Source organism: Erpetoichthys calabaricus, chromosome 6, assembly GCF_900747795.2.
Source record: "Erpetoichthys calabaricus chromosome 6, fErpCal1.3, whole genome shotgun sequence".
Lineage (NCBI taxonomy): Eukaryota > Metazoa > Chordata > Cladistia > Polypteriformes > Polypteridae > Erpetoichthys > Erpetoichthys calabaricus.
The window spans coordinates 28,170,347-28,242,435 of record NC_041399.2 but is presented as its reverse complement, the minus strand read 5'-3'; positions in this window follow the sequence as shown (position 1 = coordinate 28,242,435).

Genomic DNA, 72,089 nt, shown 5'->3' with positions numbered 1-72,089 from the left:
AACTCCCTGAGTCACACGATGACAATCAGTTGCGTTGCTATGTACAAAATGGTCAGCGATTAAAAAAACAAATGTCTCAAAATGTTGGCTACTGTGATAAAATAAAAAGATGGGTGAAAAATAATAATGAATGATAGTAATGACTTCAAATCTATAGTAATTAATGCCGCTTATGCATATATTTTTGGTTTTGGACTGTGCAGATTCTATTTTGATGGTTTTCTTACCATTTTGATTTTATTTTGAGAAAGTTTTATTTTGTTTATGTCCTGTGTCATTATTTGTTTACATGACATGATAGGAGCAGTCACGTGACCACAATCATTGCATCGGTTATGTCACAGGGTGTGATGGTATGAGTGTGGCAGCAAGGTCAACATTCTCATCCCTCGGCTGAATAAAACTCTTTAAAAGCAAATGTAGCATTAGTTAGCTTTCAAATACAGTAGGTAGGCCCTTGTCTCAGGTTCCGTTTCGGTTTATTAAAATCCTTTCTGTCTTTGAGTTTTCTTTTTTTTTTCCCATGTGTTGTTTCTCTAATCATTTTTGTCTCTTTCAGGACTGACCTGGTTACTCTCTTTAGTCATATTCATCTGCTGGTTATTATGGTGTCCTTTTATGAAATCTCAAATAAACAATAATAATGTATTACGATAGTCCCACAAACTAATACTCCTTTAAAGGAATAAAGAAAAATATTACATACAAGGCCAAAAAAGTTACCAGACAATGACTAAGCTGTTGGCAGAACAGCAACTTACTTCCACAGAATGAAAAAAAAAGCCGAAAACTCTTGAACCCAACACTGAGGCCACCTACCGTAAGTGCATTCCACTGCTTGGACTTATTTGTATGACAACTACACATTACTAAAGCCATTTAGGGGGGCATGCATGAAATCTGAGTATGTGTTGTACATAGAATCTAGACCTCAAGGAATATTATATTTATTTTTGTAACTATTTCTTGCCTTTTCAATTTGAATGTCTTAGGTCAGGTTCATACTTCACGCGACGCGTGCACCTGCAGACACCACTGCTACGCAAGCAGTGTACTCTTTATACTTAAGCGCATACTTTATGTAAATCTGGAAGATTCTACCATGTGGCAGAGATATTATCATGGTGTGAAAACAATGTTCAGCTTTACTGTGTTGTGAATTGCTGGACACATCCATTAGATTCCCATGACACCTTGCCACAAAATCTCTGAAAAGGATGGGTGATTAATGATTACATCCATCAATACAAGGATGCACCCATTCCAGCTAGCACTCAGGACCACGCAGAAACAATCTCTGGACAGGGTATCAACTCCGTCATTTTAGCATCACAAAATCCCCAAACCCGCATATGTTTGGAAGGAAGCTGGAGCACATGGTGGAAAGCCACCAGAAAACATGCAAACTCCAGGCAGGGAACGCCAGAGACGTGACTCCCTACTGCAAGGCAGCAGCACTACCACTCCACACATGTGTAATTAATAACAGTATCAATTATTTAAATGAAGTTAACAATTTATCTGTAAAATGTAACATACATGCTTTAACACATTTCATCATGAAAGTGATATATAGTATAAATCTAAGGATTCTAAATGTGCAGAGAGCTAGAATATCCTAAATTGAATTTAATTTTAATTGTGGCAATTGCTTCCTGCCGCTGCTGTCAGCATTGAATGAAGCCCCAGAAGCACGTAGTGATAAACAAGCGGGTTAGTTTTAAGATGACATTTATGTATCTATTATTTATTTATGTATTACGTATTTATAGACGTTCTACTTTAATAACAAAATAAACTATAAGAGTAAAGTTGGATTTTCCACTTTAATCATGAAATAGAGCTTTTTTTTTCTTCACTGTGTTTCTATTTTTTTTCTCTGTGGCTCAAATACATTCTGATGCTTTTAAGGTGCAAAAAAAACTCTAACTTCTCGCGAAGCATTAATTACTGTTTGTCCTAAACAAAATAAGGACTTATTACAATGTGCATCATACAGACCAATCTCACTTCTGAATAATGATGTTAAGATACTCTACATAGTTCTAGCTAGAAGGATTGAGAAAGTGCTTCCTTTGGTAATATCACAAGACCAAACTGGATTTATTAAAGGTAGACATTAATGCTTCCAATCTTCAACGCATATTTAATCTAATATATTCACCCTCAAAGTCTAACACCCTGGAGATCTTATTATCTTTGGATGCAGAAAAAGCATTTGATATGGTTGAATGGGACTACCTATTCACCACATTGAATAAATTTGGGATTGGCCCCAACATATGTGCATGGATCAAATTACTGTATACCAGTCAGGAAGCTTCAGTTTATATTAACATAATTTCAGACTATTTCAAACTAGAATGCAATACTAGGCAAGGATGCCCCCTGTCACCACTGCTATTTGCAGTTGCCATTGAGCGATTGACTGCTCACTTTCTAAATGCATCAGAGGTAAAGGGGATTTTCAAAGAAGGACTTGATGAAAAAAATATCACTATATGCAGATGATATAGTCCTGTATATATCAGACCCACACAATTCTGTGCCTGCAGCCCTAAATGAACTAGCAGAATTTATCATTTATCTTTATCATTGCAGATCAGTTTAAATACCTAGGGTTAAACATAAGCTCTTTTTCAACAAAATTTTGCGGTCTGCTTGAAAAAACTTAAACAACACGTGCATAGATAGTATACACTCCATATTACTTTAGCAGGGAGAAGTAACACTATAAAGATGAATATCCTTCCTAAACTTCTATTTCTATTTCAAAGCATCCCCATATACATTAACATATAATTTTTTAAGAAATTCAATCATGACCTCATTTATTCAGAATTCGAAAAATATCCATGCATCCAAAGGGTGATCCTACAACAACCTAAATCAGAACACCTAAATCAGACCTAAATCAGAATGATCTAAATCATGGCTCTACCTAATTTTCAATTTTATTACTGAGCGGCAAATATATAAGCTATAAAACACGTGGGTGTTGACACAAAGAGATAAACACACTCTAGCTTGGTCTACAATAGAAATGACATCCTGCAGTACCTCTTTATATTCCTGGTTTTGTTCCCCAGTAAATACAATTTATCGTCAATATACTAACAACCCAATTGTCCTTCATTCACTCAGAATATGGGACCAATGTAGGAGACACTTCAAGAATATTTTATATCCATGGCACCTCTATATGATAACTACCTTTTTCCACCCACTCAAACTTATAGTTTTTAATGTTTGGAAAGTTAATTCGATTATATAAATAATGTCTTTGCATCCTATGAACAATTACACTCCAAATTTAGTTTCCCATCAACACATTTTTCCACTACCTCCAAATTAGAAACTTTGCTAAACAAAATCTGTCCAATTTTACTCACCTCCCACCTATTTCTATTCCAGAAGAAATATTGACCAGTCTTGAAGACTCAAACATTTCTATAATATAGAAACTATTTTAAAGTCCATTCCTTTTAAAGATCCCAGAGTACAGTGGGAAAAGGATCTCAACATTTCAGAAAAGGAGTGGAAAGCAGCCATGAACAAAATTCACTTTAGCTCCATACACGCAAAGAATGCAGTTATTCAACTTAAAATCTTTCATTGAGCACATCTGACTCATTTAAAATTGTCCAAAATGTTTCCAGGGCAAGATCCAACCTGTAAACGTTGCAATCGAGCTACAGCTTCATTAGCATCATTCATTACAAAAATCTTTAAACGCCTTTCAGACAGCCTTGTGGTCACAATCCCTCCTAATCCATTAACAGCTGTGTTTGGTGGGCTCACAGATGAGCTTAAAGTTGAGAAGGACAAACAAACTGTAACTGTCTTTACTACACTATTGGCATGTAAACCTACTGTATCTTGTTCAACTGGAAGAATCCTAACCCACCTCTGTTAAGTCAGTGGGTAACTGATGTTATATACTATTTCAAATTTAGGGTGGAATGGTGGCTCTGAGGCTAAGGATCTCTGATGGTATCTAGAAGGTTGCTGGTTCGAATCTCCATCACTGCCAAAAAAAGAGATCCTACTCTGCTGGGCCCTTGAGCAAGACCCTTAACCTGTAATTGCTCCAGAGGTGCTATACAATGGCTGACCCTGTGCTCTGACCCCAAGGGGTATGTGAAAACTAACAAATTCCTAATACAAGAAATTGTATAAGGCTTGGAAAAAATAAAATTCTCACTTACTGTATAGGATCTGTTCAAAGCTTTTTTAAAACCTGGCAGGACCTAATCAATAACATTTTAGAATTAACATTTAAGTTGGAGAGAAGGACTTCTTTCCCTCTTTACTACTTTCAAAGTTTTACTCTGGCTGTTGACCTTCCTCTCTTTCTCCTAGGTGGGTGTTGAATTGAACTTAGGTTTCTTAAGTTTGACTTGAGTGTATGGAATGTTACATGCTTTTAATAAATTCAGTAAAAGATAAAAAAAAAGAGATGGCACAGAAGATGGTTATGTTTAACCTTTAACACTAGAATTACCAGAGTCTACGAAAAAACTCGTAGATCCGGCCCACCTTAAAACCATTCTCACCTCTCTTTTGTGTTCTAAATGTGCTGATTAAGACGAGCAGCAAGCAGCCAGCTATTCCATTCCCCACCATCGCAGAACGTTCACTAAGTTTTCCCAGCTCATGCCTTGTTTGATTATCTGGGAGTGACTGAACTGCTGGAGTTTTACAGTGGAAATAATATATCGTTATTTGGAATACACGCATTTCATGTGTATTCCGTTTCTACAGTAATCTGTGTAAACACATTGTTAAAACAGAAACTTTTTCATATTTTAGTAATCAATGTTACAAAATTTAAGCATAAACTATAGAATGTGTAAAGCCTGATGTCCAAACATCAAATAAACACTTTCACAAAAGGTTCAAGGAAGACACAACACTTTCCGTGGCATAACGCTAAGATTTCCTGACTCAGAGCACAGCAGCCCTGCCATGTCTTAAAGACCTGAGTTCGATTCCCCGCTGGGGAAGAAGTTTTTTTTTTCTTTGTAGCCTCAAACGGACATAAAATTTATAAATTGGTATGCACTGTAAATCGTTAAGTTTAAAATGTCAATCGCGGTTATTTCTGTTGATTAATTCATGCTTTTTTACTTAGAGTCAGAACAGGAGCTTATTCAGCTTATTTAGCTTCTAATCCGACTCTAAGTAACAGCGCCAGTATAAATCACACCCAATCTGATGCTGTTCGTTTTCAAATAATATTGCATTACTTCGACGATGTTTCCTGATTGATATTATTTGCGTCATAAAGTGATTTCTTCAAAATGTCACATATATTTGTCTCTTTTTTAAAAATGTGCGTTGATCACCGCCAGCATGTTGTAGCACACAGCAACTGGCCACCTGCATGTTCTTGTGCGCACTGAATAAGCGCACTGAATAAGACAGCGCTATATGCAATCATCAGATTCAAATGTTAACAGTTCACACACACGCAAGGATCGTCTTTCCTACATTTACAACGTGTGTACCTGTTACAATGTACACACTTCTCTCTATGCTGTGGTTTCTATTACACACCTGAAAGAAAGAAAATATATGTGAAAACATCATCGCACTAAATACAATATCATTTGAAAACGAACAGCGTCAGATTGGGTGTGAATTTATGCTGGAACTGGAAATTCTCTGATGTGGAATCAGTTCTGTATGATTGTGGGCATGGGTGTGAGTGGTGGACATAACTGGGAATTACTGTGAATGTGCGTAGTGTTTTGAGATAATGAATAGAGCTGCAAATTACAGGTGCTTGTTCAGTGTAATAGGAACCATAGCACAGAGAGGTGTGTACACTGCAACAAGTACACATGTTGTAAATGTAGGAAGGGCGCTCCTTGGGTGAGCTATAGCGTGTCTTTATGTGAAAACAGCAGTGTCAGATGGGGAGTGTCTGATGATTGCATATAGCACTCAAGTTACTGCTCTTTACTATACTTTCCTCTGTATGTCCTGGAGTACAAAAGAAACCGCATACAGCAACATGTGGGGACTGGCAAGATTGTGGGAAAAAAAAACACGCGGTCGTATGTATCGTGATACACTGCAGAGCTATAGCGCGTCTTTATGTGAAAACAGCAGTGTCAGATGGGGTAGGGAAGGATTCTGAACATGACTGAGAGAATGAAAAGTGAATAAAAAAAACCAAAAACAAATCTAACCTTTACAAATATCATAAATTATGCCGGCAGTTACAGACTGAAATCAAATGTATCTTTTTATTCTAAAATAGTAAAAATAAGAGCAGTTCACTTCTCAAAAGGGATTCATGCAGGATCAAACTTGTGACCTTTTGATTCCCAGGCAGCAACTGATACTGTTGCGCCACGGCGGCAGGCATAGTAAAAGAGTGTCAATGTCACACACTAAGGCGGCTTTTTTTTTCTGTAGTTATATTTTTGAATAAAAGTGCACTTGTTCTGTTATATTTGTACCTTTCATAAAAGTGTTTCTTTGATATTTGGACTTCACGCTTCATACATTATATAGTTTATGCCTACATTTTGTCATTTACTACTAGAATATGAAAAACGTTTCTGTTTTAAAAATGTGTTTACACAGATTACTGTAGAAATGAAACACACATGAAATGCACGTATTCCAAATAACGATCTATTATTTCCACTCTAAAACTCCACTTCACTCCCAGATAATCAATCAAGAAATGAGCTGGGAGAAGTTCGTGCACATTCTAAGATGGTGGGGGGATGGAATAGTCGGCTGTTTGCAGCTTGTCTTTATCTGCACATTTAGAAGACAAAAGACGCTGGCAGAGAGGAGCGAACGGATTTACGAAGCAATTTAAGGTGGGACGGATCTACGAGTTTTTTTGTAGGCTCCAGTAATTCTAGTGTTAAAATGTATCTCGTCATTACAATGAGGAATATGCGACGCTTGTATTGCCTATGTGAGAAGTAGATGAAGAAAATCACTACAAATACTTATGTATGTAAGCATTTAAATTTGATGATTTGCTTCACCTCATCAAACATCGAAGCACTCACATTGATCCTGTAGGATCTGCAAAGTGGCTTGCTGTCACATGTTGATAGTAAACAAAGACTTGAACACACTGCGCCTCCCAGTTTTTTGCTGGTACTGCATCTCACACACGTGTCATGTTAATTTCTGAAGATGTGCTCAGAGGATGTGTCACATGAACACTGAGAACGCATGGCAGCCATGATGCATGCGCGTATTCGTTCTGAGTGTGAAGTATAAACCAGCCCTTATTTCAACACCATTTTGTTAATGAATTGGGTGTCTAATAGTTAACCTGTCCCAATATCTAATCCAGATTTCAAGGTTTCTGCTTCAATTACTTGTCTCTGTAATTTGTTTCTGATTCCCACATCTCTTTGTGTAAAGAAGTCCCTCCTGGCTTCAGTCTTAAATGCACTTCCTCTTAATTTCCTGTGGTGCCAATGAGTACGTGATTCTCTTCAGTGTTGGCCATTTCTCCAATTTTATTATAATATTTTTATTATTTTATTATTAATCCTCACAGGTGACACAGTGGTAGTGCTGCTGCTTTGCAGTAAGGAGATTGTGGGTTTGCTTCCCGGGTCCTCCCTGTGTGGAGAGCGCTTTGAATAGTGAGAAAAGTGCTATATAAATGTAAAGAATTATTATAATCTGAGAGTTTCACATTTCTACTAACTATACTGAAATCCATGTCATTAATATAAATCATAAAAAGTAAGAAAACCAGGACAGACCCCGGAGGGACTCTACTGATGACCTCACTCCACCTGAAGCGGTCTTTTCTTATCCTCCTGCCAGTTAACCAACTTGAGCTCCAGCTTTGCAGGTTACCCCTAATGCCAACAGCTTCTAGTTTCCAATGTAGGACTGAGGCAAAGGTTTTTTATTATGTCTGAATTTTGGGCGCTTTAGCCACTCGCTGGTCAAAAAAGCTGCCATCTTGTCACACCTTTGAGTTTTGTATTCTGGAGACTGGAGGGAAGATGATAAACAGAAAGCTGCCAGTGTAACCACAAAGTCGTCCTCTAGTTTTTCCTCAAAATCAGCCCACACATAAAAGTTTTTCTTCAGATCTCAGTTTAGGAATGCCAGTATGTAAAGGAAATGTAACTTTTTTATCAACCTTATTGTGTTATTTTTTAATTACATTCTTGTTTGTTTGCTAAAAGGTCTTGCCACGAGACTCCTAGAAATATACTCTCTAAACGAAGGCTGGCTGATTGCTAATGTAGGAGTTGTAGAAGCTGGCTGTTAAAGATAAACTCGTAGTAACTGACTGCTCTTAACTCATCTGCTGTAGAAATGTCTGGTAGTTAACCCCAATTTCTGCTTTCTTCTAGCCGCCACTAAACATGCTAATAATCATTTAATAAGGACAAGCTGTTTCACAAATCCTTCATGCTGACTGAAGCATAACTAATCCTTTCAGTAAGTGTTGAAACTGATATTCAGGATTCATGTTTTGCCTGTTGGAATATTTTGATGAAGACAGTAACGATTACAGCTCAAGCCTGAGGAGCACTGTAGGGTATTTACTGTATGTACAGTAGACATTCAGGGTGAATTAAAACATCCATTCCTCAGTTTTCTGATCCGGCTTACTCCTTTATGGGTGTTCAGGGAACTGGAAGTTATTCCGGCAGTGCTAAGAACAAGACAGGAACCAAATGCAGGCAAGATGTCAGTTCTTCACTAGGTACACTTACTGTATATACGGCCACTACTGAAATGCAGGGATATCCCTGGAAAAGATGGCATCTGGATGGCAGCATATTTTTCTCCAAACTTTGTACACACCTTTTTGCATTAATGGTGCCCTCATAGATGTGCAACTTACTCACACCCCATAACATGACAGCCAGTGGCTTTTAGACAGCTTAGATTGTTCTTCTCCTCTTTGGTCCTGCTATTTTTCCCAAACGCTATTTGAAATGTTGGCTCGTCGGACCACAAAACACGATTCCACTGTGCTGCTTTCTGTCTCAGATGTGCCCAGAGAAACTGGCGGCATTTCTAGACAGTGCTGTTTTATGACTTCTGCTTTTCATTGTAAAGCCTTAACATGCATCTGTGGATGCTGCAGTGAATGGTGTTGACTAACAAAGGTTTACTGAAATAGTCCTGCGCCCATGTCACAATATCCTTCACCGACACCTGACGGTTTTTAAGGCAACGACTGCTAAGGGATCAGAGATCACATAAATTCAGAAGTGGTTTTCAGTCTTGTCTTTTACACACAAAGATTTGTCCAGATTCTTTTAAATCTTTTAATTGTATTGTGCACTATTGAAGGTTAAATGCCCAAAATCTTACCAATTTCTCTTTGGAGGACATTATTCTCATTGTGCTGGATGACCCACTGACACATCTGTTGGCAAAGTGGCGAGCCTCGGCTCATCCTCGCTCTTGAAGAACTCGTTTTTTTTTTAGAGGCTTCTTATATACCAGAACATGATTGTCTCACCTGTTTAACATCACCTTGCTATTTCAACTTAGTCACGTCGTTTTTAGTCCTAAACTTCTCCATCCTAACTTTTTTGGAACGTGTTGCATGGCACCAATTTTAGAATAAAGGTATATCTTCACAAAACAGTAAAACATTAAATACCTTGTCTTTGTAATGTTTCTGTCTGAATTCAAGTCAGAGTAAATTTACAAATCACGCCTTTTTCATTCTTATTAGCATTTTTTTTATACTCACTTAGCTCTTTTGGAAATGGTTTGTAAAGTATTAAAGAGGACCTTCACACCTACATACGTACATCTAGGGACATGATACATGTTGATTAGCACATGCAAGAAAGAATTTCACTGTACTCAGTACACTTGACAATAATGACCACATCAACCTGTAAACACATGTAGATGTTGTAACAACTCTAGGGGGCGTGCCAGCCACCCAACCCGACACAGACAGACGTTAGAGGCACACTGATAAAAACAAAGAAGTTTTTATTTTCTTCACCATGTGGGAAACGCCTTTCGTGTTTCCCACAAGCCCAACACAGTCCCACAAGCACAAAAGCGCAATACTTATAAATCTTTTCTTCTCTCTCTTTACTCCTCTACTCATCCTCAGCAAGCTTTATCTACCTTCCACCCGACTCTGGCTCCCGAGTAATGTCCACTGGTCCCTTATATAAGGCACCTGGAAGTGCTTCAGGTGCTCGTTGCCCTACTTCTGGTAGTACTTCTGGGTATAGCCGAGGAACCGCCCACACAGGCTCAAGAACAGCTGCAGCAGTGCCCCCGGAATCCCAACAGTGCTGTATTGGACTCCATTTCCCATGAAGCCCTGCGTGAGTCTGAGGTACTGCTACTACCCAGGGGCGCTGCCATCTAGCATTTCGGGGGAGATAGGGTTCTGTCCACACTGGCTCCCCCAATCCTTCCACAGCAAAGGTGTCCCGGCCAGGCAAGGGCCCCGGCCATCCATGACAATGTACATACGTAAGAACCTGCGTGTGTATGCTGACCAGCAATGTGTGTAGGCCTTATGCCGCTTACATTATTTTTCAGCCAATCAGAGCAAGCCTAGTCTCCCTGACCCCGATTCAGTCTTTTCCTTTCTCTCAAAGGTCACAATGCCTGACAAGCAGACTCTTCTTTGCACGTGTTTCTCAGCCAGTGCAGTGAATTGCATTAGGAAAGTCCTTTTGTTAGTCAAATTCTTTATCATTTTTAAAATTTTTGCTATTTATTTTTTATTTCAGGTACATTTTTTAAGAATACATTCATAAATATATACAATGGATTCAGAAAGTATTCAGACCCCTTCACTTTCTGCACACTTAGTTGTGTTGTAGATTTCATTTGAAATTGATAAATTTCCCATTTTCGTCCATTAATCTACAGTCATCATCTCATAATGATGGATTAAAAACATGTTTTCAGAAAAGTTTACAAATTCATTAAAAAAAAACAAAAACTGAAGTCTCTTAATCAGTATCCAGACACTTTGCTGCAACACTCCAAATTGTGGTCAGGTGCATTCTGTTTGTTTGTTCTCCTTGAGGTATGTCCAGAACGTAAATGGAGACCACATTTGGTAAGATGAATCGACTGGACATCATTTAGAAAAGCACACACGTGTGTATGTGAGGTCCCACAACTCACACTGCCTGTCAGGACAAAACCAAGGCATGAAGTCCAAGGAACTCTCTGTAGACCTCTATGATCAAATTGTGGCGAGGCATAGATCAGGAAAAGGGTATAAACTTAAAGCTTTGACTGTTCCAGTGGCCTTAATAAGAATATGTTTGGAGCCACCAGGACTGTTCATTGAGGTGACCATCTGGCCAAACTTAATAACTGGACAAGATGGGCCTTGGTCAGTCGGGGAGGTGATCAGGAACTCAATGGTCACTCTAATAGAGCTTCAGAAGTCTTCTACTTAGTTGGGAGAAACGTTTGTAAGGACAACCATTTCAAGCAGCACTCCATGTTTATGGCAGCTTGGGTCAACCAAAGCCACTCTTAAGTAAAAGGCGTATGACAGTTTATAAGAACATGAGGGAAACGTGTCTGTGGTCTAATGTGAGAGAAAAACTGAAGTCTTTGGGCCTAAGTCCAAACACTGTCTGGCAAAGACCAGGCACTGCCTAAAACCATCCCTATGGTGAAGCATTGTGGTGACAGCATCATGCTATGGGGGTGCTTCTCAACAGTAGAGACAAGCAGACTGGTCAGAACTCAGGGAAGGATGAATGAAGCCAAATAGAGAGACGTCCTTGAAAAAAATCTGCTCCAGAGATCATGTGGTGGCCTCAGACAGGGGAGATGGTTCACCATTAAGCAAAACAGCAACTTGAAGCATACAGATAAGACAACGCTGCAAGACAAGACTCGGAGTAGCCCAGCCACAGCCCAGGCTTAAACCCAATTAAACATGTGGAGAGACCTGAAGATGGCAGTTTGCAGATGTTTAACATGCAATGTAACAGAGTGTGAGAGGATCTGACAGGAAGAATGGGATAAACTGTCCCAATCCAAATGTTACCTGAGAAGACGCAAAGCTGGAATTGATGTCAAAGGGGATTCTACTAAGCATTGACTGAATGGTCTGAATACCTTTATAAATGAGAAATTTCAACTTTTGATTTTTTATCATTTTTGCAAACCCTTCTTAAAGCAAGTTTTCAGTTTGTCATTATGAGTTATTGAGTGTAGATTGGTGAGCACAGACGTTCATTTAAAATGAAATCTACAACACAATAAAGCGTGCAGATAGTGAAGGGGTCTGAATACTTCTTGAATCCACCATATGTGCATGTTTATTTACATTCCGATATAATAAAATATTGCATTTACACATAATAACAAAAGAACATTAGGAAAATAAAATGAATGCAAAAATGGAAAGGCAGTGTGGTGTGTAGTGGTTAAGGCTTTGGACTTCACACCCAGAGGTTGTGGCTGTGGGACATGAACAAGTCATTTGACCTGCCTGTGCTCCAATTGGAAAACCGAAAAGAAATGGAAGCAATTGTATCATAAATGTTATAAGTTGCCTTACTAATTAAATGGAAATACTCTTAAATCTCACACTATTGGCATTTTCTAAATGCAAACTAAGAGAAAAGGAAAGACTGGCTACTTTAACCAAGAGATCGATTTAAAGGTAAAATTAGTCACTGGGATTGAAACTGGCTGGGACTAAAACCTGCAGCCACAGGGGTCTGCCAGCACTGAGATTAGAAGCCAGTGGAGCTTGTCCTGGTGGGGCAGGCCCCTCTGATGCCCTATAAATCTGTGCTACACAAAGCTCTAAGCTGTGAGTTTAACCTTCTGATCTTTTCAAACTTATCTAGGCTAGCATGTGGAATGTGCAGAATTTCTGAAAATACTTCACTATTTCTGCCCCCTGCTCTTGACGTTGTTTTTCTCCCAGAGCGCTTACTTATAATAAGGCTCCATTTTTTTGTGATAATTTAATAGCCCATGTAGTGGGAAACAATTTTTAGATGGAATTTAGAAGGAAAACACGGGGTAGCATATCTTTTATTCTGTTCTTTCCATTCTACCCCCACTTTGTTGGAAAGTTTTAGTCTAAATATATATAAATATGTATAAACATTATATATTATTCACAGGCTCTGCTTCTTGCAAACAAACCCATACTGTCACGTCTAAATGCACTGCATGAGACAAATGCAATATCCTCCATGTGTCATTTACACTTTCCACCTACATGACTGACACAGCTCTTAATAAAACACCATTCTTTGGTACTTGTCTGTTGGAGTATTCTAGACAGAGTTCAATATTAGACATAAATATTTACTGCAGCCTAACGACAATCCGAATGTAGAAACTCGGCGAATTGGACTAAGAAGGAGAAAGAACTGAGGAGATCCTCCTTAGGCTAACTATTTTTCTATGTATTCCTTTTTATTTTTAATTTTTCACCAGAGTCACATCGGATGTGACATGACTGTTCCCAGTTTTAAATACGGAATGATGTGCTGTTTTAATAGAATTGGCAAACAGGATTCATTTTAATGCTTTACATGAGAATGTCCAGAACTCATCCATTAGTCAAGGTGCCTTTAATGCTAGCAGGCTCAGAAAATTGGGCTGCACATTTATTTATCTCTCTAGGAATGCTTTCACAAAAAAAAACGTGAGAAGGTTCTAAATTGGACAAAGGTAGCAGGAAGTCTCAGCAGTTATGACATTATACCAGCCCCAACTCATTATTGATTTTTTTGGCAGTATTTTGCTCATTTTAAGTATAAAAAATACTTGTTATTCTTAAAGGAAAGGAGACCAATCACAAACATGACTCCTGACATAATTGCCTCAAGCCAGCAAAACAAAGACAGAGGAGAATAACCATAAGACCCGTATATTGCCTGAGGCCAATCTCGTCAGTCGGCAGCAGGCTGGGAGTTTGATTACTATAAAATGGTAATTTAGATTTCAGGTTAATTAAGAAAACGATGGCTACAGTGAGCTGCTCATTGCAAGCAATTTAGAGTTTGTCAATCACTTGGTAGGTGTTTTTGCTGGTTTACCAGGTTTTTAAATAATTGTTTCTTTTTATTATTCATTAATTTATTAAAGTTTTGTGAATTAATTTTGTGACGTGAACCCAAGTGACCAAATCTACATGAAAGAGTGGGTGCTTTTCTAGGAACCTAAATGTAAAAATTTCTGTATTTCAATTTATTTCTTCCAGTAATCTGTTTAATGTACAATAGATGCATGAAAGATGTTGACCCCAAAGCAAGGAATTGTTTTGCAAAAGCAGTTTAGGAAAATATCCTTCTCTGCATTATTCAATTTATAATTAATTAAAAATAAACAAATAAAATAAAAAATGTTCCTCTCTAGCTCTGTGTTCAGCAACTCAACTTCTTTTAACACAAAAGCCTTTACTGCCATCTAAAGTTCTCAGTTCACAACATCTCTCCCCCTTAAGCCTTTAATCCTAATAACCTTCTAGTAAACTAACCTAATGTAAGGTCCTTATTTTTATTTAACAATAATATAAGTAATATAACTCTTTACTAGAAGGACCCTCGCCTTTTCTCTTTCTCTTCTCGGTACTCGCATGTGGCATTTGGTGTCATTGCTCTTCTGCCAAGTTGTTTGCCTGCCTATGGAGAAGCCATCTCAGATAAAGGAGCACTGAAATCGTCGAGTAGAAGGGTCACTTTCATCCGATTGTCCGGCCCAGCGCTGACTCAGCTGTAGAATGGCCGATAGGGCGGAGGCTGCTTGTTGGCTGAGCTCTCCAGGACCCTGACCATGTCAGGCTTGTCTGACTCCTTTTCTACAATATGGCTGTCTTCCTTTGGCAGAAATCATTGATTCCAGATAGTTAAATGTTTTCAATTTTTCAGCATATATCCTCTGCAGTCATTGATTCTGAGGGGCTCACCTGTTTTTAACCATACCATTGTCTCATACTAACTAGTATCTATCTTAAGTTCTTTACTTTTTAAAGCCGTCTGCCATTGGTTGAACCCTTCCTGCCATTTATTGGTTGAAACTTCCACTTCAATCATATTGTCAGCATATAGCATGTTCAGTGGAACTTTACTTCAAATTCATTGGCTATATGTAACAGGTGTCTGGTCAAACTTACAGATAATCTAACCTAGACACCGTTAAAATATCCGATTACGCCATTTAGTTTTATTAAGAGACTGGGAACTATTTAAAATTTAACAATAATACCACACATGTTTCTTATAATTGGGCGGCGAGTAAACACAATGGAAGACACAACAGTAATTTCAGGAAAAGCAACAGTAACTTCTATTACACAAGACAATATAAAGTACATTAAAAAGATAAACAAACATACTGTAAACAAATCTAATAATTTCAGGAGCGAAATTCCTTTTTTTAAAAGGAAAGAACACAGTCCACACTCTGCCTAGATCAACAGGACGGTGGATTAAACAGTAGCACATCCACATTTCCTGGGTTTCACAAATAGTGTAAACACAAGTTAACAAAATGTGTTGTTACCATCTATCAATGAGTACACATATGCTGATTAGAAACCAGTATTCTCAGACCAGGGGGGTATTTTTCGTACGTGGATTACTCGTTTAGCTGGATGTAATTGTTGACGATTTGGCCTGATCCTGGATCTGTCGGTTTTTCGAAACTCTTGCTGGAAGTGATGTCATAGCAGCACATCCTAATCCTCAAACCTGCTCGGAGCAGGTTTGTTCAATGTAAACAAGGATTTGCTCACACACTTAATCAGTGTTAGTGCATGGAATTCATTCAGTCATGGCTTCACCGTTCATGAATGAGCGACCAATTGATATCGGTGCGTAAATTATAGGAAGAGAATTTCATATAGAGAGGGGTTTGCGCGATCGGCAAGATCCTTTATTGCTCCCAGAGGAAATTCTTTTCGAAAGATACCACTTTAGTCGAGGGGAAATATTGTACCTCAAAAATTTATTAGGACCTTATATTCGAAGTCAAACTCGGCGAAGTCAGGTGCTCACAACCACACAGACAGTATGCATTACTTTGGTTTTTTGCAGGCAGCACTTTTTTTTTATATACTGTAGGCGATGCTGAAAATCTGTCTAAAAGTGCAGTTTGCCAGACAATTCGTAAAGTCTGTTTGGCTCTGAAATGTTCCCTTTGGCTTTTCATAGTGTTTCCTGGACACCTGCGTGTGCAGACAATAAAAAGGTGTTTCATGCCATTGCAGGTAGGTAATACACAGGCTAAAACACCCAGAGTTCCATAAAGAGTCTCACAATCAGCCTAACATTCTCATTACCCAGGATTTCCAAATGTGATTGGGGCACATGGGACTGATCACAGTGGAGTTTGATCAAACATTATTTGGAAAATGTACCTCTCCTCCTGATGAATAATCAGACACTGTGTCTTGGTCAAATATTCGACCTTTGTCAACGACATTCCCTGCAACTGGGTGAGTTAAGCGAGGTACGGAAAATACCCCCATGTTCATTTCTAAGTCAGGTAAATACAAACATTTTCCAAGGAAGGAGCAGTTCTTATATCACAATTTTGTATTGTTTGTATATTTAAGCAGTTAAAAGGTGATTCTTTTGCAAGACAGCAAATATCCTGTAGACAGCCATCACAATAATCAGTAACAGGATTACCCAGGAAATTTGCCTTTTAACTTCTCACCCCAGTCCCAACAATGGGTGCCTATTGCCTCTTCATCTACTGTGTTTTAAATGTAATATTTACATGTTCCTTTGCCTAAGAGAGAAACAAAACCACCCAGTGTATAAAAAATGTCCCCCTTTGACATATATCCATATCAATGATAAAAAGTAATGGACTGAGACAAGACCACCAACCCCCGGATGTACTGTACACCTACCTGGAGTTCAAAGAATGCTGCATTTCCATTTCCTCTTTTGGTATTTTAGATCCTCCATGCATAGATTTAGCAACCCAAATTAATTTTTCACATCTTCGGCTATATGTCGTGTGTCTTGTGAGTAGTTCCCTAAGAGTCACTGTCAAGGAGTTGCCCTCAACCCTAGGAAGACTACGAAGACAAGGAGTCCCTTGCGGTTCATTTGAATACACTTGGTGGTTTTGTGGACTTTTACTGATTATTACACTTGATTTTCTGAATTTTGTGAATTTTTATGCAGTTTTTTGACAATTCTTGCCAGATTTGAGTTTTTGGGGTCATTTGCTTTTGGAGTGCCTATTTCAGGCAACTCCTGCTTTGTTTTTTCTGCTCTTTTTTGAAAAAAAAATATTTATAAAAATCTTCATCTGTCTTTTATGTATGCAAGGCAAAGGTTGATGGATCCTTCCTCTTGTGGGAGCATTTTGCTACAGGTTGTCAGGATTTTATGTTAAGGTTCTCAGTGATTGAGGAGGAAAAATAAATTATACGAGGCACTGAAACAATCCAGAAAAACAGTTTGAAGAGAAGATAAGCTGATAACGTCCAGCAAGAGAGCACTCAGATATCAAACCATGAAGACTTAATGGATAGCAAATGTATCACATTGTATTTACCTCCTCTTATCATTTTTGTCATATATTATTTATAAAATTTGACTAATAATTGATAGTGCTCCATTTAGTTTAGCTTATGCTCACTTTAATCAGGAATTATGGCAAATTCAAGGTCTGTAGATATAATGTTGTTTTTCTAATTTCTCTCTAAATGTTTACATTTCAAAAATACCTTTTCTTTGGCAACTCATATACTGTGTTCACTTATTCTCACTACTTGCTGAAACAGTTTTGTTTGTGTGTGGGTACAAATTAAATCCATATGTAAAATAAGAAATTGCACAGGATGTCCCAAAGAAAGGTATTTAGACATTCCTTTAATCACCTAGAAAATCAGTTTGGCAAGCAGATTGTAAGATGGGCATTTCAAAGTGAGCGTCCATCATATTTTGATGTGCACCCAATGGAAATGTTTTATTAAAATGTATTAAGTTTAAAAGTTATAAAGTTTACTTAAGGCATTAGTCAATGCTTCCAGTGAAGAGAATCCTGAGCGGAGAATGGAATTTTGTGTGTAATGTTTGGGACAACCTGTAGAAATGATTATTCTATACATTATATTTGCATAACCAATTAGAGATAAAAGCACCGTGATTTTGATTGTCTTTGTAGTATGCTGAAAATATGACAAACAGTCTCAGAATGACTACATCCAATTTATTGTGTCAGGGTGCTAAATTCTATCCTTATAACTTTGGCTGCAATGCAGGAACCAGCACTGGACATGGCACCAGTCCATCATTTCACTGGGCTAATTCACAGCTGCCAAGTAACCTTACATTGCATGTGTTTTGGAATATGAGAGGAAAACAGAGAAGTCATACAATCATGGAGAGACAGTGCAAACTTAACTCAGACAACGGATGAGCAGAAAATTCAAACCCAGGAGATGGATATTTGAGGCAGCCTGTGCTAACCACTGGGGACGTCTGTTTCCTTGTAAAACTAAATTCTGAAAGAAATGTTAATGTTGACCCTTAGTTAAACCAAGATTAAGAGAAATGTGGTCATCAGTGAAGTCCCCCAGGGTCTTTCCTTAAACAGTTACTTGTTCTGATTTATTATAATGGCACATATTCGAGTGTACTTAGTAAAACTATGAAATTCACATTTGATACTAAACATGGCAGAAACTACAGAGGCAGCTATCTATATATATAATTCACTAAGCCAGAAGACAAGTAGCCGACCATGGAAAGCACGCCGGAAGGGGCGTGGATTCACTAAACCGCCGACAAGTAAGACTCCAATGGCGCACGCAGGAAGGAGCCACGCCCACCAACTCTTAGACCATTGGATACGACGAAAGAATCACAGAGCCATGCCCACCAACTTGGACGCGACGCCAAGGGAAACATGCTGTCATTTCTGTTTGTCTGTGCCACAGTACACTTGCAGCTCTGAGCCACATTGACTTTTCATTAGTCAACCTCAGTGGAACCTTGGTTCACACAGAGGCAGCGCCAGAGAGAGACAGAGGCACACACAGGCAGCGCGATAGAGAGAGCCGCGCACACACAGGCAGCGCCAGAGAGACAGAGGGGCGTACACACACACAGAGAGAGGCAATGCCAGAGAGAGACAGAGGCACACACAGGCAGCGCAAGAGAGAGCCACACAATCCTTTAAAACTGAAGTTAAAACACAATGAAGGAAGCAGTCTTTAAAAACCAATAAGCCCTGTGCCTCTTTTTCATTAGCGTCTCACCTGCTTCAGGCCCTGCAACAGTCGAGACGCTCTCTCTGCAGCTGACCTTCTCTGTGCCTGACTCCACTACTGTCAGTCGCCTGATTAAAAATGGCCTTTTGAAGGGGAGCTATGGACCCGCTATACCACAGGAACACATTGCCTTCGAGCCTGCTCTCGCTCACTCTAACGTACCGGCTTGCTCTCTCTCTCTCTCTCCTCACTCGCTCACACACTACACAGGGGAGAAATGCCCGAAGCAGAGAGACAGAGGGGGTGGGGGCTCGCGTGCTGCTGAGAGACAGAGGGGGAGGGGGCTCGCGTGCTGCTGAGAGAGAGGGGGGGGTGGGGAGGCTCGCGTGCTGCTGAGAGAGGGGGGGCTGGGGAGGCTTGCGTGCTGCTGAGAGAGAGGGGGGGCTGGGGAGGCTTGCGTGCTGCTGAGAGAGAGGGGGGGGCTGGGGAGGCTCGTGTGCTGCTGAGAGAGAGAGAGGGGGCTGGGGAGGCTCGCGTGCTGCTGAGAGAGGGGGAGGGGGCTCGCGTGCTGCTGAGAGAGAGAGAGAGGGGGGGGCTGAGGAGGCTCACATGCTGCTGAGAGAGAGGGGGGGCTGGGGAGGCTCGGCGTGCTGCTGAGAGAGAGAGAGAGAGAGAGGGGGCTCGAGTGCTGCTGAGAGAGAGAGGGGGGGGGGGCTGGGGAGGCTCGCGTGCTGCTGACAGAGAGAGCCTGCGCATGCACTGCACAAGCCATGCAGCTGAGCAGGGAGCCTGGGTGTTTATGTCAGTGTTATTCAATGTTTTTTACTATTACACTGTGCATTCTATGGTGTAATAATTAACTATATTTGTGCTTAAAAATCTTTAAAAAAATATATTTACATACAGTTCGTATGGTCTGGAATGGATTAATTGTATTTACATGCAATCCTATGGGAGAAATTGCTTCGGTTTACGACCAGAGGTTTGGAACGAATTATGGTTGTGAACCGAGGTTCCACTGTATATTGAGTCTAGAAAACATGATCAGCAAGTCTTTGATAGGCTGCAACAAAATGATGAAAGAACGGGCACATTTTTTTCTCACAAGCTGGGTGGGTGGGTGTTAGTTAGTTAATTAGTTACTCGAAGGATTTCAAGATTTAATATGCACAAGTGGTAACACTGCAAAAGCAGCCCAAACCAGAAAAGACTGCTGGCAAAAAGTGGCTGAAAAATTAAACGCGTGTGCATTGTACTTACTGAAAGTGGCGTTACGGATTTTGCAAATGTTCATTTTTTCCCTCTGCTTAAAAAACATTAAAAAAGCGGCGTGATTATGCGGCGTATACTACGCCGCGGGTTGGTATGCAGCGTGTAAAACAGTTTGTCGCGGATAATTTGCCTTTTACTTTAACACGAAGACAATTTCCTGTTAGATTTGCCTTTGCGATGACAATTGATAAGGCACAGGGCCAAACTTTCAAAAAGATGTGCATGTATCTGCCAAAACCAGTTTTCAGTCACGGACAGTTGTATGTTGCTCTCTCCAGAGTTCCACCTTTTCATTCACTTACTGGTATGCCTGCAGGAACACGTGCAGCGAGCGAGAGAGAGCGAGCGACACACACACGCATACAGGCGCGGGAGAGAGAGAGCGCTGGACACATAAGAATAATAATACTTCATTACATTGATATACCGGTGTTTTCAGTATTCAAAGCGCTATCCACACAGGGAGAAACCGAAAAGTGAACCCAAAATCTTCCACAGTCTCCTTACTGCAAAGCAGCAACACTACCACTGTGCTACAAGGCAGTTAAAGAATGCACCGGCCTCGATTTTGTTTTCACTTCTGTTTACAGCAATCGGATCGTAGCGCGCATTGTTGCAATGTTACTTTTCTTGGTGGCTTATTACATTACGGATGTTTCACATGTTAATTTTTTTCCCTGTGCTTAAAAGACATTAAAAAAGTGTTTCTCAACTGTGACTCCGGAACAACTCAGTACGCAAGCTATATTAAACGTCAACAACGAAGACTCGCTACACCTTAATGAACAAGTGCTGAAACTTATCCCTACCGATGAAGTAACTTTCACCAGTATGGCCTCCATCGTCACAGACAATCCCGCTTTCAGTCACGGACAATTGTATGTTGCTCTCTCCAGAGGTCCATCTTTTCATTCACTCACAGTGGTATCCACAAACCCACCCCATTTGGACAACTGTGTCGTTCAGCAAGTGTTCACCCATCAATACATAATTATGCAGCGTATGTTACGCCACGGGTTGGCTAGTTAAAATAAATTTGAACAATCTTCAGAACTGGGCAAACACTTGAAACATGCAGGTTAATGTAGAAAAGTGCAAAATGATACAATTGGGCAAAAGGAACATAAATTTAAATAAAATATGGGAGACGGGGAAAATAATCTGAAAAGGATTTAGTGGTTACATTGACACAAAGTTCTCATCATCTAAGTCATGTGCAGATGAATTAAAAAAAGTAAATCTTAGGCTATATTATAAGAACTGTTGAATATAAATCAAGAGCCGTTATACTTAGACTATGTACTACACTACTGAGACCACATCTGGAGTACTCTGTGCAGTTCTGGTCATCATGCTACAAGAAAGACATAGCAGCTGTCACACACGTGTGCTTAGGAGGCAGTCAACAAACCCGGAGGATAGCGATATATTGTCCGACAAGGGGTTGAATTGTGGTACTGATATCTCTCTCTCTACCTTTACAGAACCAAGGAGGAAAAATAATAATAATACACACTCACCATCAACAATCCCAATACTTGAAAATGGCTTCTCAACAGTAACTTCTTCAGAGTTCACGTCACTTCCGACTCCCGCAGATATTGTCACTTCCGGCAACCCTCAATGAAGATGTCACTTTCCAGCCAGGCCTGATGAGGTCACTTTCCGGTCCCGCAATAATGACATCACTTCCGGCCAGCTCAGATGACATAATTTCCGTCAGGCCCGGTCTTAGGTATTATGGGGCCCTAGGTGAAAGGGGGGTCCAGGGGCCCCCTGAGGGGGGCGGAGCCCCCCTGGAAGCTCTGTGAAATGCGTGAAAATTAGACCAAGGAGTCAATCCGGGGCCCTAGGCGGTCACCTACTTCGCCTATGCCTAAGGCCGGGCCTGTTTCCTTTGCCAGCTAACTTCCTGCCAACTCATTTCCTGTGGCCATTTTCTGTATAAAAACGATCCTCTCAGCACTGTTGGGAGTCGAATGTTTGATATATTTCAATTCACTTTGACCATATTGATTCCAGACATTATACGGGGCAATTCCCCAAATCTTTTCAACGTGTTGTTGACCTTTATTTATTACACAGCACTTGAAACAGAGGAGAGCCATCAGGGGCATCCCAGGACTTAAGAACACGTCCTACTCTGCCAGGCTCAAAGAATTAAGTCTGTTTAAACCCAAGAAGATGAGACTGTATGGGGAACTAATCCAGGTCTTCAAAATTCTCAAAGGCATTGATATAGGAGATCCAGATGATTTCTTGCAGCTAAACAGTGAATCACATATTGAAGAACATGAGTGGAAATTAAGGAGAAATGCATTTAGGAATGAAGTCAGGAAGCACTTCTATAGACAAAGAGTTGTGGGAATATGAAACAAACTACAAAGCCATGTAGGTGAAGGAGAAACCTTGACAACCTTTTAAGAAGTTTCTGGATGAGATATTGAGACATCTTAGTCATACTGGACTGAATGGTCTCCTCTCACTTGTCAGATTTTTTTTTTGTTCACATGTGAATAAGGTTAGAAAACGAACTGATGAGTGGTCCTATTTAATATGCTGATAACTGTGGTGCAAATGAAACATTAAAATGAATAGCATTAAATTGGGATTAATAAAGTATCTATCTATCTATCTATCTATCTATCTATCTATCTATCTATCTATCTATCTATCTATCTATCTATCTATCTATCTATCTATCTATCTATCTATCTATTACTTTCTATAAAAACACAGCCACATGCTTATACGATTTTCTGCGGCTAGCATTACAGAAGCAGCCTACCAGTACGTCAACGTTCTACAACTGCACGAGCCACTCTTTTATTTGAATGAGGCAGATGCAAAAAAATTCATTCCATCCAGTTTATGGGAAAAAAAAACACAACGTAATTTGAAAGTCTGAAGATAGTGATTTGTTTTGCTGCTGTTACAGTTTTTCATTTTGGTTCCATCTGACTCCACAGGAGAGAACAAAGTAATTCAAAATATCCTTGTATGTGATGTGCAGCCATTAGACAATCCAATCTTAATAAATCTGTGAATTTCTTGTCTCATACCTTCTGAATTTCTAGGTTATCACTGTTTCTATCTGTGTGTTGTGTGAAACTGGAAATCTAAACACAACATCACAGAGGCAGTTCCATTAAATTTCAGTGGTTGAGCACAAGGTAGACATGCATGGATTTTAGCAGAACAGCCATTGTGTTTTCTGGACCCATTCATAATGTATACTGTGCAATGTAAATGTTTTTCCTCAAAAGTGTTTCCTCAAATCTGTATTTCAGATCTGATTCTATTCATGAAAAAAACACAACAGCTAAGTTTTCCGCACACTCCCTTCCCTGTACTACCAGCCTTTTAGTAGAGTCTAATGAACCTACGCTTTGGCTCGTCAGAACTCGGACACAGAAATGCGGTCGGATCACAGCCTGTATTTGTTTTAAAGTGTACCATTGCCTTAAACCTCGTGCAGAGTGATTTGTCACCTTCAGCCCAATACTGATCTGTGACTGGATAATTACTCTTATCCAATGTGGTAAAAAGTAAGCAGCCAACAGAAAAAGGTTTGGGGATGTCCACCCTGTATACTGAAAAATCATCAATAAAAGAAGCACATCTTTACATAAGCAGTGTTCACAACTGAACTCAATAACAGGTTGAGTCTGCTCTATAAATATGGTGGATAGAAGGAAGAGGTGGAGTCAGGGAACAGATGTGGCAGGAAGGTGGGTTCTGGGTACCCGATATGATGTCATCATGGTTTGCTGGAAGTGATGTCAACAGTGGGTGGACAAGTGGTGATGTCACTGAGAGGCAGGGCCTTCAGCTGAACTGCAGAGGAACAAGAGGAGAGAGGATCAGGCGGCTAGATTACTGTAACGCACTCCTCTCAGGACTACCCAAAAATGACATCACATCGATTGCAACAAGTGCAGAATGCAGCTGCCAGAATCTTAACTAGGAAAAGAAAATCCAGGCACATCTCTTCAGTTCTGATGTCACCACATTGGTTACTTGTGTCATTTAGAATTGACTTTAAAATACTGCTTATGGTTTACAAAGCCTTAAATAATCTGCTCCATCCTATATTTCAGAATGTCTTTCACCTTACACTCCTAATTGCAACCTTAGATCTTCAAATGAGTGTCTGCTTAGAATTTCAAGAGCTAAACTAAAAGAAGTGTTGAGGCAGCCTTATGCACCTAAAATCTGGAATAGCTTACCAATAGAAATTCGTCAGGCAAATATGGCGGAGCACTTTAAAACACTGCCAAAAACACATTATTTTGACATGGCTTTCTCATAGCTTCATTTTAGTTTAATCCTGATACTGTGTATATGCATTTAATTACCATTATCATTCATGGTGGCTCAAAAATCCATACTAACCCCTACTTTCTCTGCTGTTCTTTTTCCGGTTTTCTGTGGTGGCGATCTGCACCACCACCACCTAATCAAAGCACTGTGTTGTCCTTACATTGATGGATTAAAGGCCAGAAGTCCACATGACCGTCATCATCAAGTTCTTCCATGTGAACCCTGAATACCATGAGGACTGATTGAGGTCATTTATGTTAGGTTAGAATGCCTAGAGGGGGCCGGGTGGTCTCGTGGCCTTGGAACCCCTGCAGATTTTATTTTTTTTCTCCAGCCGTCTGGAGTTGTTTTTTGTTTTTTCTGTCCTCCCTCGCCATCAGACCTTACTTTTATTCTGTGTTAATGAATATTGCTTAATTTTATTTTTTAATATATTTTGTCTTTTTTCTCTTTCTTCATCCTGTGAAGCACTTTGAGCTAGATCATTTGTATGAAAATGTGCTATATAAATAAACGTTGTTGTTGTGAGAGTGCCGAACCCCGGTCTGGCTGATGAATCACACTATTCGAGCCTGTAAACTGTCGCCCATGCGCACGTGTGTGACCTCTCGTATGCATCAGACATTTTGACTGCCACTCTTTTCAATGCTATGGGCACTGCCAGTCTCTTAAGTTGATGTCACTGGTCAGGACTATTTTCAAAGGACATCTTTGCACAAATCTTTTGAAAGGCAAATTGAAAGAAAATCTTAAAGGAATACTCCACCCAAAAATGATATTAATTTTTTTAAATGTTACTTACCCCGTGTGTTCTGTAGAGATGGCTGAGAAAAAATTTAAATGCTATGTTTTCATGAAGAGTGAAGATATAAAAAAGTTTATGATATAAATCAGGCCAATGGAGATCAATGCTGTACTCCAGCAAATAATATGAAAAATGTCCACAGGGAAAAAAAAATCTCATGTTTCTCATGTCACATGATCTACATACCAGCTATCCAGTTCTTTGAATGTAACACGCAAAATGTGTGTTTAATATTGTTTAATAAATATTAACAGAAAAATCAAAGTGCACCATAAAGTGGATGAATTGATGAAATGAAGATCCACCTTTCCTCTAATTGATTGGTCAAGAGTCCTCGCAATCTCATGTGATTTGCATTTATTGTTTACAATTTGTACTGATTTTTTGGAAGCATTTATGTAACAATATTTTAGAAAAAAAATCAGCATGCAGTTTTCATGTTGTGGGCAAACGACTGGATGATTGGGCTGACGTGAATTATGCGACACAAGGCACCTCAATCTTTTCTTTTTTTCCATGGACGTTCTTCACTTTGGTCACCATTAGGTTGTATTATATCAAATATTGTTTCTTTACTGTTCCGGAAAATATCAGATTAAAAATGTTTAGTGATAATGAAAAAACACTTTGGGTAAGTAACATAAAAAATATAATTTTGGGGTGGAATATCTCTTTACGGAGTGTTTCAAACATTGATTTTCATAAGTGAAATGTCACTTTTATACTTCTTTTTCTTCATCCTCTTCATCTTTTCCCACTATGTGGGGTTGGTGCACATGATCAACTTTCTCCATATGGCTCAGTCCTGCATCTCCTCCCTAGTCAGACCTTTTTCCTTCAGATCTTCTTTTACTTTATCCATCCACCTCTGCTTTGGCTTTCTCTTCCCCTTTACTTCTGTTCCCATCAGTCTTTTGCCTACGTTTCCATTGTCTCTCCTCATCACATGTCCATACCACTTCAACTTGATTCCTGTACTTCCTTAGATCTCTCTCCGATCTTTGGTTGTACATCTGATTGTCTCATTACTTTTTCTGTCCTTTTTTGTAACTCCACACATCCATCTCAGCATTCTCATTTCTACCACATCGAACTTCTTCTCCTGCATTCCCTTTACTGCCCACGTCTCAGCTCCATTCAACATTTCTGGCCTTAAAAACCTAACCTATAGCATTCGCCTTAATTCTTTGATCACACAATTGTTCCATCCACACTGCATTCTCTGGTTTATGTCTACATCTAGTTTTCTATCTTGGGCTACCACTGATCCTAGATATTTAAACTTACCCACTCTTTTCAGTAGCTCTCACTGCAGGCTAACTTCTGAATCCTGAGCACCACTGAACCTCATATATTCAACCCTCTGGTTTATCGTCAACCCTGTATCTTCCAAAGCCCTTTTCCATTCTCCCCTCTCTTTTTCTGGTCTATACAACTCAATGTCATCAGTAAAAAGCCTGCATCAGGGGGATTAGTCTTTTATCCCATAAGTCAACACATCCATAACATGATCAAAGAGGTCAGAACATAAAGAAGATCTCTGGTGCAGACCTACTTTAAATGAATGTTTTCCATATTTTGGTGTATTTCATGATTGTCCACTTTGTGCCCACTTACTGTACTTTTAAGTATCATTTGCTGATTTTACTTAAAATGTAGTGTTGGTTGTTTTGCAAAACTCTTTGTGATTTTCTTCACTACAAGAGAAAAACAGTAGTATAAAAAATCCAGATCAACTATGTTATTAAGACATTTGTTTGATTTCCTGTATTTCTAAAGCCATTTTTCACAAGCTTTCATCTAGACAGACAAATGCAAATCTTTCTAAATTAAATTAAAAACATGATTTGTTTTTATTCCACCATTCTCTATCATTTTATACTTTTATATTAAACACCATGTAAGCTTTCCTGCAATCTGATATCCTCCAAGGACAAAATGAAATGAATGTTGAGAGACGGATTAAATGGCAAGAGAAGTTAGTAAGAGCCTAACCTCCAATAAATAATGTTTGTAAGGGATTTACTTGACCCACTTTCTGCTCATTATTTATTCACTTTAATTAATTGTAATCCCATTCTTTAAGATAACACACCTTACCTATGCTCATAGATAAATGACAGAGACAATAATCCTGACAGAGCTCCGGATACTATTTTTTAATTTCTGATTCATTTTATCTTCACTTTATTAATATGTTTTACACTTCAAAATATTTTCTTAATTGCTGAATGAAAATTCATCCATCCATGCAGCCATTTACTGCAACAAAATATTCCAGTTTCAGGGCTACAAGCAGACAAAAAACTCTCCCAGTGGATGCAAGTCAGAAACAAAGACTTCACCCTTTAGCACCTTCACGTTATGTGCGCATTGCAAGGCCAATTCAAAATCAACAATCAACCTAATGAGCCCACTTTTATAATTTAGGAGGAAAATTTAAAGTATGGAAAGCAACCAAAAAAATCACACAAACAATGGGAGACTGTACACTGGAGGTATATTAACTACTGTATGTAAGTGCTAAGCATGAATGACAATGTCATTTTATAATCCAATTTTCATTTCTTATATAAATTCCCACAGAGTGATATATAAGAAATGTATTTTAGATCATAGGGTTATAAGATAAGGAGGAAACAGCAGTGCAGTGGTTGAATCCAGCCCTGTCAATGTGGAGTTTCTTTAGTCTTCCTGCTACCACTTTTGTCCACATACTCGGTCCACACTTTAGTCCACACACTTCCCCATTACACAGATCTTCAAGTTAGACTGATTGGCCTGGTGAATTTGTGTGTGTGTGTTACTGAGTGTGCCTAAAGCTGGATTGGACCTCTACCCTGTGTTGCTTTTTGCTTTGTGGCCATTTCTCCTGGAATGAGCTTTGTCTTCTGTTAGTCCCAAAAATGAATTTGCCTAACACAAAATAAGAATGATACATTAGTATACAGGACTTCCCTGAATTCCAAAGATCTGCTTTACAAAAATTCAGCTATGTGAAGAAAGTCTTTCAGATACATACATAGATAGTACCTTCTTTGTCCCAAGGGTGAAAGTTAGCTTTTTTAGATAGATAATTTTTTTGGTTGTTCTTCATTTCTCCTTATACAATTTCTTGTATTAGGAATTTGTTAGTTTTCCCATACCCCTTGGGGTCAGAGCGCAGGGTCAGCCATTGTACAGCACCTCTGGAGCAATTACAAGTTAAGGGCCTTGCTCAAGAGCCCAGCAGAGTAGGATTTCTTTTTGGCATTGACGGGGATTCGAACTGGCAACCTTCTGGATACCCGCGCAGATCCTTAGCCTCAGAGCCACCACTCCGCCCTGATATGAAAAGAAATACACAGTATAACAGATAGATAGATAAATATGTACCATATAACAGATAGATAGATTTTTGCAGCTACAAAGACCATGAGTCTGGGACAGTTTTCAAATGCATCCTGCTGGCGCTAACACCTGATGATCATCGCAGTCATTCCAAGTGCAGCTTGCAGAACAGATGTTTGTGCTGTGGTGGAATGTATGAGGTAGGGCTGGATGTTGGTGACATATAATCACTGTTACACAGCTGACACAGTGAGAATGACTCTGCTATGGTTCAGTCAAGGTTTCATTGTCTTACGACATTATCTTAAGCACTATCTTGAGCATTGTGGCTCCAGAAAAGATCACGAATGTGTAGGGAAAGGCCAAGAAAGGTTGAAAGACTATTCCTCAGAATTAGAAAATTGAAGTAGCATAGGTGTTCAATAAAGGGATTAGGATTATCAGGATTTGTTTTTATGGCTAATGTTAATTAAGCTAATTCTGCTTAATTTTCATGTGTTCTGGTGTTATTTAAGAAAAAAAAATGTAGACGTGAGCGTCAATAGGCTTTGTGCCATAGGAACCAAGTTACCCGAACCTTTCCATTACATTTCATTATTTATTTACCACTCTGACCTTTCTGATTATAAAATAGGTCATTACGATAGCAATCGATGAGTAGAATTAATAATTAATTGCAGAATTATGGTATTTGAGGGTTCCAATAAAGTGCCTCTTTCTCTTGCTTAAGTTTCGAGTTTGGTATTTTTCCATCCAGCTATTTTAGCTCTAGACCGTCCTCAGGAAACTGTGACACAAAGACACACACATACCCATCATCAAGATATCACTTTTTTCTGTATCAGGAGACTCTAAAATGTTTTGATCTGTCAAAAACTGGGGATCAAAATTTTTGACAAATCTAAAGCTTTCGCTCCTCCCTATAGATGATAGCTTATGGTGGGGGAGGACACAAAGCAATTGGGCATTTTTGAATCTGTGAAATTTTACAACATTTTCTCCACTTATGTCTGTAAAAATGATGTGCCCTTGTGACAAAAATTTGCTTTGTGATAAACTTTTCAGGAATGAATTAGCTTTGCAAAATTGGGGAAGCCTGTATTTGAAACTGAAAATAACCTGAAAGCCAACCTTATCTCACTTTCTTTTAACTGAATTTTAATGTTTTTTATTTTGTAATTGACACATATACTAATGTGAATGTCTGTCTTCTGGACTTTATCAATTCAAATTATGGCTGTGTGCATCCAAGCTTTGGGTTTTGTAGACTTTACAATGTTTAAATTTAAATAAAATAACAGTAAAGACATAATATTGCAATTTGTCTGGATAATAAAAGTAGTTCACAAACAGGAAGCCACTTCACACAGGGTCATGCTTTGAATTAAATACAGGACTCTTAACCAATGAATGAAGGGGAGAGATTTTCCATTTTCATTTTCCATCAAAAATATAAGATTAAAAGTTGTTCTTGCCCATCACTAACAGCTACACGGGGTCACAATTGTGGTGTGCTGTCAATCTTCTCTAAAATGTGCTTTATTGATTGAAGTTGGCGTTAGTATGTCTTCCCAACAAGCTTTCAATTTCAACCAATGAGGAACTAACTGTAATGTGAATCAAAGTATTTAAACTTACCAAGGGGCATGGGTTTCATAGTGGAAGGAAAAAGGATAATGATTACTCAGGGCCCATTTATGGGTGGGCACCCAGGAATGAAAACTTTGTTTTCAAGAGGAAAGGGTGCACAGAGACTGCTTATATGTACAGCACAAAGTTCTCAGCTACACCCCTGCAAGGAACAATGTTCCAGCATATTCATTCATGTTTTGAGATTACATGTGCTTTCAGAAAATGTCAGAAAATGATTCCATTTTAAAACACGTTTGTTGAAAAGTAGCCCAATTTCCTCATTAATTTGCTTTTTCTGTACCTTTATGCAAGTTCTTCTGTCATTGGAGCCTGGTCACTGGTAGCTAGCTTCCTTTAAATGTGGGTGAAAATCTGTTTTTCTAAATCATTTGCATAAATGAGCTTCCACTTCTACAATCGTTGAACATAACAGTGATGAAATATTATATTTCCTTCCTAGATAGATAGATAGATAGATAGATAGATAGATAGATAGATAGATACTTTATTAATCCCAATGGGAAATTCACATTCTTCAGCAGCAGCATACTGATACAATAAATAATATTAAAGAATGATAATAATGTAGGTGAAAAACAGACAATAACTATGTATAATGTTAAATGTTAACGTTTACCCCCCCGGATGGAATTAAACAGTTGCATAGTTTGGGGGAGGAACGATCTTCTCAGTCTGTCAGTTGAGCAGGACAGTGACAGCAATCTGTCGCTGAAGCTGCTCTTCTGTCTGGAGATGATACTATTAAGTGGATGCAGTGGATTCTCCATAATTGATAGGAGCCTGCTGAGCGCCCTTCGCTCTGCCACAGATGTTAAACTGTCCACTAATACTCAACACAATTCTGAACTTAAATAAAAATATTTATTCAGTCAAATCACCTGCTCAGAGATCAGCCACAATACAAATTAATGAAATTCTTCTTCTTTCCATCCTCCAGTTGAATGTTGCCTGCTCCCCCTCAACTCTGACCCCCTGATGGAGGAAGTGGGCTCCTTTTCAAGCCAGACCTGGAAAAGCTTCCATTGCCACAGTGTTTCCTTTTGGAAGCAAATGTGGGTGAAACGGAAAGCAGAGAAATCCTCCCTCGACAGCACCCTCTATCGGCACCCAGGAACCCTGACAGTGTTGCACTTCTGGACTCCAATTCGCAAGTACCCGTGCGGGTATCCAAACTGGACTGCCCCAAGAGGACCACTGCCACCTGCTGTATGGGGAAATAGAACTGCTTCCATCTTCCTCTGGTCCAGCCATTACATTATTCCAGCTGGGCACAAAGTCGTTTCCTTATCCACCAGGCCAACATGTCTGTCCGTCTGTTCTGGACTCCTGGGCAGGAAGGAGGATAGTTTCTCTGTGTTCTTCTGGGGCACTTACAATAGATAAATCAACAGATAGATAGAAAGATAGAACTTTATTTGACTCCATGGACAAATTTGCCTTTTTACATAAGCTCTTTAAATAAATTAATAGATAAAGCACTTATACACATGCTTTAGTCTGAATACACATCAGACTATAAAACAAGAAAATTAAAAAGAAAGAAAACTTCCCAGTGAGGCATTATGCAGGTGTATTGCTGTTGGTACAAAGAAGCCCCCATAGTGTTTCTTAACACACATTTGCTAAATAATTCAGTATTGTTCATAATGGCACCCGGTTTTCAGAATTCTAACAATATAAAACTGAATACAGTGACGATAGAAGACGACAGAATAGAATAGGAAGAGGTGTACTTGAAGAGACAGAAGAACATTTACAGCCTGTAGCCCCTGCATGTGTCGACCATCAGGATATTTTAATGGGGCCTCATTGTAATGGGGCATTACACAGGGAAGTTCAGACGTAGTCAAGATCAGATTCACTAAAGGTTTATGTTCAGATGGTGGGAGACTGCTAAATTTGAAACCGTTGAGAACCCCAGAAGTTTAACCAGAATCCAAGTAAAGAATGAAGTCCTGAGCATCTCAGTCTTTCACAAACCCATCCTTTTATGTATTCAACAAAGTTTAATGGCATTTACAACTAAGTAGACTAAATTAGATGGTGACCATAACATTTCGCCTCACACTGCGTGCCTAACAACACATAACATTTTAGCAGCTCAAATCTCCATGCTTTTTAATTAGAATGTAAATAGAATTCTAAGCAAGAAGAATGAAATGGACAGCTTTAATTAGAATTATTTTGATTATTGATCATGTTTGGTTGCATCATTATTACCCTGCTGGCTACCTGTTAGTCTGGCCTGTCAGATGTCAGACATAACTGGTTTCATAGAATATATCCTGAAATGCTCTTTTGCATTCTTTATGGTTTATAGGGGATTAACGTCTTGTCTAAATGCTGTTAGGCGTAGCTCTATAATATCCGGATAATTGAAGGAGGGATCTTGGTAATTGTAGATACTCAGTAATTTGAATTTGGTTTTAATAACTTGATTAAGCATATTTATGCACCATTTCAGCTATATGACTCATCTCTGCTATATAGCTAAAGATACACAATTTATTTCTGGATTATTCAAGGTTTCCTACCACAGATTGCTTCACCTCTGTACCAATGCATCCCTTATATGAATGGTCGCTTACATGAAAACTCTCACCACACCTGTCATTGTGAATATAAAGATGAAAAAATATTTTTATATAAGGATAAACAGTGGCAAAAATTTGACTTGTTTGCCATTTTAATGTATTGCCGATATTATACCTTTGAGATACACAACACGTGTTTTTCAGTAATGAATCATTCAGCCCAACTAACTATGCTGGTTTCCTTTCTTGAATAAGAATCATGTTGTGTGGAACTGACACACTGAACTTCATAATTTCCTAACAGAATCTGCTTGTGTTGTCATGACACTAAAAAGAAACGTTTTGATGAGAACGTTCCATTTACCATTTGGAAACTCTTTTTTTTTTTACCTGATTTGCATGAAAATGGTGAATTAGATGCAATTTGAAGGTGTTGCTTTTAACCTCACTGCCATTAAAATGACTTCATCTTTTCATTTTTTGTTTGTATGAATATAGTTTTTTAGTATTTGTGTGAAATTTTCAGCTTCTGTCGGGTCTCTGTGACCTCACTGAAGATCTTATTCATATTGGTCTCCTCACCTCTGTGTCAGTGTAGAAAGATTCTCATCTTCTTGCATTACGTCCTAATTCGTGAGTTACAGAACTACAATAAGTCTAGTAGCTTTTTGCCATATTTTTTTCTATTAAATTTTAGAAGTTCTCGTAATATTTATCTTTCCATTTTTTCACTTTACAAACTCTTCCAAGATCTCAATACCTCAGAGCTTACGCATTGTATGGAAGGAAGGAACCGACCCCAGGTGGGAATTCAGTCCATCACAAGGCAAATTTATTCAAATGCAAAATCATATTCATCACCCAATAACTTTCTAAACATATCTATTCCGTTTGTTAAGGACACTTTCAATGTTTTAGTTGACTTAATTATTTATTATTTTATTATTAATGTTACATGCTGCCACTTAGTGCCACTGCCCGTTTGCCATGGAAGAATCATCTCAGGTAAAGGAGCAGTGGAATCGACGGTCCTTTCACCTGATTGGCAAGCCCAGCGCTGACTTAGCTCTAGAATGGCCAATAGGGTGGAGGTGGCTTGCTGGCGACTGTGTCCGGCTTGTCTGACTCCTTTTCTATAATCTGGCTGTGGTTCTACTATCAGCTGATGGACAGATGTTGTTGTTTTTCATTTATGTAATTACTTTCTACTTTGTTTTTGAGGAATATGAACAAATCTGTATTCTCATATATTATACTTCTGAATTTAGTGAGTGATATAATTCATATTTCATCTTGCCTTGAGAGTTGTCGCGGTGCTCTGTGCCTGCACTTGTTGAAGAGCACTGATCAAGAACCAAGTAGTTTGTACTGTTGTATTGTATTTCTGAGGTGGCCATGATAGATTGGCTCTGTGAAGAGGGTTACTTGTGTTCTGTTTTATGTACTGCCCACAATTTACCCCGTTTTTGACACCCATTGCATGCCCAAACTACCTGGTAGGGAGTCTCTCTCTGAGTTGTCTTTCCCAAGATTTCATCCATTTTTCTTTTTCCCTACAAGGGTTTCTTTTATGAATTTTTTTCTTGTCTTCTTCGGGAGTCAAGGCTGTCAAAAAAACAGGGCCTGTTAAAGCCCATTGAGGCTTTCTTATGTGATTTTGGTCTACACAAGAAATAAACCATTTCTGTTTGCTACCACATCTGATTTGGTATGGAGTGGCTGTATTGTTTCTGGAAATGGCGTGCACCGTGTGTGCTACAGTTGTGACGCTTAGCATGACAATGCACATTGTGTTTCCAGTCTTGTTTTAATTGTGTTTTACAAAATTCATCATTAATTATTTAAGGAAGGGACTGTAGATTAAAGTTAAGGAAATGTGATCATTATTTTGACTTTGATTTTGGATTTATGTTTTACTTTCTGGACTGACTTTTTTTCTTTAGTGTATTGTATTGGGAGAGAAGATGTGATGAGAACCAGAAACAAGTCAAAACCGAAATGGTAACCAATCAGTTGTCAAAATAGTGAGTAAGCTGACATACTGAGATTATTTATTGTTACAAGTAATAATAATAATAATAATAATAGAGAGGTGAATTTTTTACCCCAAAATCCAGAGTTTCTTTCAGCATTTTAATTTCCTTTACCAGGGGTTATTATAACAGGTTACCATAATGTCCCAAAGCTAGTTCATTCAGTCTTTGTAATTCTATTTTAGCAATTATCTGTTTCATCTTGGGATCCCACATTTTGTAATCCGATATTTTGTACTGACTTAAGGTGAGACAGCACTTTGATTCTACTTTTGTGAATGAGATGCGGAGGCAGGACGTGGTGAGAAACAGAAAGAAGTCAAAACCGAAATGATAGCCAAGAAGTCATCAAAAATCAAAGCCTAAAGCCGGAAAAGTATTCTGTTCATAACCAGAGATTCAATTTAGAGAAATTTCAACGTGAATCCTAATATTACATAAAATTGGAAATACATGAGCTGACTTCTTTTCTGACACTCCGGATGATGTCACATGTTGCAAACTCCCGGGGAGTCCTGGGACAGATCACCATGGCAACGGCTGATGCAATTGTAACAAAATGGCAGTGCTGTATAAATAAACAAAATGGCGTCACGAAAAGGGGTTAACAAAAATGTATTTTTTAACTATTGCTATATTGTAATATGAAAAACAGATGTGAAATGTTGTATTCCTAAACCCATAATCCATAATGTATAATATGTATCCAGCAACCACAGAAATGGTAGAAAACAAAATGTAAGAAAATACAGTAGCTCATTATAACACTTTATTGTTAGGTACTCTCATTTGACTTTTGGTATTTTGAACTCTTGCCGTTTCCACAACTGTTCCCATAATAGATTTTCATCTCTCAAATTACAAAATAAGTTTTCATCAGCAGTTGAGCCTGGTTAATTCCTTCTGGCTTAACACCACTAGAAGATGACAAGTTTCCAAAGCCTGTCCCTGGAGCATTGTGCTCAATGCAGGAATCAACATTGGATGGGATGCTAGTCCACCACAAGGCACTTGATCATGTAATTCCAATTTTGAAACACTCATCAGCCTACCCCATAAGTCTTTGGAAATTGGCAGGAAACCAGACTACTAGGAGAAAAAGAAAACTCAAAAAGAAGGAGAAGGTGGAAGCTCTACAGCAGGGGTCTCCCACGTCGGTCCAGGGGGGCTACTGTGACTGCAGGTTTTCATTCTAACCCTTTTCTTAATTAGTGGCCAGTTTTTGCCTTAATTTTAATTGACTTACTTTTTAAGACACAAGCTCCTTTCTTTAATCCTACTTAGCAACCAAACAATAATGTGATACAAAACAAGCCAACACATGACAACACAATAATGGAGAATAAGGAAGGTCTCAGTAATGTTTATCTGCTCCGGTCAACAAAACATTTTGACGACGTTCTTTGAAAAAAGGAAATCAGCAGAAAAATCAGCACATATTGATTCATTTACCTTTTTGGACATGTCTGCTATGGCAGAATGAGAGCAGCAACAAGCCATGGAATTAATGACGGGTATCAGTGCTGTGCTGGACTCTTTCCCAGCCAGGACACCACAATGGAAGGACAGTATGGAAGGAGGCATAACCCAGCTAGGATGTTCACAAAGAGATACTGTAACTTAATAGAGAAGTGGGGGACTTGGTGTATTCAGGGCAGTTTCACCCCCAGTATGACAGATAGTAGTGCACCGCTGGTGTGTACCCAGTAAGGACACCCACAGGGATTTATGAGATTTGTAGTCCTGAGGGAGAACCCTGTTGGGGTCCTTGGCTACCACCAGTGGGTGCCGCAGGAACAGGGACTCCCTGCTTCAGGAGACTTCCCTCTGGCCCAAAAGTGCTTCTGTTGGGCTATTCCCTGGTACCAGAAGTACTCTTGGTCTGACATAAAAGAGAGGTGCCTGGCCTCCTCTGGGGAGTCAGTCAGGAGACAGAAGGTGAAGTTCACCTGGAGGATTGTGGATTGTGAAGTGACCATTGATTGTGAGGTATTTTGTGAAAATAAAACCGTTTATTTTGCACCTGGGACTGGTTGGTGTGGTGTGTCTGGGGTTTTGGGGCTCAATGGCACTGTGGTAAAGTGAGGTCCGTAGCTGACTGGCATCTTTTTAAATAAATAATGGCTGCACTCGTAGGAGAGGGCGTGGTAGCGTGGCAAGAGCAGTTCCTGGGAGCGATTCAGAAGTGGACGGCCCTACACTAAGTGCACAGGTGTAGGATCATCTGTGACACTAATTGGCACTGGGAGCTTCTAATCAATACAGCTGTGCCACGTCCCCATTTTCAAAAGGGGAAGCATGAGTGTGAGGAGGTGGGGGGAAGGATGGAAAAGAAAAGAAAGAACGGAGCTTACTCAGTGAAAAAGGCAGGAGGTGAAAAGAACCAGTGCGGGCACGAGCAAGTGAGGGAAACAGAGCAGGCTCATGGAAGAGAAGGTGGGCAGCTGGGAGGAGAGCCGCTGGGAAGGAGTGTGTGGCCAACACTTGGGGAGGGCAGTCGAAAGTGGTCGCTCCAGCTGAGCTGTTACAAGGCGCTGGAGTGACCAGGAGTTTGTGCGGCCAGGAAGGCAGCAGGGGTCAAGGAGGCTTGTGAGGAGAGCCCTAATGTGAGCACCATGGCTGTTGGGTACCCAAGTCTCGGTCCAGCGAGGGTTCCTGTCCGTAGTCATGTGACAGAAGGCAACCGGACATGTTGAAGGTCAGCTGCACCTGTCGATACGGCGACTCCTCTGCTGCAAGGCCCATACGGGATAAACAGAGGAGCTTCCAGTGTTAAAAGAAGAAGGCACCGGGCTTTTAGAAAGGACTGTTCCTGCCAGTGGATTTTAACCTTGCTTTAAAGAAGATTTCTTTTCATTTTAACCTCCATGTTTGGCACCTGTTTTTATTGGATTATTTATTTATTGAACTGCACTTTTGAACACTTGTTTTGGGTTGTTTTTAATAAAAGCACTGAACACTTTTGCACCATCCCCTTGTTTCAAGTGTGGTTTATCCTCATCTGCCATGCTCATCTGGTTATGTTATTGACAGTCTCGGGTTCAAGAGGCTCCCGTTATAGAAAAGGGAGCCAGGGGCCAACCCACACCATCACAGGCACCCCCTGTCTTTTACACGGGTTTAATTAGCAACAAGATTTGGCTTCTAGTTAAAAAAACTGGTTGGAGGTTTACACTCTGACTTAGCTGGTCATCTGTTGACTTACGTCACATCTCATTTCTGTTTGGGTGCTATTTAAAGAAAAAAAAGAAGCAATTCAGAGGACTGAATCTTAAAATAGTCCATTTAAATGAAGGGAAAAAAGTTAATTAGCAGCAAAAACTGATCACTAATTTAGAAAAGGTTTAGAGACTTCTGCTCTATGTAAACAGGGACCAAGCCAGGATTCCAAATTTACCCCAAGATCTGTAAAGTAAAAGTACCAGTTACTGCACTACCATGACACATCTCCTTTAGTACATAGTGTTCGTCAAAAATAGACTTTAAGATGTGAGTTGTATCATTAGTACTCCCTTTGAGAACTGGCCCTGGTGATGTATTTGTTTTTTTAGCCTCTTTAATCACAATTTCAATACAAATATCTGTGAATGATGGTATTTGTTGTCCTTTTCATGACACAAGGCATAAAGCCTCTAGCAGCAGGGCATGAATATAACAGGTAACATAAACTAACAACTCTATTACAGTAACAACCTGCCATAAAAAGTAACTCTTTGCCAAAACCAACCCTCTTGGAGAAATCTACAGTTTGCAAATCATTCATTCAGATTTTTAAAAATGTTTTATTTAGGTAACTCCTTTAAAAAATAATTCTAATTTTTACAATCACAGTAAATGGTGTCTGCATTATTTAGCTGGTTTGCCTATTTTGCCTTGTGTTTTGAGCAATCACCTTTTGTGATTAATTTTATTATTAATAAATGATGGTATTACTTCTAAAATGGTATTGTTACAAATGCTACGCATGATAGGAATAAATCAGGACTTCAATAAAAGGGCTTTTATTATACAGAGTATGCCGTGTGCATTTGTTTTCAACACCAGAAGCCTATTTTGTTTTGCAAAGCACTGAATTTTTAAGAGTGCTGCTTTTTAGCATGTTATGGAGTTCCATTTCTCTCAAAGGAGCATTTTAATGCAGTGTGCAGCTTGGGTTTTTATTAAAGTAGAGATTGTCCCTTTGAAAGGCATGCGTTAAAGAAACAAAAGGGGAGAGAACTCAAGATTTCATATAAAAAAGAGTGCATTGCTAGTCATTCTGTCAGAGATCAGGAATATTTTACAGTGCTTCAGAGATGAAGATTGCATGGACTCTCCTGCATTAAATCATACTAGAAAATGAAAATCCTAATAGCATTTTGATGTATTCCAGTTAGGTTTTCCATTAACAGAAAAGGTGATATGTTTGTATCATTTGTCAAGAAAAGAGAAAATGAAGAAAATGTTGACAATTTCATTATGAGTCTGTTAGAAGCTGATTTAAATTCACTTATTTCAAGATTACTAAGGGTTTTATATGCAGTAGCTAAATTGTGCAGAAACGCGATAGAAAATGATGATTGCTTCACAGGGAAGGGTGTTCTGGCATCTCCCTGGCCATGCTGTGCATCTGTCAAAAAGAAAAAAATACATATGCGCATAAATGTCCCAGCAACTAATTGACTAATTTATTGTGGTAATACAGACGTGACACACAGAAATTCTGTCATTGCTTGCAACTCTGACATTCCATAATTCAAAGTGGCACCTTTGCCGCATTGGTCATGTCTCTTTCAAAAATTTTGCATGTATTTTTCTATAAGTGGAAAAAAAAGCAGTGTGTTTCATTTTTGGAAGTGGGGTGGGGGGCTGAATTCTTCAATCACTATTAACTAAAAGGCATTGATTCAGCTTCTTCGCATATGCTTATAAAAGCTTGAGGTCATTTATTCTGTGTTCTTTTCAAATAATAGTCTCATCTGATGCACTACCCCACTTTTACATAGCAGAACCCTTTTAAAATGCAAGATTAGCAAAGGTTTCTCCTGAGGATTTATGTCCTATAAGCAATTACAATATGTAAAATCTGAAAATGATTGAAGCTTACTGGTTACTCTCTTAGCAATGCTTGGTCACTTTCCTGGACTTATTTCATATTGTAATAGAGCTGGCAGTGTACTGTAGTGGTTAAGGAGTAGATGACAAGATGACTGCTCTGATTTGCACCTCTGACTCACTGTCTGTCCCTGAACAACTCTGTTAGGCTTCTGCTTTTCGATTGTGTAAATGTTGCTAGGTTTTTAAGTTTCTTGGGATTAAATTGAGTGATAATAAACAGATAAGAAAGCAGAATGCCTTTTGCTGTCCTAAACTAGAGCTTTGCCTGAGCTGAGGTACTTTCCAGTGTTGAACTTGGGTCCCACATAAACATATACAAGACAAGTGCATAAAATGAATTAAGCTTCCACTAGGACAGCAATTATTAATGTCTGTCTTGTTATAAAGTATTTATCTGTATTCAATTCAATTGGAACGCACTTTCATAAATGAGCCCAGTGGATTGTACAATAATTACAAGACTCCATCCATCTCTCCATCTTCCAAAGCTGCTTATCCAGAGCAGGGTCACGGGGAAGCTGGAGCGTATCCCAGCATGCAAAAGGACATAAGACAAATATAGTACAAAAAAAAAACGAAATGCAGCATATAAATAAAACATAACATTGAACATAAACTGAGACACATCATACATTATATAGAAAGATTTATGAATGCTGTATAGAAAAAGGAAAAAGTCAAAGCATTCGAGCAGGAAAGGTCCCACTTGTTTGTTCCTGGGCGAGGAGAGGTTCATAGAAAGTGTGTCCACACAACACGAGTGTTGCTATCAGGGGTCTTCTTTGTTGGTCCAAACTGTACTGACAACATGCTGAGAGTTCCAAGAGCTTTTATTCTGTATTAGGCAGTAGGGGTGAAGTGGAAGGTGAGGCTTGTCTGGGGTCACAGCTCTCCCTCTGGGTCATCAGCTTTTTATCTGAAAATGACCTGGACATACAAGGTGTACACAGTTTCTCACATAAGTCTTTCACCTGTGTTTCTTCAAATTGCTCTCCACATAATCACTCACATAGTTTATAAATATGTAAATTTATATATATATATATATATATATATATATATATATATATATATATATATATATATATGTTTGTTTACATATGTATCATTTTCTGGGTTATTTTTGTCACCCATACAGAGTACAGTGACGTTTTTACTCACTTGTGCCAACAAACCTGCATCATGTCATCACTCCCCACTGCCATGATTTGTGATTAGGACTACCTTACCAAAAATGTTAATACATACATACAAAATATTAATACATCACACTTATAAACATCTTTCCCAACCTCAAAGTGTTTCACATTAATTCACAATGTACAAAATATACAAAATAGAAAAACCATTAACTAACAAATAAAAGATAAATATATAGAAAACACAAAGCTCTGAATTAGAATTAGAAATAATAAACAGTGTGACGAGTAGGGGGCGTTGCAGCACCTCAAACCCCGGACACAACTGCACAGACACAAGTCCCAGGTTCAAATCAAAAGTTTATTTTCACAAAAGGATTCCACAGTGGCATAAATAAGACACAATTTTTGTTCTCTCTCTTTGTTCTCCTCCACACCTCCCAGGCGAGCTTTGTCTGCCCACCATAACTGACTAAAACTCATCTGGATGAGGTTGAGTGGCTTCTTTTATGTTGGACCTGGAGTGCTTCTGGTGCTAGGCCGGTCATTTGGAAGTCCTGTAAAGTAGGAGGTAGTAGCACCCTCTGGCAGCACCCATGGAACCAAACAAGACTGCCTTACAGGATAACAGTTCCCAGAATCCCTTGTGGGTGTCTGTATAGGCAGCATCACCCAGGGATGCTGCCACCTAGTGTGTTGGGGAGAGGCATGTAATCCTGCTAGATTGTCCTCCTCCCCGACCTTCCACTACACTGGACTCCTTGGTCTAATCCTGCTGGGATACCAGTGTATCTATTGCCACACAGACATCTTCTGCCTGGCTTTTGGCTGAGGCAGGATGAACTTTACCCTGATTCTTCTGCCATTGAAGGGCTGGCCTCCTGTCCAGGTAAGGAAACTTGCCCTTTCCTGGCCGGGACACCCACCTATCCACGCTGTCCATCACAACAGGAATACAAATACAACACACTAGAAGGCTGTGAGCAAATAACACAGTTTGTGAAACTGCATATCATCACAAGCCCCTGGACAGAGTGAGGGTCAGACGTCTGTGTAATTTAATGCTTCCTATGCTGACTTGAAGATGCCTTTTAGAAAAATGAATTGAAACAACCAATCAGATGACATTAGCAATGGGCCCTGCAATCGTCTATATACTGCAGAGAGTACATAGTGTATATATAGTGTGATGGATGGCCAGCGAGAGTTTCCGGCCCTCACCCCCAGGCTGCCAGGAGGAGCTCTCCCAACAGCATGGACGGGCCCCGAATTCCAGCAGGGCCTCATGGACTATGTAGTTTTTATGCACGGCCCTGCTGGATACCTTGGGGACCACCGGGAGTCGCTGTAGGGAGGCTCGTGGACTCTTACATGCCCTATAACCTGGAAGTGCACCATAATCCCATGACAGGAAGAAGCGACGTGCTCCCGGGTTGAAGATAAGGACTGTATACCCTGACCTGGAAGGAATAAGGACTTGTGGGTAATGGAACAGAAACACCTCCGGGTCAGGGAGTATAAAAGGACTCTGGGAAAGCCCAGACGCTGAGCTGAGCTGGGAGGAAGGGTGGCGAAGTGTCTGGGAGAGGAGGAGTGTTTATTTGTGCTTTATTATTGATTATTGAGTATTGTATGTATAGTGTGGAGTGGAGGGTGCTTTGTGCACATTATTATTATAAAAATAAAAAGTCTTGGACTTTTACCTGGTGTTTGGCGTACTACCTGAGGGTTCGAGAGGTCGATAACAGCCTCAACTGTTACAATAGTGTATTCAGAAAGTATTCAGACCCTTTCGCTTTGAGGATTTAAATAATCTACAATAAATATCCCATAATGTAAAAGGGAAAAATGTTTTTAAAAAGGTTTGTAAATTTATTAAAAAACATAAACTGAAAAGCTCTAGTACAGCTATGTCAAACTCAAAATCCCATGGGTCTTGGACCTTTTTAAGGCTTCATTAATATATAAAACACTCTACATATGGCCTGCGATGACTGTCGGTTTTCTCAAAGATCCCATTTAATGTGTGTTTCAAACATACATTTTTAAAAATGCATCTCCAGTGTCTCTTCGTGTGTATCTGTGTAGGAAGGTGCACCACAGCTACCAGCCTGAACTTTGAAGGCAAACTGTTATTGTAGGCTACCACAGTGTAAGGCTTAGTGACTTCCACGCTTCCCCTGACATGAACATTCACCGTTGCCGCATTGTGAACAGTGCTTAGGGGGCTAACATCTTGCTTGTCCTTTCACTCAATCACAATTAATTTGCTTTTTTGTCATGCAGCTACTGTCACACCACACTGAAGCTTCATGCAAATGAATTCACCAGGCATTTCATGGCGGCTTGGTTGTGCCGTACCATATCATGCATCAGTTTCACTTCTCATGTCAATATCTGGTGACCAATTCACATCGTCATCACTATTGCTCAAATGGTTCAGTTTCAGTGCATTCTAAAAAGACCCTTATCGCTTTTTGTTTGCCATTGTGTTTTCAGTTGTAGGCCCTGCCCTACTTCATCCATCCATCCATCCATTCTCTTCCGCTTATCCGAGGTGGGTCGCGGGGGCAGCAGCTTGAGCAGAGATGCCCAGACTTCCCTCTCCCCGGCCACTTCTTCTAGCTCTTCCGGGAGAATCCCGAGGCGTTCCCAGGCCAGCCGGGAGACATAGTCCCTCCAGCGTGTCCTGGGTCTTCCCCAGGGCATCCTCCCGGTTGGACGTGCCTGGAACACCTCACCAGGGAGGCATCCAGGAGGCATCCTGATCAGATGCCCGAGCCACCTCATCTGACTCCTCTCGATGCGGAGGAGCAGCGGCTCTACTCTGAGCCCCTCCCGGGTGACTGAGCTTCTCACCCTATCTTTAAGGGAGAGCCCAGACACCCTGCGGAGAAAACTCATTTCAGCCGCTTGTATTCGCGATCTCGTTCTTTCGGTCACTACCCAAAGCTCATAGGTGAGGGTAGGAACGTAGATCGACTGGTAAATTGAGAGCTTTGCCTTATGGCTCAGCTCCTTTTTCACCACGACAGACCGATGCAGAGCCCGCATCACTGCGGACGCCGCACCGATCCCTGCCCTACTTATAAATATTAATGAGTTATCTTAGAACAACAACAACATTTATTTATATAGCACATTTTCATACGAAAAAGTAGCTCAAAGTGCTTTACATAATGAAGAAAAGAAAAATTAAAGACAAAGTAAGAAATTAAAATAAGATTACTCTTATTCCATGTTAACTAATGTTAAGTCCGATGGCCAGGGAGGACAGAAAAAACAAACAAAAAAAAAACTTCAGACGGCTGGAGAAAAAAAATAAAATCTGCAGGGGTTTCAGGCCACGAGACCACCCAGTCCCCTCTGGGCATTCTACCTAACATAAATGAAATAGTCCTCTTTGTATTTAAGGTTCTCACAGAAGGACTTGATGATGATGGTCATGCAGACTTCTGGCTTTTAATCCATCACTGTTGGAACATCACGGTGCTTTGAGTAGATGGTGGTGGCACAGGCCGCCACCACAAAGAAACCAAAAAAGAAACAGAAGAGAGAGTAGGGGTTAGTACGGATTTTAGAGCCACCATGAATAGTTATTATAATGAATTGGATATACAGAGTATCAGGATTAAATTAAAGTGAAGTTATGAGAAAGCCATGTTAAAATAATGTGTTTTTAACAGTTTTTTAATATGCACCACTGTATTGGCCTGGCGAATTCCTACTGGCAGGCTATTCCAGAATGGCAATACACCTAGAAATATTCCTGATTTTTTTGTAGCATGATGTTATTTCATCCACTAGAAGGCAGAAGAATATTGTATCAAGTGATATTCGAACCTAAAAGCATAAAGCAGATCATTTAACCTCACCCTGAGTTTGACTCATGGTTAAGCGTATTTGCATATAATTCTACACTCTGCATTAATGCCAAGGAGGTTGAAAAGCGCATATATGGATGGACATTATACAGTGAACGTCTGCATAACAAGGTTTAGAAAATAAGATTGACTTAAAATATTGGCAATTGTTGCCAGTGTTGCTATTGAAAAAAAACATGATGCTAACAGGAGGCTATCAACTAGTAACTGACTGAAGTTACTTAGCAGAACTCCTGTTGAGCTCCACTGAATTGATTGACATGGCTCACAGAACAGCGTCTTTTAAAAAGAGTGAATCATTCACATAACTGTCCATCACTTACTATTGGGCTATGTCTTGTTGGAGGGAAATGTAAACAATGTCTGAAGTCACCACTGAAAATTTCAGTGACACCCCAACGGCAAGTGGAAACTCTTCTGCTAGCTGGGTTTAATGATGGGTGCACAACCAATGCAACTACCGAGAGTGCTGGAGTATCTACAACCACCCAGGCACCAAATACCAAAGGATTGGCCAGGGTACAGATTTAAACAATATTAAAGTGTCCAACTTCTTTTACAGCTAATAAGGTGTGCAGCTTTGTAGCTTATTGACACAACAGATAACAGTGCATGATGCGATTTTGACATTTTTGTAATTGTGTAATTGAGGGTGGATTCACTTGTGTAATCAGAGACTGGAAACGCACGTATCAGGTGTGCATACACAAATTGCAAAGAATGGTGAGACGATATTCGGATAATCATATAATGATATGTTGATCAAAATTATAATGGATATTATTTGGCTGTTTGTGCCTTGTGATTAGCTGGTTTGTCTTATGTAGTATTAAAGGGTAGGGTGTCAGTTTATCCTCACCATTTGTAAGTGAATTTACATTAGTGTTATCTAAACCATTAAAAAAACTGGTATGACTGGACTACTAAAATGATTTTTTTAAATGAATGCATATGTAAAAGTAAGAAAAATAACATTAGGCCCACTCTTGACACATTTAGGCTCACACTTTTATAAAATCTTGGCACTGCTATTGCTTTGATCCAAAATTATTTTAGTAATTTAAATATAAGGCAGAATGTCGTAAAAACGAGTATTGTATTTCATATTAATAATTTAAGTATAATTTATGCTACCTCTCTTTGTTCAATGCTTTCTCATTAATAATCAGGGTTTTGGGAGAACTGCACTAAGTGCAAGAGGTGCAAAACAGGTGCCAGGCCTGGAAGATACACGAATAGTCCATCGCAGGCATTAATCAAGTATCATTTAATTATACTGAATTCTTAAGTAATACTCTTCACAGTGTAATTGCATTGTGCATTTTACAGTATAACTCTAACAGAAACCATATTTATTGTTCAAGTACATATCACAGAAAGGAAAACTGTGGCAAAAAGGGTAGGGAAAAACAAAAGCCTGCCATTTAATGGATTTGGAGAAAAACATGCATCACTAGGGATTCCAAGACCCAAGGTTACTGTGGTTTCATCCCCTTCAGGCATACTTACTATGAACTGAGGAAACAAAGAGAAATACAAAAAAAATGTGAGAAACAAACTTCACATACATTGAAGGGTCTGTCCCAGGAAGGTTCCTGATTGTTGCTGGGTTTGTCTGGAGGCAACCTACGACATCTATCTGTCTGGAACGATTTCCATTGATTGCCTTGCTTATGATTGCTTGTGAGGCTAGAAGCTGGCATTGATGTTCCTTTGTAATAAACCCAGAGAACAGACAATATCAGAAGCACTAGTCTCAGATATCAGAAGTGTGGTGAGCCTATTAGCTTGTATGCGTGTATGACAAGTAGAGCTGCCCCGGATACTTGATTTAAGTAAAAAGCAAAATGCCAAGCTAATCCTTGAATTTCATGGATAAGACTGATGGCACATCTGTAAGAGCAGCCACCAGGATTGACTGTTCAGACTGCAGAGGCTTTTTCTGGGATTGTAGTCACAGAGTTTACAGCCTTGGTGGAGTTTATGCTACATTCCAATTATTTGTATTTTTATTGCTATAATATGTGCGTTTTTATACTAATTGACCACTGCAAATTAACAATCTGAAAAATATTGCGTAACAAGATTAACTTTCATGTTTAGCAATGTTGCAGTGTGTCCCAGAGCTGAAGACTAGCAGCAGACCAAGACTAAGACTAAGGGCTCTTACAGTGGGCTTCATGGAGACTGAGAAGAGGTACACAGTTGCATACTAACTTAGAGAACTTCAAGAGTAGATTTAACTGACTTAGTTCAGTGGGTAATGTTACAAAATGAATTCTGCACGCATCAGACAGGACAGAAAAGCAGTATATGCCCGTAAAAATACAGAAATTGTATTTTAGATTTATATTTGTAGTAGTATAGCATGATACTGAATCAAATATATGTAGCTTGATGTCACAGAAAAAGACAAGCAATACGTAGAAATATTTATATTGCGTAATATAAGAAAAAGAAAACATGAATATGAATGACAGTGGAGGTGGCAGCACTGGAGTTAAGGCTTTGTCTTTGATATTTCTTACCACAATTTATTGCGCCAAAGGAAAAAATGTGCTGGTTATAATCCATGTTAGGACTAATGACATAATATATTTGCTAAAGTTTAGATGAAAATTCTCCTTCCAAAACTAATAATATTTTCAAGTTTATATTTCTGACTGTGACAAGTTAAATTGATTTTAAGCTAATATCACAGGTTGTATTTTCTACAGTGGTGATGACTACAAACATGTTCTTGTCAAGCACATTTTCTCAGTGGGACTGTTTATCAATAATGTAAATGTGGACATACATCTGTAATTAGGGAAATGTTCCATGAAACCTCTCAAAATACGGTTTGAGAGGCCAGTTCGATTTCAAGTTGGCAGTGAAGGCTAAATCATTGCCTGTTTAGAGAAACAGACAAACAAAACATCAGAACAAAAGACCAGTTTACAGTATAAACTTCAAGGGCAAATTGGAAAGAACAGGATTTATGGCACTTTCATGCAAGCATGATCAATCCACAATCAATACACGACTATGATGTGTTCTGCTGTGTCACAATTCTCCTGATTATGTAAGGACAATTAAATGGCCTTATGGCTAAGCAGCTAGTGGATTGCTAAAATCACAGGCCATGTGTCAGCATTTAGTAAAGCAGCTGCATGCTGGAATCCCAGGGGAATGGTCAGCATGCTCCAAGGACATGCAGTAATGAGGCCAGGCCATCACTAGTGCAGTGCCTAAGGGAATAGCAAATCCAATACGCCGTTGTCATTTGCACACAGCTATTCTATGTTTCTGTGGTTTTCTAAAAGTACAGTATAACTAGTTCTCTCTGCTTTTTTACATATGACAGACTATCTTAGTAATGTGGAAAGATGCCACAAAACTCCCAAAGTATCACAAATTAAGGTTTATTTAAATAAAGTGAGGGAGGAATAACTAATGCAGAACTCAGTCTACAGAGATCAAATCCTAAAGCAGGCTTTATTAAACTTTTTTTTTTTGCGCAACCTAATCTTACCATTTTTAGTGTCTTTGAAACTCATTCCTTGTTGAATGCTGGACAATCATCACACTTCGGAGAACTGTGGTCAATTGTCATAACTGGGGAGCCTCCGAGGACAATCATCGATTGCTTTATCAACCCATGGCAACCTACCACAACCCACTTCGCAAAATATCCATGACCCATTACCATTTAATACACCAGTAACTCGCAACCCTATGGCTGGAACCAGTGACCAACCCATAGTTTAAGAAACCCAGAACTGAAGTCCAATGGACCACTCTGTATAGGACCTATTGATTGGTTTGTCATTCTTTCTAATCAATCTGCACTCAGTAACTCATAATGACAAAAATGAAAGCATGTTTTCAGTAGGTTTCAAAAACTGAAGTCTGTCATTCATATAATTATTCATGCTCTTTGCTGAGACAAACCAAATTGTGTCCAGGTGCATCCTGTTAACTTTTATTCTTCTTAAAATGTGTCAAGAATTTGATTGGAGACCACCTGTGCCAAACTGAATTGATTGGACATCATTTAGAGAAGCACACACATGTGTATAGAAGGTCCCACAATTCACACTGCATGTCAGGACAAGAACCAAACCATGAAGTTCAAGGAAGTCCCTGTACACCTCCGTGATGAAATCGTGATGAGGCGTAGATCAGGTATAACACCATTTCCAAAGCTCTGAGTGTTCCCAGGTGCACAATGATTGCACCTCAATAATTGTGAAATTGAAGAAGTTTGGAATCACCAGGGGCCTCAAGCATAACGCCGTGTATAGAATTCACACTAAAACATGGCGTACGGACAAAAGTGGAAATGTGTGTACGCACAAAAAAATTCAGATGCACAAAACCTTGAATAAGTCAACATCCACACAGATTCCGTTACATAAATCCCAGTCAGCATGAAAAGCAACGCTTATGCACGAGCTTAATGTCCTACACTGACTCCTCCCAGAATTTTGCATATTTTAATATGCAAATCAATATAAATAGCCCTTTCCATTCAGTGTTTGGTTAAAAGACAATGGAAGAAACATGTGAAAAGAAGTTTGAGGCAAGAAAAAACATACTATTTGTTGGCTTAAGCAGTGGTAAAAACAACAAAAGGAAGTCAATTGAGTGATACGGATGGCAGAGAAACTCGAAAGTTCAACTTCAGAAAGTCGCACAGTGCCCTGAAATAAAAAAGAAGTGGTCAGATATTAAAGTCGCCATAAAAAGGAGAGTCATTGCCCACGGTCTGAGTGTCATATGAAAGCGTATTAGGGTACAGAGAAAAGAAAAAAAAAATAGGGACAGGTCAAAGGTCAAATTCCACTTCAGCCTCGTAGTTTATTTTGTCATTAAAGTAGAATGTCGTAAACTTAATCTTAAAATCAATGTTTAATTTACTAGAGTTTCTCAGATCCCATCATAATTAAAGTAGCACGTTAAATGCTTTGTATTGTATGTGTTCTTCTATGTACTCTATGTGTGTGAATCAGTAGGTGCTTCTTAAAAGGGCTTTCTCTCAGAATACATTACATACATGATATTTCAGCTATCTGAACAATTTAAATACTAAGATGTATACTTGATATCATTTTCATGATGATAGGAATTACAGCATGTATTAAACATCGAGGCAGTGGTAGCGACAAGCTAGAGCACCGTCCAGAGATTGTTCCTGCCTCCTGCAAGATGCTTGCCGTGCCGTGCGTGACCCTCGATGAAATAAATTATTACAGCAGTAAAGTTTCATTCAAATGTTCCTGTCCTTCCTTTTCTTTCTCGAAGTAACCAATCGCCACACAATCAGCTTTGTAATAAATGTCAAGCCATCTGTAAGCTTAGAACAATGATTCTTGAAAACCTTTAAGGAGCATTGAAATTTCTTTGTAGTACATGTTTAATTATTCCATCCATGTATCCATCCAGGGTTGCACCAGTCCCAGCAAGCATACAGCGTGAGGCAGGAACAATCCCTACCTCTGAGCCACCGCACCCTCACATGTTTATTATTAACAGTTAGGTATTCTCCAACCCGCTATATCCTAACACAGGGTCACGGAGGTCTGCTGGAGCCAATCCCAGCCAGCACAGGGCACAAGGCAGGAACAAATCCCGGGCAGGGTGCCAGCCCACCGCGGGGCACACACACATACCCACAAGCACACACTAGGGATAATTTTAGGATCGTCAATGCACCTAACCAGCATGTCTTTGGACTGTAGGAGGAAACCAGAGCACCCGGAGGAAACCCACACAGACATGGGATGAACATGCAAACTCCATGCACGGAGGACCCGGTAAGCGAACCCAGGTCTCCTTACTGCGAGGGAGCAGCGCTACCACTGCGCCACCATGCTGCCTTAATTATTAACAATATACATTATTTAAATAAGGTTAAAGATTTATCTGTATAATGTAATATACATACTTTACTGCATTTCATCTTAAAAATGATATGAAGAGCTCCAAGAAGATAATGCTTGGAAATCTAAATCGACTAAGAAATGAGTCGTCATCATATGTATATACGCACTCTCTTCTATTGAACTGAATTTAATTCCTTTATTGCTATTGTATGGTACAATGAGATTCAATATACAAATCCTCCATAAACTTATTTTCCTATAAAATGATAAAATAATAAAAATACAATAAAAAACAATGAAAAATATACAATATGAAAGCATGTACATATAGTGCAGATAGTGAGAGGGTTCATAAAGTGGCTCAGGTTTTGAAATATTACAACTGTAGTGCAAGTTTTCAGTGAGGAGCACTTGATGGTCTGATTGAGTGTGTTTAGAGCTCTTGGGATGAAACTGTTTCTGAACCATAAAGTCCCAAAAGGAAAGGCTCTGAAGAATTTGCCGTATGGGTGAAGTTCAAATAGACAGTGCGCATGGCTGAGACAGCATGTTCTAGAAACTGTATCCCTATCATTCTCTTTCCGATCTTCTGCTGTAGAGCTGTGATTCCACAATCAGATGCAGCAGGTTAAAATACTCTGAGTGGTACACTGAGAGTAACAACGCTAAAGTAGCTATGGTATTTGGAATAGTTTGTCCATTATATTGTTAGGTTGATTACAATCAGATGCCCTAAACTAATAAACGATATTTGGTTAATTTCAGTGTATTTGATAAAGCCGCATGAGGGATGTGAATCTAAAAAATAAAGGGAAACTACACATAAACAGTACCACTGATTTGACGCTGGGTGCCCACAGTTTGCAAAACCGTGCCGAAAACTTGCGTACGCAATGGTTTGACCTGCTATGAGAATGTGCATAGCTTTACGCCAAGTTTAGTTTTTATACATCGTGATGTGAGCATGGAAATGGGCGTATGTAATATTTTTGTGCGTAGGCACCGTTTATACACGAGGTCCCAGGACTGAGGCAGTGGGGGAGGAAGGTGCTTCAGACAAGGTTGAGGAGAGTGAAAACTCCAATACGAGTGTAGACAGCAGAACAATTTAAATAAGAACTTGCCATCAGGCATATGACAGTTTAAATGACTCTGAGAACTGGAGGAAAAATATTCTCTGTTCTAATAAAACAAAAATTTGATCATTTTGGTAAAAGTTCCAAGCACAATGCCTGTCAAACACCGGGTACTTCTCATTACCTACCTATGGTGAAGCATAGTGGTACCAGCATCATGATATGTGAGTGCTCCAGTGTGCATGTGACCTCATACTGAGGTTACAGTTCACCTTTAAGCATGACAATAACCTGAAGCATAAAGCCAAGACAACACTGGAGTGGCTTTAGGACAACTCTCTGACTGTCTTTGAGTGGCCCAGCCAAAGCCTAGATTAGAACATCGTTAAAAAAAATGACAGCCCAGTATCATTTTACATAGGTTGAAGAATTTGTCCTGTATGACCAGTGATGAGCCACTTCTGAAACCTTCAGTATTGTGACCAAGATAATGGGGAGTCCCAGTCACACTTTTAGCTGTTGAACTTTGATTTCTCTTTCTGCGTTTAGAGTGCCAAAGACAATGGATTATCTCTGAAGTGTCCCCCAACACTGAACATTTTTCTGCTTGATTGATTGTTAAAAGCTTGAAAAATGGGATTTAGGTGACTCCTGATTATTTACCCACTATACAGCTTAATGAATATTTGTTACAAATCTGAGTTTTATGTCCTTTCAATATATGAAGGCTGTGTGTTTGAATGTACAAAATATCTACAGTTCATTAAAGCAGTAATTCTTAGTCACGGTTCTTGCAGCTACTGTGACCATCACTTTTCATTTCAAATTCTTTCACTAATTTAATGAATGAAAGGCATCTGCTTGAGAAGCACATTGAGATTGATTTTTACATAACCTTTTGAATAAAATCATTGTCAAAAAATTGTAATCTAATTGGCTTTCAAAAAGTCAAAATATAGACGCCAAAGTCCAGCATTGCCTGTAAACACACACTGGCTATAAAAAGCCTTCACCCCCATGGAAGTTTTCTCCTTTTATTTTTATACATTGAATCACAGTGGATTTAGTTTGCCTTCTTTGATGCTTATAAATAAAAAAGTCTCTTTAATTCTGAAGTGAAAACAGATCTCTGCAAAGTGGTCTAAATGAATAATTATTTTGACGTTGTGGGTATTAGCTGGCATACATCATAGGTATTGCAGGCTGCAGTTAGACCCATCTCCAACCATTCTACATTCCTTTAATAAATAAAAGCCCATCCATCTGTTTTTTATATCAGTGCGCTACAAGCAATGGAAGTGACGTCAAACTGAAGTGGCATAGCCTTGGTAAAGGCATAATCATGTAACACCAAAGCACACTTTTGTAATTTTTTTAGTCTAACTTTATCTCGTACCTATGTGAAAACATCTCATACGTACATTAAAGTATCCTGTATGTACGTGAAAACATCCATATGTATGTGAAAACATCTCATATGTACGTCAAAGTATCCCATACCTATGAGATATTTTCATGTATGTACGAGATAAGAGCTATCCCATAACTTTTTTCATTGTGTTGTTCAGAGCCTTCATACCATTCAGCTGTTATGTTTTCTTGTTTTAGGGTCCAAAAAAATGTTTTGCCTTCCTGTGCTGCCATTTTGTTTTTCTTGGGTGCTGCCATTTTGTGCACTACTGTTGTAGTGGTTGCTGTTGTAATGATGTTGAAATTCTTTGAAAAGTATACTTTTGGAAAATTGTTTTTTTTGAGGGTATGTTTTGTGATAATAATTGACATTTTTTATTTATTTACATTCTATAGCCATTTTGTCTTCTTCACGAGAAACTTTGCTTGATGGTTGCTATACTGTTACTAACAGAAACATCAGAAGTCACGAATCTGGTGATTTTAGGGGTCATGGGGTATAAAGGTTATATTTTCGGAAATCAATTCCTCATTCAATTTTGCAGATTCCTCATAGAAATACCAGGTGCGTCTGCTATTCTTCTTTGTTTAAGCTTAAGGATATTCTGACACATTTGTGATTTGTTTTCAGCTACAAATTTTGCTTCGGGTTGTGACCTCTGAAGTGCACTGGGGGCAAAAGAGTGCAAAGAGGCCAAAATTAGAATCAGCACCTCCAAATCTGAGGTCATGGTTCTCAGTGTGTAAGGCCCTCTCCAGGCTGGAGATGATGTGCTGTCTCAAGTGGAGGAATTTAAGTCTTTTTTTACATGTGAGGGAAGAAAGGAATAGGAGATCGCCTATGCACTGACATTGTATTGTTAACCAGTTGTGGTTAACAGAGAGCCAAGCCAAAGAGAAAAGCTCTTTTCACCTATGGTCATGAGCTCTGGGCAATGGCCTAGTGAACAAGAATATGGATGCAAGCATCAGAATGAGCTTCCTTCACAGGGCGTCTGGGCTCAGCCTTAGAGATAGAGAGAGGAACACAGACATTTGGAGCTGCTGCTCCTCTGTATCCAAGTAAACCAGGTGAGGTGATTTGTGCATCTGATTTGGATGCCTCCTGGATGCCTCTCTGTGGAGGTGTTTTGGGCATGTCCATTCAAGAGAAGATTTTAGGGACTGCCTAGTACAGTATTTGCTGGAGAGATTAAATCACAGTTGCCCTTGGAATGCCTTAGTTTTCACCCAGAAAAATTGGGGGAGGTGGCTGGGAAAAGGGACATCTGGGCATCTTGCTCACACTGCTGTCCCCCGTGACTCAAAACCAGATATCAAAGCAGAAGATAAATGGATGAAGTTTTGATTCACTTTCCATTTTTGGTGCTAGATTGCAAACATCTCCTGTTTTTTTGGCTTCTACCGACTCTTTATCTCTGGATCCTTTCACTCTTTCTGGAAAAACAACTCTAACACTTCTATGGGTAATGTTCAAGGTGATGCTGCACATGTCACTGGGAGTCAAATATATAAATGTCAGCTCCGTACTGTTGTGATTGCAGCAAAAGAAATGGCTTAAATGGTGTGAGGCCTACAAAACAGTGCCAGTAAGCAGGTCAGACTCCCTACTATCCTGCCCAAAAAACAGGCTCACTCTTATATGGCTGACTTTGGCCCACACCAGAACAAATGGACTTTGGTTTCAAAATTTCAAAAAATAAAATATTGTGATCTGCAAATAAGTAGAACAGAGCAGGTTGAAGTTTGGGGTCTACCACACCTCATTTAATTGTGGCAATAACATCAATGAAATTACAGAAAATAAATCAAACGTAAAAGGCAGAACCCTTTAACACACGGGCTTTTCTGTAAAGGAGGCTACTGCATCTGTAATGGCACTGGCTGTTGCAAGATCGATGTTGATCATCATCTTCTTGTCAATGTGTGGTTTACATGGTGAGATAGCTAAAATAGGTGAATGTTCTCCATTGCACTGGCATCAGAGTATGTCACTGGTCTCCTCCTCCACTCGGAGACTGGAATAGTGGAAGAGGTTAGTATGTGTGCAACTACATAACCCATCCCTGTCTTCAGTCTTCAATCTCTGGGCTCCCAGCTTGCTCGCTCTTCTTACATGCATGACAATATTAAGACTCAAATATAATTAAAGTGCTTTCACAAGGAAGAAGGTTACTATAAACTCCTGGCTTGTAGAGAAGTGATCTTCAAAAATTTTTAATAAAAGTAAATATAATAAGAAAACTAAAAAAAAATATAACAAAATGCCCTAAAGAGCAAAAAGAGGAATTTCCTACAAGGTAACCCAAAAGCAGCACGTTATGATGCAAAATCCTTAATCAAAATTCATTTAAAAAAGAGTTGAAGAAACTAGTAAATTCAAAGCAATACTTCCAGAAACACAACACTCCACTAAAGTTTATTCAATGAAGCATCGTCTTCATCTTCTTCTTCTTCGTATTTATAGTGGTCTCCATCCCATTTGAAGATGCATTACTCTTTTATAGAATCCTTGCTTTGTTTTCTGACTTCAAAAGATAGAACAGACTTTTACTTATAGACTCTGAGCTTTTATCTCGATAAATGTTTCATCATTCAGTCACGCAATTTTCTATTGCTTGTTCCCGCTGTCACAAAATTGACAAAAGCCACAAAAAAAGTTTGCGGCAGCCACCCATATATTATTTCCTGGCTGCAAAATTAAATGAATTATCGTACTGAAGTGTACAGATTGAAGTCCTGAAGAGAACTGATTTGAGATGGTCAAAATGGCGGTTTTAAAGGCAAGCAGAGGAAGTGACATCTTCAATGGAGCCAGAACCGGAAATGGTGTCATCAGGGCCGGGGCCGGAAGTGAGATCATTAATGAGGGTGGAACTGGAAGTTGTGTTATTAGGGTCGGAGCTGGAAGTGACATCATCAGGGCCAGGCAGAATTTCCTGTAACTGGTCTGCAGAGAAGTGAAATAAAGAGTCAGTGAACTCCGCCACCCTCTGGTCTGGCGTGGAATTACTCTCAGGTCCTTTAGGTACCTCCCATGTGCACATGTGTGATACCACTCAGGCAATAACAGTTGTGCTGTGAGTGAAGATGGACCTGACTTTGAACCTGCAGAAACTGGTAAGACAGCCTCCTCAGGGTTTCCTCAAACAACTGCAGAACTAAAGGCCTTGGTGAACCTTTTTGATGATAACCAGGATGTGTTGCGCCCAATTCTGGTTATCAGACATGGTAAATCTGAGAAATGTAAAGCTGCTGACCTTCTCCACGGTATCTCTTCTGGTGTTGATGGGAGTGTGGTCTGCCAATTTTTTTCTGTGTACTCCTATTTTAGTGATGCCACATAAAAGGTTTATGTTTGGATTCCAGTGTAAATTTTGATTTCTATTATTTGTTTTCTAAAATATTATTTTAAGAAGGGGATGGTGGGATGCAGTGAAGCTGTGTGGGTACTGGACTAATGTAGTTTAGTATGTTTGTTGATTAGTTACCCTATATAAATCCATGGGGAGGTCTGCTGGGGAGACTCTTTTTCGTTCAGACTTTCAATCTATTAATTTTCCAGTAATAAGTAGAATTCCCAGCCAGAGAACAGACTTTATAGCCATGTAACATCATTGAAGGACAGTGGAGTACAATTTCAAACTCACCTGTTTAAGGAGATGCACCTCCGAAGCTTTCATACGCTTTGGGATCTGCTGGTAATACTGTGGATTATTTCTTTTGGGAAAGCTGTTGTTGTCAGTCTTCATTGACCTCTGGTCTATTCATCGCTTCCACCATTGTGGATTTGTTTGGGACTCTCTACAGTTTGTTGTTTGTATATGTCTATGTCTTGTTCGTCTGTTTTGTATAATAAATATTATAAATATTTTGTATTATATATGATAATACTGCTGGGTTTAAGCAATTTCTCATTTGTATTATTCAAATGATTTCAACAAGTGGTTGATGGTAAGAATTTGGTATGATTAATCTTGGCCTTGGAACCACATCATTTTAAATTAAGTGCAGCATTCTCTAGCACACGAAATTGTTAGCTACTCAGCACTTCCAGAATTTGGAGGTCCATTACGCTTCCTGTGATGAGCTCTTTGGTTTTGCAGACATTAAGAAAGAGATTGTTGTTCTCACATTTTGCATCAGAAGGCATCTGTTTAACGCGTCTCCTCATTGTTGAACAGGCATATAATTGTAGTGTCATCGGCATAGTTAATGATGGAGTTGGAGCTGTATGTGGCTAAATAGGTGAGCAAGGTGAAAAGCATGGGGCACAGCACACTACCCTGTGGGGATCCTGTATTGAGGATCAAAGCAGTGGAAGTAATGCTACCAATCAACACGTGACGAGGGCAGATTCTCTCAGCATGAGGTTTCATGGAGCAGTAATGACGCAGCGTGAAAAAGCGACGGCACAGAAGAACAGTGAGAGTTTCTAAAATGGACTCTCGTGGGCCCTCTCCATTTGCACTGTAATTATTCTCTTGATATTCAGACCTTTTAAAACAACACTTAGTGTTGGTTAATACTGCATTTCTGTTTCTAGTTATACCTCATTTTTAATTTTACTTATATTGTTCTAAAGGTTCACACAAATTAAACATCTAGCATACTTAAATGTACTTTTGTAAATGTTATTTTTTCTTTGGGGAAAACCTAATTTTTATTTATTTTCTTCTGTTATTCTTATGACCTTTACATAATGGATAAAAAAAATCATTATTCATTGCAGAAAGCCTTTTGAGGGTTATAAATACTTTCATTTGCAGCTCTTTTTGCTTTTACATTTTTGTGACATTACTATACATTAAGTCATGTTAAATGTGGTATGTGTCACTTATTTTTTCAGTGATGCAGTAGATCTGGGCAGTTGCATGTTTTTATTTTCTTGTGCTCATCTGGAATTATGGAGCATAATATAAAACAATGACCTGGTCAACACTTGTGATTTTTCTGATGATGTGTTAATACTGAATTTGTGGATTGGCTCTTACAATTTTTAGAAATGTTATAAAATGTGGATATGACAACAAGGGAGCAGTTTAAAAACAAATCATGAAAAACAAATTGTTTTATTTTAGTTAGGAGGTCATTAAAACATGAGGGACTATTCATCACTTCAGCATTTTGTACCTTTGAGAGCTATAGTGTAAAGGTCAATCTCAGCGTGCTTTTATATTAAGTGGTTTCTTAAAATATTCATGAGCCTTCTTAATTGAGTTTTCTATTAATAATATGAATTTCGGAGGTGTAACAATAGCGTACCTGGACATCTGGGCTTGAAAGAAAAATCTTTAAGAAATTGTCTCAAATAAAGAAACCAATTAACCAATCAGGCAGCTGAATTTTTTTTTTTGTAATAAATATTAGATGTTAGCAGGCCTGTGCATGATACAGTATGACAAATGTGCATTAACACTTTCTGCTTTTATGATGTGATTCCCTATTAAAGGTGGTCAATGACATAAAAAATAAGAATATGGATTATTTTGATGTCAGTGAACTGTGCTCTTTTTTTCTCACGTCACTCTTGATTTTATTTATTATTATGTTGTGTACATTCCCATATTTCTTTTGTGACCAATGAATGAGGGGGAGAAGCAGGTCTTCAATTCAAAAGCACAGAATTATGGGAAACAGAGAATAAATTTTGAACAAAAATGCATGTAAAAGAGCATTCAAATGGATAATGGGCATGTGGATTATACGACACAAGTAACGTGAGAATTTTTTTCTTCTTTCTATGAATGCTTTTCACATTGTTTACTGTTGTGTAGCACAGGTCGACAGTTGTCTCCAAATATATCATAAACTTTTTTCTGTTGTGCATGAAAACATGAGGTTAAAAACGTTGGGTATCACTACAAACTAGGGGTAAGAAACATATTTTAAAAATATCATTTTTGGGTGGAGTTTTCCTTTCATTTTATTCCTGACTTGGTTACGGTGTTTTCTGTGTGTCTGTATTCTTTGTGTAAGGAACTCCAAATTTATCCTCAAGCTTAAAGATGTGTACATTAGGCTTAATGGTAGCTTTATACTGACTTATATGAACATGCATTTGGTGCTCCTGCCTTATTTCTGATGGAGCTGGGGTAAGCTACCACATTCAGTTTACACTGTACACATGACAGAAGTACTATGATTTGTCTACTGTCTAAATAGGCAAGAGTGAAAATAAGTTAACTTACAAATAACAAGGGATGAGCAAAGCGATTCACAACAAACTCAATGTTTTACTTCGGAAAAATTTCACAAAATAAGTTGTGTTTCATTTAACGTGGATTTTAGTTTGTGTCTGGAAGTGTTTTCATGCATTAACCTCCTTTGTCATTAACCCTAAGCGTGACTCTGGCTTGGAATTTGATGTAGTTGTGTGTAAAGGCGAGTTGGACTTGGGGAGACGTGTAATGATCCCCTTTACAGTGTTAAGCCCGTATAACTCCTGGGACAGTATTCTGCTGTTGTCTAGTGGATGAAATAACATCAGCCTGCCATTTTATTGTAAGTCTATAGCAATTCATCAATATTCAACTAAAAATGCAATTGCAAATGAAAAGCTGCAAAGCCAGCTTTAAAACAAACTGGAAATGAACCATTGCTCGAATCGTGCGATAGTGATGATGATGTGAAATGGTCTTCTATTGCTGATATGGATACATACGACACTACATGACCAAACCACCATAATATCTTAAGTGAATTCCGTCATCTGAAGCTTTATCATGGTTCAACAGTAGCTGCATCACAAAAAAGCAAAATGATTGAGATCAACTGCCAGGACAAGCAAAACATCAGCCTAAATACTTTTCACAGCTTCAGGCATGTCAAGATTCAATAATGTTCGTGTTTGCTATCGACTTCATGCTACTGCTGACAATTCTGCACCACCTTGTTGCCCATTTATGGAAACCCCGGTCTGAAGATGTCTGATGATCATGATTATCTGGACTATTTATGATTTGTCGATAACGGCCTGGTGGAGAAAATCATTGTTGAAATGAACCACTATGCCGAACAGTGTCGGAACAGCCACAATAAACCATTTTGCTTATCACAGACAGTAACAACAGTATGTCATTGCAGATGACATATGGATATACAGGTAAAATTCCGTTACAATGAACTTCCAGGGACCTAAAAAATATTTAGTTGTAACAAAAATTTTGTTGTAATGAGATTCTGTATTTGTTAATATAGTGCTTTCTTTAACTTGTATCCAGGCATTTGTAATCATTTCAATAGCTTCTTTCGAGTTAATTTTAATCTCCTCCTACCTACAAGTTATGCTGATGAGAATTTTTCTCAGCATTTCCTTGCGATAATACACTTTCAGGATGCGAATGATGACCAAATCCAATGGCTGAAGTGCTGCCGTGCAATTGGGTTGGAGGAATTCAATGTGAACATTATGTAAATGTGGAAGCATGTTGTGGGCAGCACAGTTATCAATCAGGAGCTGATTCATTATTTTTTCTTCATATTGGGAGGTTTCTGAACTCTTTTGAGAGACCAAAACAGGAATGACACTCTGAAGTGCGTCCTGAAATGCGATTGCAGCATCTGTGGAAGATTGTTTGTCCGTTGGTGGGGCAGGGCAATAGGAGGCTCACAGCGCTGCAGTGAAGTGCCACAGAAACAAATAATAAAAGATGGGGGTCGTGCTATAAGTCCCTGTCTTGCACCCCAAAACACAAGGCTTAGTCTCAGTACTTTAGCAAAGCCAGCTTTATTCAGCTTGAAACAGGAACGGCACAGTTATTTATTGTAGCGGGATCTGCCACTCTGCTATACACAGACACAGCAGTCAGGAAGGGTCGTGCAGGTCAGTGATCAAGTAATCCTGTTACAGTATCTGCATTTACAATTTACGTGCTCCTAACCTTGCATCACCCATCGAGATCTTTTCTGTTTACTTTGGTGGAGAGACGCAGCATATCTGTGAGCCTCCTATTGCCCGTACAGACGCGGAGATCGCACTTCGGAACGCTCTTCAGCTTGCTGTCTAGTTATGGGAGGTCCCAAGAGAGTTTACAAACCTCACATTTTCTTGAATGAATGCAGCATTAATAGGAATGTTTCTTGAACGAGCATCACTGAACCACATAAAAACGGCTTTTTCAACGTCTTCAAATGCAGCAGTTCACATACGTTTGCAACCTGAGATTTTTCTACTTTTTTTGCTCTTTCTTTCAAGAAAGTTGACAGCGTCCATGGCGAAATTCTGAATTCACTGGCAACGTCTTTTTTCTTTTTTGCCGTAATTGAGAGCTGCAAAAAATTAAAGTTTTTTTTTTCTAATATGAACTGTTATCGTTTTTTCGTGTCTGCCATTTCTATAGGATGGTGACAATGAGTTAAATTCCAATGGATGTTTTTCAAATGTTGACAAGCAATAAGCAAAAGGTATCACTGAAAACTGCAGGAAAAAAAAGGCAAAAAAAAAATCAGTACAAGGAAAGTTTGAAGAAAAAAAAATTACAGTGTTTCTGTTTGGGGATCGTTGTGCACAACTGAGCTGCGGACACAGAACTGACTGCTCAATTCAATTCAATTCAATTCAAGCATTTTACGGTCTTTAGGTCACTTCGTTGTAATGAAAGTATCTGCTGAATGTACTTCATAGTAACGAGATTTCTGTAGACTCGTGCCATATGGGGAAGCTATCAGGACCATAAAAATACTTCGTTGTAATGAACATTTCATTGTAAAGATATTCGTTGTAATGGAATTTTACCTGTATTACAGTCTCCTGATATTGCATGGCATAGAGATTGAACTAGTCCACAAAATTGTGGTTGCAGACACCTATTTTTGGGTTTTGTTTTTCACTCATTATGAAATAACTGCATTTCATTAATAACAAAGACTAGGATAAAGCCAATCACCCACCAAACTGTACAAATTATAGGATGAACATCAGGTGATCATCAGAAATATACAGAAGATGTACTGTATGTTCCCAGTCATAACATAAGTATTGAAATAAGTCTCATGGGTTACAAGGGAAGGCTGTTACACGGATACAGTACAATGCATCCAAATGGACACAATTCGGTATCAGGTCCTACATGCTGTGTAAGCTATGGGTACATCTGGAATATTACAAAAAATCACTCAACATCTGCTCAAATAGTGCCCATGTGTGTTACTGTTTCAAAATACAGTATATCACACAAAGCACTAATGCTAAATCTGCTGCAGTATGCATGTGGACACTAGAAATGCCTTAGACAATGCAATGTGACTGCATTATCATTTTAGTATTATATATGTTTCTGTGACATAGAGTAGGATAACATTTTTTGTTGTTGAAAACAATTCAACGCTTTTGTCTTGTTTTTCTGGGTGTAAACCTGAAATTAAGTCATCAGCCTGCTATTGTGCATTTGAATTTTACTGATCTCCAATAAAAAGAAACAAACAATCACTGGAAATGTGCGCATGCTCACCTGTGATAAAGTGGCTGAAAGTGAAAGTGGGTTGGAGGTTAGAGTTGGCAGTGGCTTCCTTGTAGTGAGAGTTTGCTGTGGAGAAAGCAGTAAAACAGGAATCTGCACAGTGTTGTCTTGGTGTGTCTTCATGTGGAAAATATGCAGTATGTGACATTTTTTAAAAACTAACTGCACTCTTCTTTGATGAAGTGACTGAGACGAATAAGTAGAATTGATTTTCCCAGTGTGGTATGGGTAACATGTGTTATGTAGCTACAGAAAAAAGTGTGAACAAGGCTTTGGAAGTAATATTTCCTCAACAAAAAACTTTTAAAATGAAATAACTAAAAAGAAAACAAAAACTTTTTGGTGAGTTCTATGTTTCGCAAGAGAACAGAATTTTAGAGTCATATTTGTGAAACTATACAGTAATTGAAATTTGTGTGTTTCACTCATCACTACTAATAACTAACAGTATAACAGAACAGTGAATTACTATAAATATAAAGGTCAAGAAAGAAATGCTAAACATGCTGTTTGTTAAATGACCAAAGTGTTTTTAAGTGATATACAACTTTTTGAAGTAATATCTCTCTATTATATAAAAAAATCTTGGGATGAGACGAGACTTTTTACATAGAGATTTTTTCAAGTCCCAAGAGATGAGACTTTGGCCATGTTATTTTTTTCAAGTCACGCACTCCTCTCAACCATATTCAACCACGCATACGGTACTCTCACCTCTCATTCGTGTGAATGCTTTAGAAAGACACAGTTCCTCCTTTCTCAGCTCTTATACATTTTAATGTTTTCCTCACTTTATGTTCCCAATTAAAGAACAAGGATTATGATCAAATCTTATTGAAGAATTTCATCACGAAGGGTTTCAACAAAAGAAATGAGTACACGGGCAATCCTAGCATCAAGAAACGCTGAAGTCAAATGAATTAACGGGAAAAATGTTGATCGGTTACACTGCAAATTGGTTAAATGCGTATCAATAGACTATGCTGAAACAGTTGGTGGTGATCGTGCGGAACATGACAACATCAACTTACAATATCCCAAAGAATATCTACAACCATTAAACTGTCTGGTCTTCCACCGCATAAATTACTGTAAAAAGAAGGATGTATCCAAGACAGGTAGTGTACTAAATCTTGCGCGGATAACATTAGACAACAAAGGAAATCTTGATAAGCCATTCGTATTAAAATGTTAACAGTTTTCCGTTAGAATAGCTTTTGCAAAGACAATTAACAAATCTCAGAACCAAACATTCAAAAAAGTCATTTTATTTAAAAGAGAGAAAGAAACGAAATTCAATCATGGGCAGTTATACATTGTGTTGTCACTATGAAAGTCCAAACACAGAATTAAAATTCAATGTTATATTGACAAAAATTGAATTCAAAAAATTGTTTTGACTGAAATTTTACAGTAAAAGTATAAGTCTAAAAAGTATTTGCGTGTTAATTTCAAGGTCAAACAGAACAAAATCGTATTAGGCAATGAATAGCTCTAATTCATTATGAAACATAATTTACTTTCAAATTATTACATTTTACTATTTTTTAATATGGTTAATTACTCACTGTAATGTAAAATAGTTAGTTCTATTATGCATATGTAACAATTCCCATGAAAATAAAAATCTGTTTAAATTGTACATCTGCATCACCATACGCAAGCAGCAGAACCGCTAAGAGGCTAGCACGTAGCACAGGCCCAGGGGTCAGCGAGCAAAGCGAACAGGGGACAAAGGCCCCGAGTTTAAAAAAATGATTAAAAGTATTATTTTGGAATACTACCATAATGGAATAGGGTGGTGCTGCCTCCTCACAGATGTTTGCTCCTGACTTCAGATGTTGTGCTATTGAATTTGTACATTCTCCAAATGTCTGCATGGGTTTTCTTCCTAGTACTCAAGTTTTCCTCCAACATTCTGAAAGATGTGCATATTACGTCAAATGGTAAAACTCTGAAAAGATGGTTAATAATAATAATAAAGTATTATTATTATTATTCATAATAATAATAATAATAATATGTGAACCGCAAGGGGTGCCAGAGAGCCCCAAAGACCAAAGTCCGAAGTGAGAATGTCAGGTTTGTTATTCACAATTACCTTACAAAGGGCTTCTTTATCCATATAAACTGCCACTTTAAATTATTCCTTTTCTCACACTCTTGCTTCTCTTCCACTTCTCCCAGGGGAGTGTTGCCTCTCTCCTCTCCCGGCTCCGACTTGTCTGGACTCTTCTTTAATCTTAGACCCGGAAGACCTTCCTGTACTAGAGCACAGCCCAATGGAAGTACTTCCAAGTTGATCAGATGTCTTGTACAATAAGGATTACCAATCCCAACAGCTCCCTCTCGTGGCCCCCACGCAAACCAACCAGGCTGCCCGATGGGACTACAATTCCCATTATGCCTTGCAGGTATCCATGTGGGAGTCCTGGTCTGGTTTTGTTGCCATGTAGCATATCAGAGAGGTCACTTCTCTGAATACAATGTCTCCCCTTGTTCCTTAATTACATTGGCCTCCTGGTTGGGTAATGAATCATGCTCCATCCTGGTCAGGATGGCAGTCTATGCCTGTCATCCTTTACAAATAATAATAATAATTCTTTACATTTATACTGTGTTTTCCTCAGTATCTAAAGCATTTTACATGGAGAGTGGGGAGCAACATCAACCACCACCAATGTGTAGAATCCATCTGGATGATGTGATGGCAGCCATTTTGCACCAGTACAATCACCACACATTAGCTTTTAGGTGGTGGTGAGAGAGATAGCCAATTAGAGACAGGGGATGATTAAGGAGCCAGAATGACTAGGCAGTGGTGAGCAATTTATCCTGGACATCAGGATACAACCTACTCTTTTTGAAGGATGACCACAGAGAGTCCGTTTTACCTCAGTTTTACGTCTCATCTGAAATAGGATGCCATTTTTACAGCACAGTGTCCTCGTCACTGCACTGGAGCATTAAGATTAACATTCAGACCATGGAGTAAGCACCCCAGGCTGGCTTCACCAACACCTCTTCCAACAGTAACCCTTTCCTGGTTGATCTCCTCTCCGAGTGTTGGCTGGGCCCAAACATGCTCAGCTCCAGATGAATGATCTGTTTTGAAAGTGTATGTGGTATGGTTGCTGGCCTAAGGTACCTTAGAGCCTGTTCTACTCTGTTTTCAGAAAGGAAATTATGGTGTTTACTTGAAAGACACTGCAAGGCTTAAACTTTATATAAGCCCCTGTAAGGACACTCAAAGCTCCACACCTCGCATAAGTCCTTGAAGGGACTCTTGCTGCTTCAGGCTACATCCACACTACCATATTTGCATTTTAAAATGGCATTATTAAATGAAAATGATCACCGGCTATACTAGTGTTTTAATATAACTTACAAAAGTACAGTATCTCCGTCCACAGTAAGTAACTAAAACACATATGATGTACCCATTAGCTTACACTGGGAACGCACGCATTGGTGGAAACAGATATGACGATTTGACATCCTTACAGTGATGGTTATAGCACCAGCCATGAGACAAAAAAGTGGCGACCGTTAAATTATTTGCCTTATTTGCTTTTTGCACATGTATGCAACGTTCAAGTGCACAGTTTAGTTGTTTACAGGTAAACACAGTAAGCACCATGGAAAACAATTCCTCTGTACTCGCTATAATTTAAAGTGATTTTCTTCTGTGAATGGTGACCAATCAGAGAATGAGATGTTGTAACGATTAGTGCTCAGTCAGGAATGGACCGTATAATAAGCACAATCCAATCAGAGCGCGATTAGAGTCTGTGGATTTAACTGTCTATATTTTCACCCATCCACACCAGACACCGAGCTGGCATTTTCAGAAATATACGACTCGGGAACACATGTTCAAAGTCCTTTTCTGAGTTTTAATGGTAGCTTGGGTGAAAGGCAAAAATGGAGACTAATATCTTTGTTTTTAAACAAAAACGTAGTAGTATGGAAATTGCCTCAGACCCAGAACATGCCCCAGGTGGAAAAATAGAGCATCCCTGCAGGACGGCTTGACTGTAGGGAAGTTTTTACTGAGGATATAACAGAACTGACCTTTACAACCAAGCGCCCTGAGGCAGGTACCAATGAAACTCACCTCAGAAGATGGGCAGTTCACTGATCTCTTGGAAAGCAGGAGGAACTCTCCTTGAGAAGTAGCTCCAGGGATCTGTGCAGGAATTAAAAACAACCACATGGCAATATTCTGTTCAAATAACTTGAATCTTTACATGCAGTAGCTGGCCTTCTAATTATTATTATGGATATTTACCATAAACACTATGGATATGTACAGTATATATATGCAACTATAGAAACAGCACAAATAGACAAGGAGGTTAGAACATAGACAAAGGAGATCTATAAAAGTCACTTATTGCTGTAAAATGGCACTCCAAACATCCAAAAAATGGAATGAAATAGTAGGCTCTAGCACGACATAATGCTACTTTTTACACAATGATGCACATTTAAAATGCCCATAAAGAGCATCAGGCTTATCTGTTTTTATAATGTTGTCAGGTAAATGTTTATAATTTAGTAGTCTTTTAAGAAGTATTCCATCTTGATATTTGTACCTTTCACAATTCATCGACCTTTTCAATAGCAGCATTACCCTTTGTCAGAATTACATTTAAGTGAACATTCACGGCGCCAAACACTTTATCTTTTTAATCCTCTTTAGTGAAGTCAGACACATCATGCTACATTTGCTGCACATAACATATGTAAATTTCCAAAGTAATACAAACCTATCAAAACATAATGTGTTTTTATACCTTTTCAAAGAACATTTCCGGCATTTTTTTTTTCAATGGCAGATCTATGCAAATATTTCAAAGTAAATACCTGCTAAGCAACATTAGCAGGTGTAAATATAAATGGCTTCTTTTTATGATCTTGAAAGCTTAAGCAAATTCGAATCCATTTGAAAACCTATCAGCTTTATTTTAAACTTGCTTCCATAACCCTCTCCTTTTGACCAGTATTATATAAAATTCCTCAGGGAGGATAATGTGCATGATTGCAGGCCTGCCTTGTCAAAATCCGTGCCGTTTGTTATGCAGTCGTCTTTTCACACATGAATAATGCATGAAAAAGTATCTCATTACATTTCGTTTTCTTTCCAGCAGCAGTGGCAGCTCCAGACACTCTCAGCTTCTCCCTCCAGCCCCACTCTGCTGTCTTGCTGTCTCTGCCTCTGCCCAGTGCTGACAAAATGGGCATATTTGACTTCTCACCCTCATATCTTAGATGAATAATTCACAGCAGCTCTGTACTCGATGAAGACACAATATAATGTAACTTTGACAAGAGAGAGGCTTTTGCAATGTTAATGATAAAAAAAAAAACTTTTAGAAACTTCTTATTGATGTAAACAATACATTATGTATGCATATCAGGTAATTATTTAATTCAATCCTTGTTTTAAATACCCATCTTACTTTTAGATTTTTATTGGTAAAAAGAACACTTTGTGTGTGCTTAAATTTAAATTTCTTCAGGCCATAATTTTCATCCTCTCTTATTTTTTATAGCACCTTTTCTTTGTGAAAGCAAATAAAAAGAGTTTCACCAAAACTGTTGAATACATTTCCCTTTGGAACAAGTAAAATATGATCTATCTATCTATCTATCTATCTATCTATCTATCTATCTATCTATCTATCTATCTATCTATCTATCTATCTATCTATCTATCTATCTATCTATCTATCTATTATATAATATCTATCTATCTATCTATCTATCTATCTATCTATCTATCTATCTATCTATCTATCTATCTATCTATCTATCAGGGATGCTTTAATAAGGTTCTTTTACTGCCAATATTGAACACTAGTATATGAAAATTGTTATTATTATTATTGTTTACCCAATATGACAGTCCAAAGACATGCAGGTTAGGTGCATTGGCGATCCTAAATTGTCCCCAGTGTGTGTGTGCTTGGTGTGTGCGTGTGTGTGTGTGGGTGTGTGTGCCCTGCAGTGGGCTGGCGCCCTGCCCGGGGTTTGTTCCTGCCTTCCGCCCTGTACTGTCTGGGATTGGCTCCAGCAGACCCCCGTGACCCTGTGTTAGGATATAGTGGGTTTGAAAATGACTGACTAACTGACTTACAAAGCGAGTTATAATACATACAGCAGAAAGGTGCAATAAATACCCTTAATATTTATTTTAAATACCCTTAAAACATACCTTTTTAAACTAATAAAATGTGTACACAAACTATATATCTGTAATGCAAATTTATTTTTATTATTATTATTATTAACTAGATGGTAAATAAAGGCTTCTTACAACATGTGTTATATACAGAAGAAAGGTGTAATTAATACATTAATAAAATACTCTTTAAACATACTTTGTTAAACTGATAAAACATGTATGCAAAATATAATACCTATAATACACTTAACACAAAAGTAGGTGAAATGCTTGTCAAGGCTAACATGCTTAACAAGTTTACACATAACATCAACACATTTGACTCTTCATCTAATGAGCCCTTTGTTTACTAAGCACTGAAGACAAATTCTTTTTTGTCGCTTCTTTTTCTAATTATAAATGTGAGCTGCTGAGCTAAACACAAACTCACTCACCGTTCACACTCAAAGAGTGTCCGGCCTGAAGACAGAACTCTCTTCTCTTACGCTGCAACTTCATTAGGTACATCTGCTGTTCTTCTCCAAGCACAGAATGACTCCTCGGATTTCCTTTTCTCAGTTTATTACCCCACTTTTAAAGCCAATATTCCTGACTTCACTCTTCCCTAAGACTTGACTGTCCACTCTCTGTTTACAACAACAACAGAAATGTATTTCTTGTACAGCCCAAAATCAAACAAGGAAAGCCTCAAAGGGCTTTAAGGTGCCCCATTTTTTTGTCAGCCCCCTAGCCATGACTCCCTAAGAAGTCAAAATAAAAAAAAACTCCCAAAAAATTCTTGTAGGGAATAAAATGGAATAAATCTTCGGAAAGGCAACTGAGATAGAGAGAGAGAGAGACCCCCTTCCAGGTAGGTTAGGCATGCAATGGGTGTCAAAATATGGGATAAATACAAGGCACAAAACAGAAGACAAGTAATCCTCTTCACAGATATAGATAGCTAATCTATTGTGGCCACCTCAGAAATACAATATAGCAGTACAATTGACTTTGTTCGTGCACAGAGAGCCTCAGCAAGTACAGGCATAGAGTGCTGTGACACCTCTTAAGGCAATATGCAAGAATAGGTTAAACCCCTCACTAAATACAGAACGGTCACATATGAGGATACATTTGTTCAAATACATCAAAACAAAGTGGAAACTAACGAACATAAATGAAAACAGCATCTGTCCATCAGATGAATTGTAGAACCACGGCCAGATTGTAGGAAAGGCGTCAGACAAGCCAGACACAGTCAGAGATCTGGAGACCTCGGCCAACAAGCTGCCTCTCCACCTACTTGCCATTCTACAGTTGAGTTAGCGCTGGGCCCGCCAGTCTGAATGAAAGAATCCTTCTTCCCCATGATTCAAGTAATCTTTAACTTTGTAAAATTGCTGGTGAAACAATGTTTTTCTAATCTTGCCCTGGTCAAATGTATCTAATAGATAGAAAAATAATGAGACATAAATTAGAATTAGGAAGACAAAAAATACTTTCTAGGACAGCCCAAGCTGGTTGTGACCACTGAGCTTGCTGGCACTTCCCTCATGATTTCAGGCATGAAATCTCAGTTGGAGCATTTTCTATACAGAGCTTCCACAGAGTTTCCTCCTAAAGATGTGAATGTCAGTTCAATTGGCAACTTTAACATAGCAGAGGCTGAATATGTTTGAGTCGGTGCATTTACATGGACACACAGCACTGGGGTAAGGTAAGTAACCTGGCTACTTAAAAAAATGTTTATATGTGCAAGTCCACTTATTGCATTCTTCTTGGCAAAACACTTTGATATCATCAGATTTGGCAAAAAAAAAGATTAATCATCATCAATGGCCACCGTGGATCAGAAAAAACAAGCATGGAGCCGGTGTCTCCTAAGCAGTGCGGGGAACGATACTTTTAAAAGTAACTTAGTTACATTACTCATTACTTTCAAATAAGTAACTGAATACATCATATAGTTACTTATTATAAAGTATAATGCATTACAGTGAATTGCTTTTTCTTCTTTTGTATGAAAAACTGTACATTTGACTGGCCAGCATTTGATATTAATGCACAGTCATGAATCTGGCCAGAAACACAAACACGATCAATTTTTTGTATTTTGTAAATAACTTTAGTCTTTCATATGCTGTGAAGTAAATAAAACCAACCGATATGTCCTGGGTATGATGTTAAATTGCGTCCCGCCCTGCAAGCCGTCCTCAAACTTGCAGGGAAAGATAAACTTAGAGGTTGGTGGCAGAATTGGCACTCCAGCCACCGTAAAAACTTCACACATCTTCAAAATGGCAGACAGGACTCCTTCTTGCTCTCTACAGGAGTAGCTCTGCTATAGTCACCCAAAGGAAGGCTGTTTGCACTATGAAGGGGATGGGGAAAATCCCTTGGGAGCGTCATTCCCGGAAGAGTCAAAATGGGTTCAGGCCTATTGGGGATTGGAACTGGTGTGGTGCTGAGGTGTCACCTGTTGCATGGCAGTACTCAGGTCCTAATTTGAGGTGGCCCATCCAGGTAGGCACGTGTAATATCTTGTCTCTCCGGCATAGTGACTATCTTCCTCTGCAATCAGAGGAGATTTGTAAACTCTACGTTTCAGTGGCAGCACTTTCTGAGGTATGCAGACCTCGGACTGGCCACAAGTCTGTATTTTGGTCTGGTCACTCTGATGGCTATCATACTCAGGGAGCAGCTGTTGCTGTGGTGGATTGGCTGACGTCACTCCTTTCAACAAGCATATTATGAGACTCGGATTAAGGCACTCTCTGGATGCCTTGTCTGTTTTCTCAGTGTATGCTCTGACCACAACTTCTCTTGGTGCTTGATGGGTACCCATGAAGTGACAGTCCTCTG